Source organism: Lycorma delicatula, chromosome 12, assembly GCF_047948215.1.
Source record: "Lycorma delicatula isolate Av1 chromosome 12, ASM4794821v1, whole genome shotgun sequence".
Lineage (NCBI taxonomy): Eukaryota > Metazoa > Arthropoda > Insecta > Hemiptera > Fulgoridae > Lycorma > Lycorma delicatula.
The window spans coordinates 1142660-1202746 of record NC_134466.1 but is presented as its reverse complement, the minus strand read 5'-3'; the positions used below and the strand labels follow the sequence as shown (position 1 = coordinate 1202746).

The 60087-nt window shown below is 31.3% G+C and overlaps 1 protein-coding gene across 1 annotated transcript; it reads left to right on the top strand.

The window, feature by feature from the left end:
* The first annotated feature begins 7385 nt into the window (after positions 1–7385).
* LOC142333064 (F-box-like/WD repeat-containing protein TBL1XR1) lies at positions 7386–47329 on the top strand. The gene is made up of 11 exons (XM_075379885.1): positions 7386–7743; positions 19827–19972; positions 21563–21722; positions 24835–24979; positions 31393–31531; positions 32498–32659; positions 36596–36778; positions 38657–38859; positions 40570–40735; positions 44019–44120; positions 47085–47329. Exons 1-11 carry the CDS (start codon positions 7686–7688, stop codon positions 47112–47114), a joined length of 1494 nt encoding a protein of 497 aa, XP_075236000.1. The 5' UTR covers positions 7386–7685; the 3' UTR covers positions 47115–47329.
* Positions 47330–60087: the final 12758 nt, after the last annotated feature.

Sequence of the window (60087 nt, the reverse complement as noted above, 5' to 3'; positions counted from 1 at the left end):
TTCGGCTATGCATGTAGGTCAACCATCCATTTTATGGGAGAAATGTAGAAAAAAATCTTGACCTATATTCGGACAAATACGAAATACACACACCAGAGTGAAACTAAAATAGTGTTCAAAAAGTGATGCAATCTTATGGAAGAATTTTCTTCTTTTGTAGTAGGTTTAATTGAGGAAAATGGGTTACATAATGCAGCAGAGAATATTCATTGTCTCCCAATACATTAGATGTGCCAGTTATGTCTGGATCCAGAATGCCTTTACAGAAAATTTAACAAGTCCTCCATCAAGTGGCTCTATGACAAGTTCCAAGAGGCAGGGAATGCGGCCAAAAGACAGAGATACAACCAAAAGTGGTTGACTGAAAGTGCTAAAACCAGAAAAGTTGATTGATGTGTAAGCTGCATATTCTGTTAGTCTCGAAAGTCAGTATGACATCTATCTAGCCGGTCTGGTCTTTGTATTGATAGTGCCCACACAGCATCGCACAAGTGCTTAAAGATGCATCCGTACAGAATTTGTGTTGTTCAGGAGTTATCTGCAAACACAGGAAAATGTGTAGTTTTCTGTCAGTGGCTCATGTCATCTGTAATACCATATTGGGAACAACTTGATTGGTTTTGGTCTGACATCGTGGTTCCACTTTGATGGATATGACTGCAGAGAATTTACTATTTGGTGTAGGGAAAATTCATAACAGCTGCACAAGTCTCCTCTACATGGACAAAAATTGGGTATTTGGTGTGCAATGTCAAGTAGGTGAATCTTAATGATATTCTTTCATAGCATAGTGAACAGTAAGCGCTACATGCAGATGCTGTAACAATGTGTAAATACTATTCCGGCAAACCGGCTAGAGTATACGTGTTTCAGCAGGTGGCTCATACAGCCAACAACTCTGACTTTCAGTGTTTTCATAGACGATTTCAAAGGAATTATGGTCCCCGCAATCTCCTGATTTACCCCTGCTGACTTTTTTTTTGTAGGAATACGTTAAGTATGCCATTTACAAAACCCGTCCTCACACCATTCCCAAATTGCCGAGCGAAATTGAATGGTGTGTTGCTGCAATTCCTTTACATGTGTTTAAGAGCATGCAATGTCGTATTCAATTATGTCCATCGCATAATGAAGGCCACTTTCAACAATTATTGTAACTTACTCATTTCCCGTAAGGTTGCCTCAATTTTTGAACGCATACAAATATAGTTTAATTTATGACATCTCATTTTATTAGAAAAAAAATAATAAATTGATGTTATTATTCCAGAAAATTTGTGCCTCAGCCAAGTGGGAAAAGCAAAAGTTAAATTGTTATAAAAAGAGTTCTATGTAGACATGCATTCCCTTAATAAAGCCGAATTTTTAAACACTTTTAAGGTGAACATTTTTAAGTGAAGATTGAAATTTATTTTGTATATTTGTGTTAATTGTCATAACTGTAACGGTTAGGTGATCTGACAAGAGTTATAATTCACTCTCAAAAATGACATCCATCCTTGAAATGGTAATGCTATAAAAATGACATAATCATCTTATGCCTGGCTTATTAAGGAAGGTAGATAATGAAGTAGTTTTCTTCATTGAACCAAATACATAGTTTATTGCAAATCAGCATGCCAAGCCCAGTGAAATGCAAATTATCTTTAACCCTACGAGTGATATCAACATTCTGTTCATCACAGGAACCAACTATATAGTGAAAATCATTATTCTCAATGAAAAAACTCTGACTTGTTCCTCAATTGCTTTACCTATATCACATCCATAAGAAAGTTTGGGACACTGTGTAAAGGAAGAAATTAATGTACTACGTTAAATACACTGCTTCAACAAAATAGGGGCGAAGAAATTTAGCATATTGTTCATTACTCATCTAAATATTTTATAGTAGATATTTTTTTTCTAAACTCTAGTCAGTAGTTTAAACATATTAAATAACATCTTCAAATAATAATTTATATTTACTGTTTTTGTTCATGATGCTCAACAATTAGAATTATTTTAAAATATAAACTTTTATAACAAACTGAAAAATTTTTTTACATAATTTGTATTAAAACTTTTTCATTCATCCTTGTAATCATGTTCAATGACTTATGCTGCTTAACTTACCCAGATAAGTTAAATTACTACCGATAAGTTAAAATTACTACAGATAACCAGCTGGAAGTAGTTTTTTTTTTTTTAATAGACAGTCATTTATTCAGAGTAATCAAAACATTTGTTGGGTTTGAATTGTGTTTATTTATTACATAATTATTGTGTCTATATGAGTATATTTCATAATATCAAATATATTCTTAAATATGGCCCTTAAAAGGATCTTTTTAAGATTATGAAGTTTACCATGTGAAAATTTTTATCATTGTTGATGAATTTGAATATATCAGATATGTTGACTATCTATGTATTGATACAGAGGGCTTTCAAGATTAATTGTATCTTTGAAACCAGTTCTGTTTGATAAATATAGAACATTCTTTCCTTTCTTTCTTTTTCCTGTTTAGCCTCCGGTAATTACCTTTCAGATAATACTTCAGAGGATGATATGTATGAGTGTAAATGAAGTGTAGTCTTGTACAGTCCTCAGTTCGACCATTCAAATGCAATGTAGAACATTCTGTAGCTGAAACAGTTAACTTATCTATTCCTAAACCACTGTATTTAGTGATTTGCTTTGCTTGTTATTTTTAATCATATATTGTATATAGATTTCAAAAATTTTTGAGCCATTTTCTCTGAATACTTTTTTTTTGTCTTCAGTCATTTGACTAGTTTGATGCAGCTCTTCAAGATTCCCTATCTAGTGCTAATCGTTTCATTTCGGTATACCCCTACACCCCCCTAACAATTCCTATAACAATCCTCCCTAACAATTTGCTTTATATATTCCAAACGTGGCCTGCCTACACAATTTTTTCCTTCTTGGTTTGTTTTTCTTTAATCTTCCTTCTGCTATTAATCTGTGGCCTAAACTTGCTTCCCTTGTCCCTATACTTTTCCTGAAACCAAATCGGTCTTCTCCTAACACTTTTTCAACTCTCCTCTCAATTCTTCTGTATAGATTGTTTATTATAATAGACAATATTTATAGAATAAGTTTACTTTCTGATGAATTATAAATTTCCTAAAACAAAAGTTTTTCCACTCTCCTCTCAACTCTTCTGTACAGAATTCTAGTTAGGATTTTTGATGCACGGCTAGTTAAGCTAATTGTTCTGTATTCTTTACATTTATCTCCTCCTGCTTTCTTTGGTATCATGACTATAATACTTTTTTTGAAATCTGACCTAACTTATCATAAATATTACACACCAGTTTGTATAATCTATCAATCGCTTCCTCACCTGCACTGCACAGTAATAAGTTATTTGTGATGTAATCACAAATAACAAGTTATCTGTGATAAGTTATTTGTTTTATTTGTCTTTTTTTATTTTATGTAGATGTGTGTAAGTGAGTGTAATGTTATATCAGTTCATGTACGTGAGAGATTTATGGTGTTGAGTTCTCTATGGTCTTCAGATGACTTTGTGTGTCGAGTAGTCTGTGAATCAAACTTTCAAAAGCTGATTGGTTTATGTGAAGCTGCATGCTTTGAAATATTCTTAATGAATGTCAATCATTCTTGGTTTTCTGTGTGAAAGTCTGATTATTAGTTGATGTTTGTGATGGAAAGGTCAAGAAATTTTGTGTTTATTATGTTTGTATTCTCTATTTGCTGTACTCTGTTTATATATGTAAAAAAGTTCATATTTATATAGGCTTGAAAAAGAAAGATATCAAAATTTTTGTGCCTGTGTATTATTTTGTGAGTATGCGCACCAAATAATTATTCCTTTAATGGCAGTTATTTTCCTTTTTCAGAATTCTTCAACAACAAAAATCCTAAAAAAAATTCATTTTAATTCTTAAAGAATACATCAGAGACCTATTTCACAAAATAGAATGGACTAATAAATTATCAATGAATTTAGTTATAAACTTCACTATTATAAAATAATAGTGTCCTTCAAATCACTTACTTGTAATTATAACCATATATTACAAGCTATAAGACCATAATTAAAAGGTCTAACAGTTTTGTTTTAAAACATAAAGTACTTTAAAAATATAAGTATTCTACAGAATGTCACAAAGTTCCTTTCCATGATATGACGTCAGATTGGTAACACTATATGCAATCACATGATTGTAAAGTTTAATTAGGTACTTTCATTTGTTCTGCAAAGTACCAAGTTTGTTAGAAGTTGATGTTATTTTCACAAACTGAAAATTTTGATTTTTGCATTATTAAGTTAAAATGGCAGACACAAGCAATTAAAGCTGAAGAAAGACTTATTGGTAGTGTTTGGGTGCATGAACATATTAACACAAAAAAACTATAAAAACATAAAGAAACAGAATTGTTCAGCATTTTGGTGAGGATGCTAGAATAGTTGTAACACTATGAAAGTTGGAAAAATCCGTTTTCAACAGGTCGGTTTACAATTTAAAACAATCTGGACATCCTTCCAGTCGATTGAATAGCTCTGATGTTGAAGAATTCTGTTTACAATCTCCTCTTAAATCAATCAGAAAAAATCTTTGTAGGTAGATATTTCCTGTTCAACCTTTCACAAAGTAATGAAAAAAGATCTTGGTTTTAAACCCCTTAAGCTTGCTTGAATTAATGAGCTTTCTCATATGATGTGGCTTTTAAGGGAAATTTGTTGCAAAGCTCTTGTAAGATGTTTTTTCAATGTTTAATCACAGAAACCAGTTTTCTTCTTTAACATGTATTTACCTGGGTAATATATCGTGGAATGAGTATTTTTAGTGTAAGGAAAACTTCTACTTTTATGAGGAAATCGCATATCAGTTACTATACAAGGTGCTACCCAAAAGTTCAGGGAATTTTACCATAAAAATAAAATAGCTTACCATAACTTATAATTTCCACTGTCTCCTTCAAGTTAATCCCCTTGGGCATTGATACAGTGATCCCAGCATTTTTCCCATGACTCCATGCATCCCTGGAAGTCTGCAGGTGTAAGTGTTTGAAGCACGTTCTGTGTTTCTTCCTGAATCTCAATTGTGTTAAAACGACGGCCTTTCAATTGAAATTTTTTTTTGGAAAGAGAAAAAAGTCGCATGGGGCAAGGTCAGGTGAATAGGGTGGGTGGGGAATCACTACCGTATTTTGGAAGCCAAGAAATTCCCAACGGCTAGTGATGTGTGCGCAGGTGGGTTGTCATGGTGCAAAAAACCAGCTGTTGTTACCCCACAGATCTGAACGTTTGAGCCTAATGCTTTCACATAACCGCTTCAATACTTCACAATAGAACATGTCTACCATCTGCAACAATAGCCTCTCGCACTTTTGCAATGTTTTCCGGTGTTGCGTTTGTTGATGGTCTTCCGGACTGCTCATCGTCATCGACTGTCGTTCGTCCATCTTTGAATCGTTTGTACCGCAAAAAAGTTTTACTTTTATTCATAGCATTGTCACCAAATGCTTCCACAAGTAAGCGATGGGTTTCTGCACCAGTTTTTTTAAGCATGAAGCAAAATTTGATGCGAGTTCTTTGCTCTTTAAAATCTGCCATTTAGAACTATCTACCATTTTAGAACATTTTTGAAGGAACTGTACAGCATTTCATACCTTAACTTGCTTGAACTTTATTCTATTCCTTAGATTCAATTGACTGAACAACCACTTTATGCAAGATGAAGTTTCAGCTCATGATCAGTCACTAAAGGACTTTTTAAATCAAGGTTTTGAAGGGTGGCAGTGAATTGCCAGAGGATCCAGAATTCAGTGGTTGCCTAGAAGTCCAGATTCAACTACTTGTGACAACTGTCTCTTTGAGGGATATTTTAAAAAAAAATCTTCCATTGTAATTAAGGAAAGTTTAAAATACCATCTGAGACTGTTTTTGTGATTTTGATCCTTTAACATGGAAGAAAATGTCAAAACTCAATTGGCAACTGATAAAACTATGTATGAACAATGGAAAAGTATATATATATATATATATATATATATATATATAAGCAAGTTTTACAGATAAAAATATTAAATAAAGTAATAACAAACAATTCACTTTATTTCTTTACATGGAAAGGGGTTTTTTAGCTATGGTGTACTTGTAATTTCGTAGCTAATTTATACAAGCAAATGGAGTTTGGTAGAAAGTGCTATTAGTATTTGTTTTTGTTAAAAAAAATTTTAATGTTTTAATATGATGTCTAGTAGTACTGGCCAATTGCATGGCTCAAACTGTCCCATCAAAGAGACTTGCATAATGGACTCACTAAAGTGATCCTATGTCTCATAAAGGATAATAATAATAAGGTCTAGTGACAATAGTGATACTTATACCTACAATTAACTAAAAGCAAGATAAGGTAATAGGTAAAGTGTATAAAAATATTATAAATTTTCATTTCACTTCAGACTTTAAATTTAATTAAAAATTTAATTTAAGTCTGAGTAGGTGTAGAAATAATTATTCAAGAGATTGGATGTAATTTTCAACACACCAATATTCAAAACCATTAACATTTTTTCCTTTTGTGATGTCATTTATTTCTTAATCAATAACCTGATAAAATGGTTGAATTCAATTCTAAATTATTAGTGCATTGCACAAGTGTGGTACTTATTTTGCTTAACAATATGTATTTACCAATACTTGTAACTGGTAAATTATTAGTATTATATTTTTGTGGATTAGTAGACTGGAGTAAATTTAATTGTTATAACATAGGTTCTAATATTACTGACTATTTCAAATTATTAATATAATGAATAATTTTGTTGAATAAGACTATTAGGTATAATTTTGAAATCTTCATCTTACACATAGATGAACAATATAACAGTCGCTATTAATGTTAATCTTTTTAAATTGTGTACTAAAAGTTTAATAAAAGCCAACAAATAAAGTTCTTAAACTGTGATGTCGGGAATTGTTTGCTCGTTACATAATAAAAATAATTTTAAGGTAATCAGGTACATTTTAGTAAATAAATAACTAATCTTATTTAAAAATAATCTAACTATGCTTTATATTGTTTAAATAAGATAAATATAGTTCGTTTTTTACTTGCAATATTTTACTTATAGTTATCTAATAATTAAAGTGCTATATTTAATACCGCGTTGAAGTCCTCAGGGTCACCAACAATTTTGTTTTATTTTGCGTAAATATGGGATATATTTATACAGAATAAAACACTTTTAAATTACTTCTTAGGATAAATTTAGAAACTAAATTGCAAGGTATTATTGTTTTTAAATATATCATGAAATAAATTTCACATTATACAATAATCAGTTGAAGTAATTTATAGACTAAAACACTAGGATTTTGTATTCCGTACATTGAACCCAAGCGTGTAGCGCCATAACTGATCAGTGGTGTTTGGTATAAGGTTATTGTTGGCTGTTTGTTTTGTTTCCGATGGATAAATCTCATACCGTTGTTTGAATTTGATATGTTCAGAAAACATTGTTGTATGCTGTTATAATGTTTATATTAGGTTTGGTGAATGAGCTCGTAAAATGTTTTATTTTCTTTATATGTGAATTATAGTGTTTGTTTTTACACGCTAGGGATTTTAGGTTATCTGTTTTTAAGTACTTTATATTAATGTACTTATTTTTTTAAAAGAAGTGATAAATTAAATAATATGCAATGAGTTTTTCAAGTGACGAAGTTAATTTTTTAGTTTATCGCTACTTGCAAGAATCTGGTAATTAAAATATTAACTGCCATTTTTATTTTATTTATTTCTATCTATACTTTGTTTAGTTTAGATTTTTAAAAATAATTTAATCTGATTTCCTGAAGTTTTTTTTAAATTTTAATTTATACCTCAAATTATGTAGTGTGTACATGAGTTTTTATTTGTGTGATGTATACATTTTGTATTAATAATTTAAAGTAGTCTTAAAATAAATTTAATTTTTGGTTATTTTTATCAAAGAATTGTATACCTTGTGCTTTTTTTTTGATTTCTTAAATATAATAAAGTATGTAGGAATTTATTATTTTTATATTAGGTGGGTCTTTGAAGTACTTTTACTCAATTTAGTTATAACTTTTGCTACTTTGTTTGAACTGAACAGTTTCATAAATTACACTTCTGATTTACCTAACTTCATTAGTTAGTAGATAAAAATTGCATAACATTCAAGTAGTACACCAACAGACTGATTGGCATATGGTCAGTTCTTAAGGTTTACAATTTGGGAAGGACTTTGATAAACATTTACAGTTATTGAACTGTGAGATTTCCCATGATATTATGTTATGCTTAGTCATATGTCTAATGTTTAAAGTAATATTGATATAATGATACAAACTTATTCAGTGTAATGTCATATTTTACCTGTCCAAAAGTATTATTTTCCAGTCTATTAAAAAAAAAAACTCTGGATTTATGTCAGGATAGGGATGATTCTGTTATTAATCATCTTTTATACTTTACGCATAATGTGGCCATCTTTCTTAGTTTATGTTCAACTTGATTCATAATATGTATAACTGTAGGCCTTTATTCTAATCATTGAACTTTGTGTAAAAGTTAAACATAACTGAAGTAAGTAATTGTAGTATTGCAAAAAGGGTAATTCTGAGCAATTACTTGATAAATTTAAATATTTTTTGTACTTTATCGTAATAAATATATGTAGGAACAGGGAAACATGTGTTTTAAATGTCTGTACAGTGGGTGACCTGTGCAAGGTCAAAGTCCATACCGTGTTATCAGTACTCCAGTCAACTAGCTATCAATTTTGTGAGTTCTGTGGAGATAGGTTAGGATTAAGGTTAAGTTAAAGTTGAGGTCAGAGTAAACTAACTTTTAATAGTTATGAGAGTCAACCTTTGAAGGTGACTGACAGCACTCTTCATAAGGTGGTTGGTTACCTGTCGTACACTACTAATAGCACAGAACATGTGGTGTAGTCACTATATTTCTGTTTAAACATAAATTTGGTCAAATGTTCTATGAAATGTTAAATATTATATCATACCTTGGTAATTTATTTCCGACTTCTTTCCACAAAAGTTTACCTTAACCCTAATCTTTCTCCACAGAATGAATTAGCATCTGAACATGTGGTAGTTACGTATTAACGCCACCGCAGCTACAGCTTTATTTAAAAACAAAGTAGTCAATCGGATTTCGGTGGAAAATGGGCCGAAACATGGTTATTTATATTTCTTTATTTTATAAATATAATTTAACCAAACTTAACGTACGCTCACTAACCTTGACTAATTAACAGGAGTGTTTTGAATAATAAATAATTGCAATAATTACTGAATTTATTAAATAAATACTCAAAAAATTACAGTGTTAATTAGTCAAGGTTAGAGAGCGTAGGTTAAGTTTGGTTAAATTATATTTATAAAATAAATAACCATTTATTAAAATTAATAAAGAGACTGTTCATTTTCCACCAAAATCCGATTGACTACTTTGTTTTTAAATAAAGCTGTAGCTGCAGTGGCGTTAATACGTAAGTACCGAACAGGTCTTGATAACTCTCAAAACCGATAGCTAATTTGCAAGAGCATTGATAACAAGGTGCAGACTTTAAGCTTGAACAGGTCACCTGCTGTCCAAACCTGGTTTAAAACATTTAGATCTTGTGTTATCCGATTCTAAGCATATCTACTATGGAATTTTAAAGAATGAAAAAAATTTAAGTTCAAGTAATTTCTCAGAAGTGCCTACAAAAGTGATTAACTTTTAAAAAAAGAAATGATATTTGTATTTGTATTCTGAATCTAGCGTGACAGTATCATTGGGTTAGGGTGTCTGAATATTTTTGTAAGATTAAATGTTAGTCTATGCAAGTGTTCATAGTGTCTTCTCGTAATTACACTTTTGGTGGCAAGTGTTAATTTTTAATTTATTTTTTAGGGTTAAATATTTGATGTTAATTTTATTCTTGTACCAAAAGTTTACTGTCAGCAGCAACATATGAGGCTAATTCCACTGATGTTGCTGTATTAAGTACATGCTGCTGCGCATCACTTCATATAATACATACATTCTGAACTAAATATAATTGCAAAATTGTTCTCTTTTTACAAATCATTCAATTGCTGTAACTCTTAAAAAAAGATTTTTTTACAGATTTGTGGGTTATGTGTTGTCTAAAAACTGTAACAAAAATTCACAAGTGCAAACTAAGTCTGTGTAATATATTAAAAAACTTAAAACAAATTGTTTCTATAGGTTGGAAATATTTACTGATAAAACCGAATTGTAAAATTGTTTCATAACTATTAAAAGTAATGTACTTATATGTAGTAAACTTAAAAGTATAACCATTGAAATTTTCCACTAGAAAATTTGTGACTGTTCTTGAATAAATAGGGTTTATGTGTTCATGTGTTCCAATAGAATGTTGGATAACTTTCTTTGAGTGTAGTGAATAAATAATTATCTAGAATATTATTTCTTTTGCAAAAATGAATGCAATTTAATTATTATAACCTATTATAAAATTATCGCAAAAATGTTCACTTGGAGGGGATTGAAATCAAGATTTAAATTTTATGTTTTTTACAGTAAACGACTGTATTGCTGTTATTGCAATGTTCTAGACTTTAAAGTATGTTTTGTTTACGTTAAAAAATTGTAATATTCTACTTTTAAGTTCAGATCAATGCAACAATAGTTAAGGTAAAATAATTTTTTACCCGACATTCTCTGATGAGGTAACAATTTATTATGGCATGTTTTTTTCTACTCATGTATACAGACTGATTCAGATTCAATGGCAATCTCTCTGTAGATGTTTCTACATAAAAAATAAGAAAAAAATTTATAAACATAGGTTAGAGAACGGTTTGTTAGCAAGTTTCGGCTTGCTAAACATTTAGCCCTATTTTCTGCTCTACCTGTGAAATTAAACATACTAAAATTCTTGGGGTATAAATCAAGGGATAAATTTTGTGCTTCCTTATCCGAGAAAAAATAAAACTATCCTTGATCCAAGAAATTAAATAAAAGTGGTCCCAGACCTCTATCTCACTTAACTTTTAAGAAAGTGTGAAAAGGTTTTGTTGGACAATACACTTTTTTAAATTTGGAAGAAAATAGCTTAATTAATTTACTGATAAACAAATAAAAAATTTTATTTAACTTTGTAGGGAATGTAATTCTGAGTAAATTAATGTAAATAACGTCTATTAAAATTAAACACAAATTTGAGAAGTTAATTAGATACAATTCATACAAACTGGAATGTAAAAGTGATACGATTTTAAAAATAATTTACATGCAAATTATAAAAATAAATTTGAAGGACATTTTTCTAAAACATATTACAACATTTTATTTTAAATGCATTAAAACATTTCATTTTATTAAAAAAATAAATTATAGGTTGGCAACAACAGCTGATGAACAATTAAGTTTAACGTGTAGCATTTCAATATTCATTTGAGCGATGTTTGTGCTGTTATTGTTTTAATCAGTCATTCACTGAACCGACCGGGTTAGTCTATGGTGAACACTTCTTCCTAAATCAGCTGATCTGAAAGTCAAGAGTTCCAGCTTTCAAGTCCTAGTAAAGGCAGTTACTTTTATACAGATTTGAATACTAGATTTTGGATACCGGTGTTCTTTGGTGGTTGGGTTTCAATTAACCACCTATCTCAGAAATGGTTGAACTGAGACTACAAGACTACCGCAATTCCCGGAGGCTAAACAGGAAAAAGAAAAGTCATTCATAATGGGTTATACTACAGATTTGTTTTCATTTGGAGAGTTGTTGGACATGTTGTTAATTTATGGTAAAATAATTAAAAATGGGTTGGCTGCTGTGCGTGAATACCAGGAAAATTATCCAGATCAAAGAGTACTGGATTGTAAAACATTTGAGGTGAGTTTGAGTACAGTTGTATGGTTTGCTTAAACCATGATTCAGTGTAGGTCATGAACATTTTGTGAGAAATGCCAACATTGAAGAAGCCATGTTGAATGCGGTACTAGTATCTTCTACCTCAAGCACTAGAAGGTTGTCACATTGCTTTCATGTTTCTTAATCGTTTGTTGAACGTTACAGGAACAACTATTATATCCGTTCCATACAACATGTATATAAGAGTACGTTTACCGCCTGATTTTAATAAACAGATGAAATTCTGTCGATGGTGAATTAGAAAATGTGAACATTATCCCGATTTTGTAAGTAATTTTATAAATAATGATGAATCCTATTTTACAAGAAATTGCATCGTAAACTATAGAAACACTTAGATCCTTTTCATCTCGTAGGTCCTTTCTTACCACCAAGACTCGGTGGAGAGCCCTACTTTAATTTTTGCAAATAACTTATGGAAATCTTAGAAGATATTCTACTTGCGGATAGAGTGAAGATGTGGTTTTTCAATTATGGTGCACCTGATTACTATTGTTGTATGTGATAATTCATTTCAATAACACATTTGGTAAGCAATGGGTTGGACAAAACGGCCACCTCGATGTAACAATCTCAACGCAGCAGACTTTTTCATTTGGGATTGGATGAAGTCGTTAGTTTATTCTATTTGTACCATTAGGATTAATAATGATGCTATTAGTTGTGCCCGGCTAGCATGAATCCACTTAGCTGAACTATGGATTGAATGATTGGCGGTTACATCGAGAACTTCTTTGAAGAAATGGTTGGAACTTTATCAATTTATCAAATAATCATTTAGATATTTAATAATTTTTACAAAAAAACAAAAGTTATGTGAGTTTTTATTTTTTAAATTGTTATTCCATTTTTTTTGTTATCTGTAAGTTTTCTACTTGTTTTCAACTACATTATTTTGTTCAAACATTGATGCAAATATTCGGTTTAAAATTGAATCCAGTTCCAGTTTGTTTTGTTTCTAGTTAAAATTGAACTTCTAAATTTTGTGTTTAATATTAATAAACTTTATTTAAACCAATTTTCTCAGAATTAAATTCTCTACAAAGTTATTTTATTCCAAACCTAAAAAGTGTATTTTACGACAAAACATTTTTATGTTTTATCCTGTTTTTCTTAAAACCTAAGCGAATTAGAAGTCTGGGACCACTTTTATTTAATTTCTTAGATAAAAAATCATAAGGAAGCACCAAATTTATATTTTGATTGTACCCCAAAAATTTAGTGTGATATAATTTCACAGAGGCAGCAGAAAGCAGGGCATAAATATTTTGTGAGCTGAAACTCACTAACAAACAGTTTTCCAACCTATGTTTATATATGTACTGTTTTTCTTATTTTTGGTTATAGGATCATTTAATGAGATATTACTGTTCAATTTGGAATCACTATATATATATATTTTTTTTTTATAACTTTAAGTTATTTCCATTAATTTCCATAAAATAAGTGAAAAATAATTTGTGTTAATTGATTTGAAGAAAGGTGGCGGATAGTAAATGCAATTTTTTTTCTAACCCCCCCAAAAAAGGTTTATAAAACTAAAAGTGATGTTTCTTATAAAATCAATTGATAAATAAATTTTGTAAAAAATATGTAGGTTCTATAACACAGACTGGAAAAGAGAAAACTTATCTTAGACTTCCAGTTTTAAAAGATTCAAATTGGGAGCCAAGAATAGGGTGCAGGAACAGCACCCTGTTTGATTTCACACGTTTCATTACTGGACCACTCTGGCACCCCTCCATAGTTTTCTGCTATGCATGCTGCTTACTTGGTGTACTTGACTATCAAATTTAGATGCTTTTATTAGTGATTTTAGCTAGAACAACTTGAAATTACTTGAAAGAGCCTTGTGAAACCTGGATAGTTGAACCCTGGACCGAAAAATCCTGATTAGAATAAAGAGACATTGTCATGATATAACTGCTGGTTGCAGCCCATCTTTTCAAGAGGAAAACCTCAATTATATTGTGAAATATTTTCAGCATCTGGTGTGTGTGTATGAGATGTTCAGCTGATGTTAGAAAGAAAGTAAATGCGGCCTTCTGGTATGCTGGTAATTTTCAACTGAAGATCGGTTGTTTCTAAACTGTTTACGCTATTCTTTAATTTTTATAACGCTATAGTTTTTTTTGCTAAAAGCCTGTAGAATTTTATTAATTGTTTCTCATCAGGTGCCATGAAGATTTTGCCAAAACTTGATGCATTCATGCTGTTTATCATCGCACACAAAGTAATAATACGAGTGCATGTTTCATAAACTTATTCATTTGTGCCTGGCAGGGAGTGATTTATTTTCATAAAAAAACCTTCCAAGGGCACTATTGTTTGTTTTACCGCTCTACCTTGATATTTTGTAAGAAAAATAATAAGGTTGGAAACTTTTTAAACAGACATGTGTACCATTATTACTCTGATTAGCATTTAAAATGTTAATGTGAGTAACCTGTTTTAATTTTAATTATCAGAAATTCATTAATTAATTGTTAAGAATTTGTATAAAAATATAAATAGATTTAAAAAAAAAATATTTTCTTATTCTCTTTTGTAATTTGCTTATGGCTTAATAACAGTTTTCCCAGCCGTCTTTTTAAATATATAAATTTTATATTATGTGAAAAATGCCATGCCCAACCAGGATAAGAATTGCCCAGAATTTTCCTGATGAAGAAATGCAGACTTTTTTATATATGCGTCTGTTAGTAGTAAATTAAAAACCTTCTCAGGATTTCATCTTCTATAATACATCATCTTTCTGAATGTGTGTTTTATATTTTTTTTAACCGTACATATAAAGAAAAAATCTAGAGAGAATATACTGCAGTTTATATTTAGTTTTTATAATTTCTTATGAGTCATTTCATTAATTTCTTTCACTGATAACAAACATTGAATAGTAAAGGAATGCTGGCTGATATTTACTTACTTTATACTGTATTGTTTATAAAATTACGTAATTGAGATTAGTTTATGAACATTTAATAAAAAATGACATAATTAGTTTGTAAAATCATGCATGTTTATGCAATTAACTTCTTAATGTTAGAATTAAAAATAAATATTTTAAATGAAAAATAAAACTGTAATAATGTTCACAATAAATAACCGTTTATTGAAGAAACCACACAGAGAGATGGTATGAGTTATCCCAGTCAATTATGTAATATGTATGAAAATAAATAAAAAGAGCACAAAAAAGATAAGATGGTATGAAAAAGATAAAAGAAGCCAACTTATAAAGTTAATAGTATTACGACAAATTTCTGATCATCGAAATAATGACTTCCTTTTGTGTTAATGTAAAAATTGTTTACAGTAATTTGATTTTTTCTGCAAGATTATAATTAAGATGCATTGTTGGGTTTTTCAAATGTATTATAAGTAAATGTAAACTTCATGAATTCTGTCATTTGTAATTCTAACTGAAGGTGTTGAAAATGATATCTATCCACTTCTGTGCATTTATCAACACGTTTGACTGTGTTACTGGCTACTTTTGTTAGATGAACCCTGTCTGTTTTGTGGATGGCATTGGTAATGATTCCTGGATCAGATGAACTCCTGCAGGATGTGTAGGATCGCTCATAAAAACAATTTCTTTTAAGTACCCCACAGAAAGAAGTTTGGACTAGTCAGATCAGCAGATCTTGGTGGCTACAATCCTTTAGAAATTATTCTTCCACCGAAAAAAATCCTGTAGGATCTCTACAGTAGAGCAAGCTGTTTGGGAAGTGGTGCTGTCCTGTTGCAACCAGTAGTCTCACTAATCCTCTTGCAGTAAGGCTGTGAACTGTTGGATAACTTCTTGGTAGTATCCACAAATTTTTCAAAAAAGAGGGTCCTACTATTTGTCGTTTTGAAACTACACATTATACGCCAATTTTTTGTGGGTGTAGGGAGATTCAGAGAAAATGTGGCCAGATCCAATAGTTCTGACCCACCGGGTTGGTCTAGTGGTGAACGCGTCGTAACAAATCAGCTGATTTGGAAGTCGAGAGTTCCAGCGTTCAAGCCTAGTAAAGCCAGCTATTTTTACACGGATTTGAACACTAGTTCGTGGTGTTCTTTGGTGGTTGGGTTTCAATTAACCATACATTTCAGGTATGGTCGAACTGAGAATGTACAAGACTACACTTCATTCACACTCATACATATCATCCTCATTCATCCTCTGAAGTATTATCTAAACGGTAGTTACTGGAGGCTAAACAGGAAAAAGAAAGAAAGTTCCAATAGTTCTGACTTTCAACTTAGCCACTGAGATGAAACCACACTTCATCTGTGTAAAACACTTGATCTAAAATGTCAGTGTTGCCTCTAATGAAGTTCTTGAACCTTTGACAGTATTGAATCCATTTAACGTAGTTAGCATTTGTTAGTTCATGAAAAACCTGCATTCGATAGGGAAAATAATTCAGCATTCTCCTCATTGCAGTGTAAACTGTACCTAGTGAAATGCCCTTTTCCTGACTTAATCTCTGCAAAAATTTATGAAGAGATCTTGAATTTATGAAGAACTGTCTCTTTAATGCCTTGTATGACATGCGTCGTTAAAACTGACCTGTGTCGGCACATTTCTAATCCAACACTGAACTTGTTTCACTAAATTTTTTAACTGAGTTTTGAATAACACTTTTCACTGGTGTTTCCTTTTCAAATTTCTGCCTGAACTTTCACCATTACACAAGATGAGATGTCACTTCTAAATAAGTTTACATCATGAATGCACATTCTTTGAAGTTAACTGCACAAACAACAACACACGATTACACAACGTTGTTCAAAAGCCAGTGCTCGACACAGACCGTCAATACTTAAATGTGCAGACAATAAACAGTTCTCCCGACTCCATCTTGAGTCGTACAAACATCTTTCACATTATTATTTTACCCACTTCATACCAATATACTTAATAGGAAAAGTGAAATTCTTTTTTAAATGGAATAGGAGAAGTGAAATGATTTTTCTTTACTCACTTCATTGAGCTGTAGATATATTCAACATCATGCCCGTCGAAGGGGGGGGGGGGGATGAGCACCCTGAAACACACAACTGATTCATTTTTTTTGGGTACAACAGAGAGTGGATGAATACTAAACATCATTAGAGAAAGTAACTTGATTTTTTATTTTATATATTATATATATTCAGTGTATTCTAATTCAATATATGGTTTTATAAATGTATTTAATCTCAAAAAATATATTTACCAAATAACCAAATAAAGAAACGTACAACTTTTTATCTTGGGATGTTTATTTTAATATTTTTAATGTTTCATTGTTTATAATTTTGATCTCTGTAAAAGTTCCGAGGAACACATTATGTTATTCTCATTTGCTGATTAGAGTAGACAATTAGCTCATTCAAAATTCACTAAAAACGATTATAGGAACAGAAAAAATTATTATTCTATTAGTATTATACTAGATGTCTCTTGAAGAAACAGTAATGAATTAAGGTTATGTTCTGTCGGTAAAATAAACAAAACGTTTGTATAAAGGTAGTTAAGAAAATGAACCGGTTTCTGGTTATCACTGGCAAAAATTTCTACCCTGATTTCTGTTTCAGTGGTAAAATAAGGTTTACTGAAATACTCTAATGACAAAATATGGAACATTATGTTATATGGGTTGTTAACAGACCATAATCCTGAGTTCTGTACATGCAGATACTTTTAAAATCTAACCATGCCCCATTGTTATAGAAAACATAGTCCAAAATATCAAAAGAATTGTCTCGTTGAAACTATTTACAGAATTCACTTCTGTAAATAGTGCAGTGTGTGACCAATAACTTTTGAACCGCTTTCACTTTATATTAGATGAGATTAAGCTTATGTTTAAGCTTCTTAGTTACAACACAATGTTTTTCTGTCGGGCTGACTTTTGTATGGACATTTGAAACTACACTGCATAGCAGCTGATATGCCTTGAAATTTTTCTTCATTGAGCTCTAATGGTCTACCACTTTGCTCATAGACCTTTACCAATCTCATCTCTATTAATTTCTCAATTAACACTCTTCTTACGTAATGTTCATTAGGAACAGGTGTGCCTGGAAATCTTAATGGAAAACTGGTCTTTCACCGTCTGTGTGTATTCATCATGCTTACAGAAGATGTATTCATTGAGCTATATTTTTTGTGTTAAACTTAATACCATCCTTAGCTCACACAGAAAGACATGGTTTGAATTGTTTGGATGCGATGAACACAATTGAATAATAAAAAGCTAGACCTCATCTCAAGGTTACCAGCCTGAGTAATTCACAGAAGAAAATTACACCCGATGCAGGATTGCATGCAATATTTGCAAACATGGAATACAGTATCTATCATCTGGTGTTCTGCCTGGTGGCAGGCTGGTCTCTTATGCCGCTGCTGTTTCCATACCTTCTGTCCCAAGCCTTCTCCTTCGTCTTCTTGTAGTTTCCAATCTTCACCGCATCTATTAACTTTATCCTTCTTCTTCCTAATTTTCTTTCTTGTTTTGCTGACGCTTCTGATGCAGATATAATTTCACTTCCTCTAAACGCATATGCTAACCTTTTATTTTGTGTTCTTACTGCATAACTGCTCTTTAATTCTGTTTACTTTCTCGTACCTCACTTTATCTATTCCTCAACATTTTAAAAGCTTCAATCCACTCCTTTTTTCTCTTCCTCATTGTCCATTCCTCACTCCTATACGAGATATTCCGTACACAGCATTTTGCTAACTTTTTCAATTCTAAGCCCAGACTTTCTTACATAGTAATTCTTTCTTCTTACTGAAGCTTTGCCATTATCCTTCCTTTTATTTCCATTGCGCTCTTCCAGTCTTGTGTCATCGTAGTACTCAAATACCAGTAATTTTTTACTTTTTCTATTCTTTCTTCTCTTGTCCTTACAAATAAATCCTGTTTGTGGCCTAAACCTGTTTAATTTTGTTAATAAAGATCCTTTTAAAAACATTATTTTGGAATCACCGGAGTTAGTTTTATAAGGGTACACAGTCTGACAATTATGTACCTGGATTTAAACTATTACAACCATAATACTGTTGCTGTGTATGTTGAATTTATATAGAATAGACAGTTTAAAGTGTGGGAGAGTTGGTAGGCAATAATAAATAGAAAGTCCATCCTTTTGTTTCCTAAATGTAAAAATCGGCAGATCTGTTATAAATCATTTTTGCTGAAACAAAATATTTTGGCTGAAAATTGAAATTTGAATATTTAGTTGTTAGAAGAATTGACAGATTAACAGAGAGATACTATGTATAGTTTTAGTCAGAGATCTGAAAAAGAAAACTGTATATGAATGTTTTGTTTGTCATTTCTAAACACTGGAATAAAAGCACTGCTGGTATGCTACATTGCCTGCTGTAAAGATAATTAAATTGGTTTACGATGGTAGAATTTATTAACAGATCATATCGATGGTGGGAGTTCATATAAATTTTAATGCTTTTAGTTTGTGGAAAATCGGTTCTGTTTTTTTCTGCATGACAATGCATCAACATATTTCTAGATTGTTGTATTTTTCTTATTTTTCATAAAATGAGTGTTCCCTGTTATCCATTCACCCTACAGATTAGTTTTAACACTGACTCATTCTTTTATTTCTTAAAATAAAATTGAAAGGAACAAAATTTTAGGATGTTACAGCATTAATTCAGAAGACTGTGATGTGCTTAATGAAGGTGATCCCAAAGGAAGCGTTTTCTGGAGTGTGCAGTTCAATGTGTAAGTTAGGTAAACAAAGTATGAAGTAGAAGGTAATAATGTATTTTTCTATTTATTGTATGTGATTTTTAATGGTCCCAATACAGGAACTTAATTCTCACATTGTACGTATTGAAAATATGGACTTAATTTGTTTATTTTATTTACTTATTCTTTTTTATTAGGTTTCCAACATTCTGCATACACATTTGGTATCGAATCGCATATTTCTCAATCAAATATAAATGGTGCCCTTGTTCCACCTGCTGCGCTTCTTAGTATATTACAGAAGGGTCTGTTATATACTGAAGCTGAGATAAGCATTGGAGAGGTAATTATTAAAATAATTGTTTATTACTTACTTTTAGTTTTAATTGATGCATAAAATAAAAAAAAAAATTTTTAACATTTTTTTTAATTATGAAAATGACTTCTATTTAGATAATCTTCTTGTATTCGGCACATTTTTTTTATATATGAATTGGTACGGAATAAAAAAAAATGACACTTAAAAAAAATATACATATTCCTTTTTCTCCCCCTTTCTCTGAACTTTCTTTTTCAAAGAATAAATGTTGCTGTTATGTAGTCTTTTCTCAAATGGAAATTTTATTGTATTTTTTATAATAATTGTTTAATTATTTATACTGTGTTTACTTTCAGATATTTATTGTACCTTTATTCTAAGTTTGAGTTTCATCCAGAGACTAAAGAATGTGTGTGCCTGATGACCTGACAAATGTTGGGTCAGTTATTTACTTACATCATTAGTTCGATCCAAGCAAAATTTCATAAATACATTTAACTGTTGAAATATATGAAAAAGTAGAAATTGCCACCAGATATAAAATTTGAAGTATGATCTAGTTTTAAAAAAAAACTAAGAATGCAATATAAGTGGTATCAGCATAGAAAAATAAAGTGTTATTGGAAATATTATAAATAAATTTCATGTATTTTATATTTATTACAGTCAAAGGTTTATTTTGGATGATCGTTTTAGTAATTCAGATTGTTTTTTCAGTGCTGATTTGTTTTTTTTTTTTATCTCAAGTTTTCCATTTCATTTAAACCAAGTAGAAAACATAACAATACCTTTATTACCTTTATTTTGTGTTTTTTGGACATGACCATGCATTAGCACATGGTGCGTATGTGAAATGAAAAAGCAGTGAATTTATATCATCCGTGCTAACATTCAATCGTACGTGATTGAGAGGGTATTCATATTTTTTTTATTTGTTCATGCTGGTAATTACATTGAACCAATTTTCTAACCTTATAATTAGATAAAAATCATTTATTTGTTCGTTTTATGGAAAAAGAAAAACTTAAGTATGTGGATTTTACTTATAAAAAGACAAAAGTCTATGTTGTATTTGTGGGCAATAAATCCTCAATTTATTCCGTATATCAATAATCTATTTAGAATTTTTTATTTTACATTTGTATTAGATTAATTTACAGTTTATTTTCACATGATTATTATGATTGATATCATCTGACTTGTTTACGACATGAAAATTAGTTTTTACATAAATTCCTCTGAATCTTTTAGAATAGATCTGACAAACAAGTAAAGTAAGTATACTATTTCTGTTTTAAACACATTACAAGATAATACGTTGTATATTTTAATGTTTTTATTTAAAAGAATAATAATAAAATTAAAAATATTTATGTAATGTAAATTTTTTATAAAGGATATAAATAATTGCCAAAAAGTAAGTTGAATCCAGATTTGTAATTGATTTGTAACTGCATATTTATTCCCTGTTTATTTTGTATTTTATTTTTATTTTTTGTTTATTTACTACCTGTTATTGTTTTTCAATTTCTTGTACGCCATTTGTAAAAAATGTATTCGACCTTCCTAATTATTTACCCTTCAAAAAAAAAATCATAAATTATTTATCAATAGGATGGCACAGAACATCGACTCGTTGAGAGTTTATCGTTGATTGATGCTGTCATGCCTGATATTGTTGCGAGCAGACAAAATCAACATAATCAGCAAAAACAGCAGACTGTAAAAAATGAACCTCAGGAAACGAATGGCGAAGATGGCAAGGCTGAAAAAGGTATTTTATTCATGTTATAATAATATTTTATTATTTTTTTCTTGAGGTATATAATATAAAAAAAACTTTTTTTTAGTACAAGTAATGTAGTTTGATTTTGGTTGATAGATCTACTCTGCTCTCATTGAAAGACAATAATTTACTAGTTGAAACAGTAATATTTAGTAAATAATTTACTAGAAAGTTAGGTTTTAGTTTATATTGTTTAGGAACAGGGGTGACAGAGCAAGTTAAGTAAGGAAGTGAAAAATTCCCAAATTTTCAAATATTCTGTCCGATTAAAAATCATAATACTGTTGTTATTCTTATATTTACAAGTAGTTATTTATTTATATAATATTTATGTACATTGTAAGTTACAAAGACATGAAAATATGTTTACATTTTAATACACTCTGGTGGTAATGTGGAAATACAACAAATAAAATTGTACGCTATGTTTACATAATGTCAGATTATGGTTTACGATTTGATTAGCTCAATAAACTTAATAGTGTTATTAAAATTAAAATGCTAAATTTAAGATAGAGTATCAGGATTATTATTTCTGTTAAGTAAGTAATAAAAACTAGTAAATATTTGTCTGTATCTTTAAAATCAAACTACCTGTTTGTAAGTATGTAGTATGTACCGCTCTTTGTTTAAACTTGAGAACTGCCGGGCTGATCTGATTATGAAGCTAATTAATCTTGAATGTTAGCAAGCACAATTATCTCACTACATTATGCAAACAGATGAATTATTTAACAAGCAAAACTGTAGATCATCAATCTTTACATTATATGGAATGTACTCTGTATCTTTGAAAAGTAGGTTATGTGTCTGTAGCTCGGAGGAAATTTTTAGTTTCAAAGTCGGCACCGCTGCACGAAAAGGAAGTCCAAGTGAAGAGAAAACGCCTAGGTAGAGGGCAGTAGCTTGATTGGTTATTTCAGAATTGCGTCTAACATGTACTCGGCAGTCCCTGATCCCACAAAGTGTAAAATGCTAGCGCTTGTCTGATATCTTGCTATTGCTGAAAGTGAAAAACCTACCAACATCCTACCATCAAATTGTTTCTGTTTATGGCGATGCGATGGTAGAATAAACGTTCACTATAAACAGAGGGGCGGAAGACTGTCGATTGTGACAGACATGTTTATTGACAAACTTGAACGTTTGATTTGTGAATATTGCAATTTGACTGTGGATGAACTTCACGAAATGTCTGGAAGTTAGTCAAACTGTGCTGTATGAATTTGTAACCGACCGTTCAAATTTTTGAAATTGTGTACACGGTAGATACTGAAAATTTTAATCGAAGAACTCAGAACAAATCGAGTTCATTGTGCTCGGGAATTTCTCGACTGTTATGAGCTCAAGGGTGAAGAATTCCTTAACTCTATTGTGACTGTGCGTGAATCAAAAAGGCAATCTCTGCAGTGACAGCATACTGGTTCTCTGTCAGCAAAACATTCAAAATGTAACAGTCTGAGAGAAAAATCATGGCAACATTTTTACGAGATCAAAATTTTGCTTTTTTGACTCCAGATCAACCCACAAATGCCGACAGATATTGCAAGACCCTCTGAAAGTTTTGTCAGGCCATTCAGAATACAAAAAGAGAGCAGTTGGCAAAGGGATTGTGTCTGTTGCATGATAACCCTCTGTCACTACATGAAAATGCTCAAGCTCCTCAACAGTTTAGGTTGGAATATTGTGGATCATCCAGACCGTAGTCCAGATACGGCACCGAGTGACTTTTCTTTTCACCCTTTTGAAAGACCTTAAGGATAAAAAATGCTTTTCAACTAATAAAGACGTGAAGAATGCTGTGTGTGAATGGTCAAAGGAGATGGCAGCAGGGATCAGTGAAGTTAATATCCCTGCTGACTGAATGACAGATATGTAAAAAAATAGTGATATACATGTATAATATGTTGTATAAGTTTTGTTATAAACATACTTGTAAAATGTTGGAACCTTATTTTATGAACATATCTCGTAGTACATCAGCAAAGTTTGTGTATTCTGTTGCATATAAATTTTAACTCCACCCATATTAGTTTGGTTACGACCCAACTGTACTAACTATTCTGATGATTACTGCGCTTGAAATTACATATATTATTTATATATTGTTCAGTCAGAACTGATTGTTTCAAAAACAAGAATAAAAATTAAATTACGTTGTTCAAGAAATTTAAGCGTACAAGTTAATAAAGAATGAATACTTTAACTGAAAAATCAATAATAAATTTCGGAGTAGTTTCTCCATATAAGATTGAACATCATGAAATCTTGAAACTGGGCTCACCATTTACGATTCAATGTAATTCCCTTATATTTACAATCTGTTAGATCACTTCAGTGTAGAGTTTAATTTTTGCTGGTTTATCATAACATTGTTTACGATCTCCTCATTATTGTTTTATCATTCCTTTGTTATGAAATACTGGGCAAAAAATTTAAAAGAAAACATCTTCACTTTCAAACATGGATTTCTTTCAATTGAACAAATGTGTTTGCTTGTTTGTTTTAACATATGCTATCAATCAATGCGTCGAGAAATATCACTCATTTATAGAGTTATGGCAGAAATCTTATTTCCTTTGAGAAATGACGCTTTGTGAAAATATATAAATTAAATGAGTGTAAAATGTTCTATTGGTAGTAATTGAAATCAACAAAGATGTGGTGCATTTGAGATCATGTAAAGAAACCATCAGCATGTGATGACTTATGCAGTGACGTATATTATCTTGTCTTTTATTGATAAAAGGATGGAGATCATGCGTAAATATCAACATAACACACAAGTAAGATGAGTAATCAGTTTTATTACTACGTGATTTTTTAACCTTATAAGTAATAAATATATCATTTTTATAATTATGTTTTCTGAGTTGTCATTTAGAGTTTATATTATGTGCAGATATTTTATTTAAAAAAACATTATTTTAACTGTGGAAATTTAAAAAATCCGGACCATTATAACTATGACTAGTTCTATAAACAGAGTTATAGTTGAGAGAAGTCCGTTATTACAGGTTTCACTTTATAAAAAAAAACAATTATGTTACATGTACATGAAAGTAAATAATTTTTTTTAAATTATTTTTTTATTTTACAGCAGGGTCAAGTGCAGCAACTGCAGAAACGATGGAAGTTGATGGTAGCATTGAAATTCCTCCCAGTAAAGCGACTGTGCTTCGGGGCCATGAATCAGAAGTATTCATATGTGCTTGGAATCCGACCACAGATTTGCTTGCCTCGGGGTAATACATTTTTTAAATTATAGTATATTTTTATAAAATATTTTACTTTCAGAATATAAAAAAGTTAGTTGCCTTAGTCATTTTAAAAGTAAAGTCATATTTAAAATATGTAAGCCGTAATAAAAATGAATTAATCCAGATTGTGTTCCATGGAACTAATGTTAATGAAACTAATTAACCAATGTTGAGTCCCAATGGAATTAATGTTGATGGATTTCCCATGTGAATGGAAAAAAAACAGAATTGAAATTCAGATGTATTTATAGTAATTTAGGAGAGAGGGATATAGGTGGTTTTGCTGTATCCTGTTGACATTTTAGTTGTTATTCTTAGCAAGTAGGAAACTTTTGACTAATGGTCTATATATAGTCCTGCAGGCAGCCTACCCACTAGATCGTGGTAGGTATATATATACCAGGATGCATTTTCTCAGATCATTTTACACTCACATGAATCAAGCAAGACTCAGTCTTCACCCACTAAACAAAAAATGTTGAAGGAAAGATTTTTGTACACAGTAGATCTGAAAAGTTCCCGAACTAAATTTCTGTAGTCAATATAAGTAGCACTATTTCTCAGACAACCAAGGAACTGTGTAGTACAATGTCTGATGAGTGTGTTTACAAAATTTCATCATGTTTCATCACTCCAGTCTCCAGTTATATTCAGCCGCGTACATTGTGTTCACGTGACCTTGTGCAAGCTTGTGATGTGGAACAGATAAGTGTGATTTGTGTTCGACTTCAAAAATCTTTCGTTGAAACTTATTCTATGATACAGCAAGCATTTGAAGCTACATCTTGTACTACAACACACATGTGGTGGAAGCGATTTAAAGACTGTAGAGAGTCATTGGATGATGACGAACAAAGTGGGAGGTCATCAACAATGTTCACGAAAAAAATTGTGAAAGTGCATGTGATCCTGCGCTAACAACCTCATCTTACCCTTCAGGCGATGACAGAAGAGCTAAACATGGTACTTCCAATTCTAACAGAAAAATGAACCGCAGAAAGGTGTGCTCTCGTTTTGTTCCACATTTCGTGACTGAAGAATAAATACAGGTGCGTCTTTCTTGTACTTACGACTTTGTTGAAACTGCCAATAACGAACCGAATTTTTTGCAAACAATTGTAACTGGGGATGAAAGCTGGTGCTTCATGCCATGATCTGCAAATGAAACATTAGTCTGCTGCGTGGTTGAATCCTGGAGCACAAAGACTGGCGAAAGTCAGTCTGCAAAAATCAAGAGTGAAAACAATGTTGATTGCATTCGTCGACTCAAAGGGCCTGATTCATCATGAATTTGTTCCAAGTGGTCAAACTAGTTCTAGAAGCTGAATTCTTAATTGTTTTTGGAAGTAATGAAATGCCTGATGCGTCGCATTTGTCAAATCTGGCCTGAGTACTGGGATCTGGGCAGTTGGACTCTTGCACGATAATGCCCTGGCACAGATGGCAACAGTTTTAACATGTTATGCCGTAAATCAAATCACTGTCTTATCCCACCCGTCCTATTCACCTGATTTGGCTCCAGTTGACTATTTTCTGTTCCCGAAACTCAAGTTGAAGATGAAAGGCCGCTTTTTCAATGACATTCTGGCCATCCAAAGGGCTTCCACTGAGCAGTTGAAGGCGATCTTAGAAAGTGATTTCTCCAGAGTGTTTGACGGGCTGTACCGGTGTTGCAACAAGTGTATAAACTAGAGAACGGTTTTATATAGAGGGCTGATGTGAGTAGATTTGTTTATCTTTAAATCTTTATTTTTATTTTAGTTCGGGAACTTCTCAGACATATTGTGTTTATATGAGGGTTGGACATTAAATAACGAGACATGCTGTAAAATATTTTACTTTAAGTTTATACATATTTAGTTATTATACCCTTCAATGCTATCTCTATTGCTAATGAGATGCTAATCTCATTAGCTGATTAAATTTATTCAGCTTTCATTTAATCTCACTCTTCCTCTATCCCTACAATGCTACATGTGAATTTTCAATTGTTAGAAACAGTGCTATATTTGAGATGTATTAAAGTCAATAGAAACAGTATTATCAGTTTTCAAGAAACTTATCTTGTTTTTACTAAATGTCCCCAAATTTTAATTTATGGAAATAAACTTATGAAAATTATTATGTATGTTGGATATAAAATTGCCTTTAACGTAGTGTACAGTTATTATTATTATTATTTTTTTTTTGTTTGACCAGTGTCAGTAGTAAATTAATATTGGAAAAATAGTTTTTTTTGTACATTTTGTTAACAGGGAACCACTTGATTTTGCTGTTTTCTCTTCATATTTTGTATGTTAATTATTGTATTTAGTTTAATTATTACTTAGATTATTAATAAGTTTTGGTATAGACCACTTCTTATCTGCTTTATTGTTAGTAACTATCCTTTTACTAATTAACGTGCGAAAATTCTTATCTCTTTGTGGCATAGATTATATTGTATGTCAGTGTCATTTTTTCTGTGTACCATGGAGTTTGTGTTTTTCAGTGTGAATAATAACAGCAGGTAATAATGTTAGTATATGGAGCCTTCTTTTGATGGAACAAGAAGTCTGTATATCCCTGCAGGAGCATGGTGTTCTTGGGAAAATAACGTGCCGTAATGGGCACAACAAAGCTATATTTCAGTGAACGTATACATTGGTGATATAATTTGCAAACTTGTCATAGCAAAGTTAATTTACAGATGGGTAACTGGCTTGATAATTTGTGTTATTTTCGTCTGATAGTTGTGAGGTTTATATATTGCTGGGCTGTGAAACTGATGCCTGTTAGGTGGTATGACCATCAGTTAAATTTGGGTGTTAATGCTACTGTTGATTGGAACAACTATATTAGGGTGGTGTGCATTAGGTAGATGGCCAGATGTTAAAATCGGTAACTCGGATAGAATTGTTGAAATTGATGAAAGTCACACGGGTTATGTCCTGCAACAGCATTGGATTTTTGGCGTTGTCTGTTGTGCGATTCATGAGCCTTAGTTTCTTAGGTATGATTCTAAAGTGGTCACAGGATACTCTCTTTAATTTAATTATGGCGAACTTAGCTGATTGATCGATTTACTATATCTTTGGAAAGGGTACTCTACTAACTTTCTCAAGGACGAACATTTCAAGGTTAACCGTCGATACAATTCTGTTGAATGCGGGGAAGCGTGAAATGTCATAAACCAGCATCACTGTGGAATGGGCCGCCTGCATCTTGAATCATACTTGGCCAAGTTTATGTGGTGACATATGTTGGCTGGGGACGACCCTTTTGAACGAATTTTACACAAAATTTCCATTTTCCAGTCACTGGATTAATCAATGTAATGAAAGGAAAACGTTTTTAAATTGAGTGATCCCAGTTAGTACAGAAGTATCTTTTTTTTGTACCTAAAAATTATTTATTTTTTGGGTTAAAAGTTTATTGTAAATAAATAAAAATTATTCATTAAAATCGATGAAAACAACAAAGATGATATAAACTAGTTTCATTACAACTTATTTCAAATAACTTCAAATGATTATTTGTAAATAAAAAAATCAAGAAGGGTAATATCTGCTGGTACATCAGTAATAATGGTTACTTTTGTAAATTGTAATTGTGGTGATGAACAGAAAGGAGGCTGTTTGAAAAAATAGGTTATTGAATAATGAATACAGGATGAATATTGTTATTGAATACAGGATCATTTCTGGATAGTGAGGGTGGTGTGTTTTATATTTTTAAATAGTTGTTCCAAATAGATATTCCACAACTGCACTTTCATTACAGAGATAAATAAATTTTAATTGTGAAACTACATGAACTAAAATTAAATATGTTATATAAATTTTATAAAAATGCTGTAATTTTTTGTATGAATGAATTATAGTTTTTCAAATGAGAAAAAAAGTCAAATTCAAAATCTGACTGATTTGTGTCCTGTAATTTATTTACTTTATTAATTTTATTTTTGCTCAATAACAGTTCTCTGCACATGTCTTTTACAAATTGTCAACATTTTATGTGAAAACTAAAAAATAAAACAAAAATATGCAAGTAATTATTAACTAAATTGTGTCAAAAAAGCTACAAACAAGCAGATTAAATCACTGCTCAGATAATGAAGTAGGAATTGCATTGTGTGCCTCATTGATAAAGTAAACATTTTAGATGGATAACAGGATACCAGTTGGAATAGTGGGTAGGGAATTATAAACAGAATAGTACAACTACAAATCTACTATAAAGGCAGCAGAAATCAAGGTGTAAAGCTAAGCAACAACAAGTTGATGCTAGATTATTTTTTTATGAAAAATCAAAGTTTAACATTACTAGAATTCTTGTTTTTTCAGTTTTTATATCTGCTTTAGCTTGATCACTATTTATACTACTTCCTCAACTTTATGAGGTCAGATATGGTAATGAAAATAGAGTTGTAAGTTGTACTCAAGATTAAGTAGAATGTTATATGTCCATAAGTGCCAGAATTGTGGTTGCTGTATTGTCATATATAAACTTATATAATCATTCTTATTCCTTTTTAAACACACTGTCTTTTAATTTGAAAAATAAATGTAAAACAATAGAATATAACAATGCATATGTTAATATATGTAATACAATACATGCTAACATTGTTAATACATATTATGTTAATACGTATTATGTTAATATATGTTAACAATATAATACAATACATAGTGTTCACAAATTACTTGCATGCAATAAATTTTATTGAAAGTATAAATTTTATAGAAGTTTGATAAAATTTCAAAGCAATTAAAATTAAAAAGAACTTAACTGTTAACTTTTTATTCTTTCTACATTTGTTCTTCACTTTGACAAGGACAAGAACGTATCTTTTTCAATAATAAGCATAAATATGTGTTTTCATTGTTACGTAAGTTTACTGTGATAAATATACTGATTCCAAATCATACTATATATACGAGGTGTGTGAGTAAAGTAATAAGATTGGTAACTCTGTGAGCGATCTGTCAACACTGTGTCTACCGGTCTGTGCTAGACCGATTTGTTCATCCCTTCCACATGTTCAGTACGAGTTTCAACTCCATTCAGACAACACATTATTTTTGACCGTGCTATCAGTGAAAATGTGTTTTTCTTGTGCGTTACAAAAATGAAGCATCGGAATTTAGGGCGACGTTGTGCAACCAAGTTTTGCGTTAAACTCGGGGAATCCGCAAGTGTGACTTTGAAAAGTTGAAACAGGCCTATAGGGAACATTGCTTATCAAAAGCACAAGTTTTCCGCCGACACAAATCATTTTTGGAAGGCCGAGAACACGTTGAAGATCGACCGCGCTCAGGGAGACCTTTAACTTCAAAATCTGAAGAAAATGTTGAGCATGTGAGAGTTCTTGTGAGATCAGACCGTCGTTTAACAATAAGGATGATGAGTGTACAGTTAAATTTAAACGATTTCACCGTACATCAAATTTTGACAGACGATTTGGACATGCGAAAGGTTTGTGCAAAATCGGTGCCGAAAAACCTCACAACAGAACAGAAGCACAATCGAAGAAATGCATGCGTTGACCTTTTTGAGAAGATTGACAACGACCAAAAATTCTTCAATCGTGTGATCAGAGGTGATGAATCCTTGATATTTTAGTACGATCCTGAAACAAAGCGACAAAGCAAAGAGCGGCACCGTCATCTCCTCGACTGAAAAAATGTCGAATGTGCAAATCAAAGATCAAAACCAATGTCGATTTGATTTTTTGATAGTAGGAGTATTGTGCGTAAAGAATTTGTTCCTCCAGGACAAACTGTCAACCAGTTGTTTTACAAAGCTGTCTTTGAAAGGCTCAGGAAAAGAGTGATCCATGTGAGACCCAGACATTACAGAGAAGTAGATGCTTCATCATGATATTGCCCGTGTCACATGGCCGTTTCCATCAGGGAATTTTTTACTTCAAAACGCATTCCTATGGTTCCTGAACCCCCATGTTCACCGTATTTGAGTGCTTGTGACATTTTCCTTTTCCAAAAATTGAAACGTGTCTTAAAAGGGCGTCATTTTCAAATTTTGGAGAACATTCAAAAGACTGTGACCGACCGGTTAAAAGCCCTATCGGTTGAAACCTTCCAGCGCTGCTACCAGGAGTGGGAACAACAACTCCGTCAGTGTATAGCTGCCCAAGGGAACTACTTTGAAGGGGATAATATAGTTGTGAAAAAAATAACTTTGGTAAGTAAAAAGTCAGTCTCATTACTTTTTTCACACACCTGGTGTATATATATATATATATATATATATATATATGAGAATTCATTTCTAGCTTAGAAAATCTGAATTTATTTTGAAATCATACATATTTAAAATAATTGGACATCTACAAAATCCTTTGTGTTGTTTTGTATGTTTATCATTACTAATTGATCAGCATTTTATTATTTTAGCTCTGGCGACAGTACAGCTCGAATATGGGATATGAGTGATAATTCTACATCTCCCAATCAACTTGTATTGAGACATTGTATTCAGAAAGGTGGTACAGAAGTGCCAAGTAATAAAGATGTTACTTCATTGGATTGGAATGTAAGTTTTTTATGACTGTTTGTCAATTGATAATATTTTTTAAAGATGTAAAAAAAGTGTTTGTTTTGCTAACTTTAAAACTAATAAATTGCTTCCATATCGTGTGATCCACCATGTAAAAAAATTTTTCATTAAGTCATATCTTTTGAATGGAATAATATTTTTTTTTTTAATTTCATATACTTTGACAAGCACATTGACAGTATGAACAGCGCTTGGTATATCCATCCATCTTTTGAAAATGCTGAAAGGTAGATGCTAAGTCGCTAAGTAGTTGTGGGCTGTTGACCTACAAATGATCTCTGATTAGGATTGATCAAATTGGAATAGTCATCTTCTAGGCTTTTTATTTCTTTTGAATTCTGAGATCAAGAAAACATTTTTGAATCTGTAAATCAGTGTCCAGTTTTAACTTTCAATTCAATTTTAATTTTCATTCTTTAATATAATGTACTAATAGTCTAATATTAAAAAGTATTGATTAGTAAAATATATTGCGTTTGTTAAATGTTTCTGGAATAGAAGTGTGAAATTCTTTAACCGGTTTTACTTTTTCATAGAATTTAATAGCGCATGTTCTTGCTAATTTTTAGTTTAGTATCAGTATGTTAGAATTATGCACTGAATCAGCAAATCTATGTTCTTCCTGTTTCAACTTGTAAAAGGGTCTTTTTAAGAGGGAATTGTCAATTTTTTTTGCGGGTATTGGAGTTACTTAGTCAAATTCAACATCTCATCTTCGGTATTCAATTTGTAATATGTTAAATGAAATGATGATTGCAACTATCAGAGCTGCTTTTTGCAAGCTGTACTTATTTTTGAACGTAGCTTATAATTAAGTTTATAAGCGGTAACTTTATTGAAAGAAATACATATTATCTTGGTTTATTTAAATTTTGTATTTCTATTTGTGAAAAATACTTAATGTCTTGGGCTTTTTTAAAAATGTCTTTTTGTTATCTTTAGTGTGATGGAACATTATTGGCGACAGGATCGTATGATGGTTATGCTAGAATATGGATGACAAACGGTCAGTTAGCATCAACATTAGGTCAACATAAAGGTCCCATATTTGCTCTTAAATGGAACAAACGTGGGAATTACATACTTAGTGCTGGTGTTGATAAGGTATGTTCAAGTTTTTGCTCTTTATTATTGAATTTATGTTGCGTAAGGAAATATAATGTTCAAATTAAGAAAAATTATACTCCCGTGTAAAAAATTGTTGCGGTCGACCCTTTTTTTTTCATTTATTATCAGTAATATTTCTGGGGTTCCAAGGAAATCATCGTTTTGCTCCTTATTATTTTTAATTTTTATTAGTGATGTAAGTTTATTTTAAAATTTTTGCATCTGCAAATAATTTAAAATTTTCAGAATATAAACATTTTAACTATGAGTTCTGTTATTTTAACTTAGTCCTGATATTCTTATAAATATTTTAGTATTTTACGTAAACAAAACATTGTCGATAAATTTTGAAAAACTTTTTTCCTAAAAAAAATAAAATAAAAGTAATCGATTATAAGATTAACGGTGTAAAATATTAATAATGAAGATTCTGTAAAAGAGTTAGGTGAATTATTCAACTACTCATAATTATTTAACCCCTTACTGGTTTTTATATAATCCATCATTGTCCTTGACAAAATTATTTGTCATCCATTTTTTTGCTGAAAAGTATCTCTGACGAAATAATTCATCATTATGAGTTGACCTGTTTCATTCGGTTTTTTGACAAGTTATTGCAACATGTGTGAGTCTTAATTCTATTTTTACTTGAATTTAACAATGAAGCGCAAGTAGCATATTGGTGTCCTCTTTTCTATATGTCTCGTTTCAATTCGTTTTGAACAGCTGTTACCGTGCATTTGTTTTCGTTGTTTTCATTGTTTATAAGTTGCGTTTTATTGTGTGCGTGTTATTTATTGTTTTTATAATTTTTGTATAATTTTCAGTCATATTTTTATTTTCAACTTTTTTTGTCTGTGGATGTGATGTGATGATCATACGTAACAAATAACAGAGCTGTTTACTATAACCTAACTTTAGTAATTTTTTAAGTGAGTAAATGATCTTCGTGTTATTATTTGAATTACTAATGATTTACAATATTAATGCGAGTTAGGTATTGCAAGTGATATTTTAATACAAAATGTTTTGTTAATCCCATGCACATGAGAGTAATATCATTGAATTTTTAAATATTATCTTTTTGATTGCATGATAAGAAGAAAAGTGCGTAAATAGGACCTTTTCAAGTACCTAATTCCTTTTCAAGTAAGTTAGTTCTTTTTAATGTTTCATTGCATTGATAAAAAATATGTTAAAAAAGAAAAGTTGGCAAAAATGACAAAGATTTACTGAAAATGAAATGATATAATAACATTAATTTCTGCTAAAATAAAATACCATTAAGAGGTTAATGTAGATGAAAACATGGGTTCGGTTATATTGTAATAAAGGTATTTAAAATATTTTTTGTTGAGAAGATTGTAAAATTTTACTTTGTTTAATGTTATGTGGAATTATATCTAAGATCAGCACTTATAGCGCTGGAGCTATCGTACTTTTTCTTGACTAATTTACATTAAGCTAGAGGTATGTTAAATTTTTAGTTTTTAGTAATTGGCAGACAGAAAAGATTAGTTGGAAAATGCTGTTATGTGGATACTTTTATAGATTATAAGGTGATAAATTTGTAACATTTTATATGATTTTTATTTATTTATAACAAGCTTTTTTTTTTACACAAGAACCACAACTAACATAAAGGACCTGTTAGCAGATATTTTGGTCGGTTCAAAATCATAGGCAAACATATCTTGTAAAGTTTTATGTGATTTTAAATTTATTTACAGTAAGAGTATAATTTTCTTAACTTGTAGTTACTGTAGAAAAAATGGAAAAACCCAAATATAATAAATAAAAATGTCGTTAAGATCTTAAGGAAAAAATTTTAATTTGGCTTACGATTTAAAAAAACAGGGGTAAGTGAGTATTATGCAGACCCGTTGGTCAGATTTATCAGCAATCACATATCACACAAGTTTATAAAATTGTATCTTGGCGTGTGCACACAATATGAAATCACTCAACCGACTATTAAGAGTATGCTTGGAGTAATGACCTCTAATGCTCCATACTCATCACACTGTCACACTGTTCTGTGACTGCAAGGAGTATCTTCGCAGACTACTGTCATTAAAGTACAGTTTGGGAGTTTTCCAATATCATGTAAAATATATATTCTTAGAGTAGTTAAAAGTAAAACAGTTGACATTATTATGAGTTTTTTCATATGGTGAGATTTATTTTGTTTGCAATACAACAACAGCATTCATTCAACATCAAATTTGAGTACCGTTATTAAAATTATAGTCTATTTCTAAATTAAATATATTCTTCTCTTCTTCTTCTTCTAGACTGAATGTATCATGCACTGTATAATAAAAACACCCAATCAAAACAGAGATTCTCATAAAAGTACAAGAATGTAATATTTGGAAATTATTCAAAACAGTAAGTTTATTTATGACTAGCTCTTTTCTTGTATATTCATGCAGAAGTATTATAAACTAAACATACAAAAATGGTTTTAAGTTGTGAGGCACTTTGTGCGGATTATTTACCAAGAACTAAGAATTAAAGTGAATACTAATCTCTTGATTAGTATGAAACATCCCAATACGTTAAAAAATCATATGAAAATATAAAGAGATGCATTAATGTTCATAGGATACATTGTGTTAAAGATTGAAATAGTTCTTAACCGATTTCTAAGAAGTAGGAGATTTTCATTTGTAATTATTTTCCAAAATAATATTAATCTTACTCTTCATTAAATTTTTAATTTTGATAATTGTTCTTCAGGTGGTCATATTGTATTGGTTTTTCTTGTTAACTTAATGTAGATTTTTTTAAACAGAAATACATTTATTTATACAAAAAAAAATCATTGAAGATTGAGGAATCTTTGCATCACAGGTTAGTATTGGATTGTTGTAGTAAAATGATAATATAACCTAATATTTTTCTGTTATCGTATTTTTTTTAAACAATTTTCTCTGCATTTTAAAAATCTTTATCAAAACGCTCTTTCCTGCTTTTTCGGATTTTTTAATTAATGAAATTAAAAAGTTAAAATGAAATAACATTTAAATGGAATAAAATAGAGGTTGAAAAATAAAAGAAAATAACGATTAGCCGCTTCTTTTTAAACATCAACTTTTCAGTTTGTTGCCAAATTAAGGATGAATTAATTGTATATAGACATTTACGGGATGACCTTTAAAATGTAAAGTTTATAAAATAACTAGCAAAATACTTATTAATATTTTTCTTTTTTTTTTAATTTTCTTTACCTTTTTATCTTGTAAAGTCTGTTTTATTACCTTTTTTAATATTTTTTTTTGTTTCTGCCGTAAGATTATTTAATCTAATGTTTTTTCTTTTTTTTGGAGACATCCCATTGAAATTGGTAAGAAGAGAATTTTTTTGATTAAAAACAAAATTGAATTTTATTGATCAGAACACGTTAAAATGACTGCATACAGCTTGTGTAGCTGTATGCATGAATTCAAGTTTGGTATAGAATGTTTAAAGTTTTGGTGCTAAAATGTTTAGGTATAACTCCAGTTTATGAAATTACTAAAGGGAATATTAATTAGCAAATTTCATGAAATTTTACAGTTTGCTATTGCGCTGAGAAGTCTTCACTTTAATTTATTCTTCACGCACAATATGCTTTTAGTAATTTCTTATCGCTACGACATAGTCTCCATAAATCCTTCAGTCTCTGGAAATAAATATCCTTGAGTAAGCCAACCGTTCTCTATCTTAACAACTCTTATCTACAAATTGCTGGATCATGTCATGCAGATGTGAGTTGCACATCGATATCTCTGACCGTTTGTAAATTACCGTGGATAAATCCCAATGTAAAAAGGGAAAATATAAGAAAAAATTAATTATATTTGTGCACGCATTCTACTTTATAAAATAAATTTTAATGTTGTAAAGTTATTTTAATTAAAATTTGTTTTTATTTTTTTCTAAATGCAGACAACAATTATTTGGGATGCAGCTAGTGGACAGTGTACACAACAGTTTTCGTTTCATTCCGCACCGGCGTTGGATGTAGATTGGCAAACCAATAATAGTTTTGCATCGTGTAGTACCGATCAGTGTATACACGTTTGCAAATTAAATGTAGATAAACCTATTAAATCATTCCAAGGACATACGGTAAGGAATTTTTAGTATTATTTTCATAGGCTTTCTTTTAGAGTATTAAGAAAAGTAATGTATGTCATTCGTTTTTTAAGTTTTTTTTATGTTTAAAAAGTTTGCATGCAGTTTATTGAAGAGGATAAGTTTAAAATGCCTGATTCTGTAGCTATATGCATGTGTTTGGTTTGGTATAAAATGTTTGAAGTTTTGAAGCTAAAATGAACTCCAATTTCTGAAATTACTAAAGGGACTGTGAAGTTTTGAAGCTAAAATGAACTCCAATTTCTGAAATTACTAAAGGGACTGTTACTTTTTTAATTAGATTGGAGCATTTGCAATCTTTTCGTTTCAGATGGCTTGAATGTTATTGGTATTTTTTGACAGTTATATTTATCCAGTATTTAATATTGCGAATCTTATCTGTCAAAAAAATATCTGAATGGTCGATAGGAATAATTTGTTTCAGAGAGAATGGTTCAGTTCCGTTGTAGTACAGAAACATAATATTTTTGAGAACATTGATTTTTTATTTGTCATATAAAAATGAGTTGTCGGTGACTTTGTGGATAACAGCTAACTTCTGATGAACTATCTTGGCCACTCAAGTATGTCCGATTTCGATTATTTCATAAATGGTTTATGTGATAGTATCGTAGATTAGTAAGATAGGTCGTACTGGGTATTCTATAGGTGCCAAAATTTTACAATTTGCTGTTGTGCTAAGTAATCTTCGTTTAAATTTGTTCTTCGTGCACATTATGCTTGCAGTAATTTTATATTGCTATGACATAGTCTCCATGAATCCTTCAGTTTCAGGAACAAATCTCCATAAATAAGCCAACCACTCTCTTAAGATAATTGTATGTACAAAAAGCCTTGCTCATGTCGTGCAGATGTGATCACAGATCGATATCTCCGACCGATTACACATTCTAAAAATGGAATAATTATATCTATTCGCTGTTCATCTATAACATCAACTTAAATTAAATGAAGAGGAATATAGTTATTGTTAGCTTCTTTTATCATTTTGTAGAATGGTAATGACAATCCTTATAAGTGATATCATCATTGTAAATTTATTACTTGCCTCAAAATTATACTGTATCAATCGTCGCACTTATTCCTTTTCATGGGTACCATTCATTTTACAACTTCCCAGAGCTGTAATTAATTAACGTCATCCTGATTTTGATTTGAATATTTGAAGTCGGTCTAAATTCATTTAACCAGATCAAATGAGTATTAGCATTGCATTCCATTTATGCCTGTAAAAAATGTTGTTACTACAGAGCTTTATATTTAGAATGCATTCCACTGAACGTTTCTTGAATTGACTCCTCAATCTAGAAACCAGAGAATTTTATTTGACAATTGAACAACCCAGAAATTTTTTCACAGAATTTCGTAAAAAAATTCCTTAATTACTGGTAATGGCCGATGTTTTGATCTTCCTATTTGTAAAATTAAATGCTCTCGTAAATTTGTAGGTCCCATTTATTACACATCAATCAATTCACACAGTTCTGAGGTTCATATTCCTCCCAACCCAGTGCTAGTTAGGTTGTACTTTTGTTTATTCATTTATTTTGGCAAAGAAATATTTTTTTTGTTGCACATACTATATAAGAAATAAGTTCTTTTAAGAAATTTATTATTTTTTTTCCATTAACCATACTATTTTATAAAGACAAGAAACACTTCAAATTGTTGTGATTAAGAAAATAGCGGAGATGCTACTTGAACAGTTTGACTTACTGTTTAATACTGTTAAAAGTATTAATTGACACTTTCTAATCTGTATTCATACTTAATTAATTGTTAGCATACACTTTTCTTATACTCTGTGCTTTACGGCTTTTGTAAAGATTTTATATATATATTTTTTTTTAGAATGAAGTAAATGCAATTAAATGGGATCCACAAGGTAATTTACTAGCCTCATGCTCGGATGACATGACATTAAAAATTTGGTCAATGAAACAGGATACTTGTGTACATGATCTACAAGCGCATAGCAAAGAAATATATACGATAAAGTGGAGTCCTACTGGTCCTGGCACTGCCAATCCGAATATGAATCTCATTCTAGCCAGGTTTGTTTTACTTATTTTTTTAATATGTATGTAATAAAATTTTTCTAAAGCATTTTCTAAATAAAGCGGAGAAAGATTCCTAACTTGTAGATGGAACTTGGATCACTTATGGGCTGTTGCTTGTGCACACTGTATCTAGTGAGGTCTAGTTTGTGTTAATACAGTTTGCAGGAACAATTAACCATTCAGTCAACCTGTACTTGTTAGCACTAATCGGTTTACATTGAATGACAATGGGTTATTTTGTAAATGGATCGATACCCTATCTCAAGCGCACCTATTTGGTACCTATGTATAGGAATTCATTTGTATATATACTTATTGAAACATAATAAAACAGAATTTTTTTATGTTTTTACATCTTCACAGTGCACAGTACCCTTAAACTGATGACAATTACTAGTTTTTACACGACGGTAAAAATTGTCAGGGAGTAAGTAGATAATATGTTCGTAATGGATTCCCTGATTTTAACTGACGACATATCAAGGAATTTGAAACGTTTATATTAATTAAGTCTTTATTAAGTTAGTTTTGCTATTTTGGTGTGTTCAAAGATGGTTTTTATTAATTATTTGTGACAAGTTACAATATACTGAACTGTGATATATTCAATAACGTACATATATTTTCTTTTTTATTTATATTTTTTCTAGAAGAAAAGTTATAAATAAAATTTTAATTTAAAAAAATTACATTTCATGTGGGTATACGTTATTTAGTACTACCCGTTGGCAGCAGCAGTAACAGTTGGCATGTCAGACCTATGTTGTATCTTTCGTACGCCATTAGATGGAAAACTATGCCCCCGTATTGGTCTGATAAGCAGTATCAGCCCCTTTAAATAATATAAATATGGATAAACTAACTACAAATCCTCACATTCCTTTGCACAGTTTCAGAAATCTACCTTGATGAAAAGCAAAATGAAAAATGACTCCTCTCAGTCCCCTGAGAGGAGTCACTGTAAAATGATACAAACAATTCTTTTTCCAAGATAAAACATTTCAAGGGTTTTCCAGGTATTTTTAATCTGTCCTGCTGGAAAATCTTATAGAAGATGACGGTATCTTAACCAAAGTAGGACCAGTGTATAAATGTACAGATACTTTTTTATACTTGAAGTCGTATCATCTGCTAAGTTATTTTTAGCTGCTAAAAAATATTAACAGTGTATTGCATACGGTGTTGTTAATTTTGGTGATATGCAGGAATTGATTCATTGAATATCCAGTAGGATGCTTGTAGCATGCCATCAGTTTAGAGTTGCAAACTATCGGGTTGTCTGAGATTCAGTTGACTACTTCATTCAAAACCAAGCATATTATTGCTAGGTCAAAATACACATATGCTTCAAAAAATTATTCTTCTTCAAGATATTAAAGATAATCCTAGATTTATCTTAGGCTTCCCTAAGGAAAGCTTTTTGTCAACCATCTCAAGAATAGTATAGCATTTGGAATATCCAGTGAACTATAAAATGTTCATTCAGAACATTTCATTACTATATGTGAAATTATTATTAAATTCTTTCTTCAAAGATCTATTATCCTGTTGGACTATAATTTTTTAGGGTTTTCTGTAAAGTATGGTGAATCATTTTTATCTCTTTATTATTTTTTTTGAGGTACAGTCATATAATTACTTTATTTATACAATTATTAAAAAAAACTTAATTTATTTTTATTGATGAAATGAAATTATTTTCAGCGCATCATTTGATTCAACGGTTCGTTTATGGGATGTTGAACGTGGTGCCTGCATTCATACTTTAACAAAACATACTGAACCTGTTTACAGTGTTGCTTTCTCACCTGATGGTAAATTTCTTGCATCTGGCAGTTTTGACAAATGCGTTCATATATGGTCTACACAGGTATATTTTTTGTTAATTTATTTTTGCATTTCTCTAGTAAACCAAAACAATTTTGCAGTTTTTGTTATAGGTAATTTGCATTATATGTGTTGATGTTAAATATTCAATTTTTTTTCTAATAAAGGACAAAATTTCTTCATTATTATGTATCGAAATCAACTAATAAAAAACAAGAAGAAATGTCATGGTGAAGTAAAAGTAACACTATTACTTTCTCTTTTGAAAAAGAAACTTTTAATCTGTTTTTTATTTATATATATATATTTTTTTTTTACTTTTAAGACCATAATGGATCACTTCAGTTCATTTTTTTTTGGCAAGTTCTTTCTTTTCTTGTTGATTTGTTGTTTTTCAGCTTTTCTTTTTTGCCAGTAATTTCTAAGGGTTTCAGATCTTCTTGCCCTTTCTTGTTCAGAGTACACCCCCGGCTTATTGTTTTCTTGGGTTTTGATAGGAATCTTGTTTCTTTATCTTTTAATTTCTCATAGTTTCCGGTTTTCGTTTTTAAGTTTTCACGGGTTACGTCTAATTCCTCCATGTCTTTCTGTACTTCGTATAACCGGTTCGGTCTGCTGTTCTTGTTCCAGAAAAGTTCGATTTTCCGCCTGATAAGTCTGGTCTCTTCCTTTCTGAAAATATGTCCTAGAAAGGAAATTCTCTTCTTTTTAAATTTATTAGTTATCGGGATGATCGTTTTGTAAATCTCTTCGTTCGGAATAATTCTCTAAATCCCATCTTTTTTAATGTTTTTCCCGATGCATCGTCGTAGAATCTGTCTTTCAATCTTTTACAGTTTGTCGGTAAACCTTGTCTGGTACGGTCCAAATACGGTTTCGCATCCGTAAAGTATTTCTGGTTGGATAACTGAGTTATAATGTCTTATTTTTGTGTTTATGGACATGCATTTTTTGTTATAGATGTTTTGTGTTTTTATTGTGGCTTTGATGAGTTTATTTATTCTTTCATTCCAGTTTGGATTTTCTTGGAGGTTGTGCATGATTTTTTCCCCCAAATATTTAAAGTTTTCTACTAGTTCTATGTCATTATTGTTTATTTTTACTTTCCTTATGCATAGCGGGTCTCACCATAATTTTGGTTTTTCGTATGAAATTTTTAGACCAATTTTTCCTGCAATCTCTTTCAGTGTTGACAGTTTGTATCTGGGCTCTTCTATATTTTGGGCTTGTAGGGCTAAATCGTCCGCAAAGCCTAGGCAATTTACTGAGATATCTTTTCCTATTTTAACGTTATCTTTATTTAATTTTTTCCAATCCCGTATTATAAATTCAAGGACACAGTTGAATAAAAGCGGTGACAGTCCATCTCCTTGTCTCAGTCCGGTTTTGATGTCGAGTGGATCAGATATTTCTCCCCTGAATTTAACCTTTGATTTGGTATCCGTTAGTGGTAATCCGATGATTTTGACTAGTTTTGGGTGAAGCCCTAAATTTCTCAGGATTTTTAGCAGGGATTCTCGATGTACACAATCATATGCTTTCTTGAAATTAATAAAAGTCACTACCAGTTGTTTATTCCTTAGTTTATGATACCTTAAAATTAATTTTAAATTTAGAATTTGTTCTGGGCAGCCTCGCCATGGTCTAAATCCCCCTTGTATTCCCCTAGTTCTTGTTCCAGTCGGTCTTTGATTCTGTTGTAAATTATTCTTGATAGAATTTTAAGTGCAATCTAGTAAGGAAATTCCCCTATAGTTGTCAGGGTTGGTTTTATCACCTTCTTATTTATATTATTTATAACTGAATTTCATAAGTTATTTCATACACTACAAAACAAGTGTATGAAAAAACAAATAAAAAAGCGGCTTGTAAAATAAAACGGCGGAAAAAACTAAGTTTTTTGTTACAGTGGATTTTTAATGCAGTATAACTTTTTGAGGAACCCACTGGGTTAGTCTAGTGGTGAACGTGTCTTCCCAAATCAGCTGATTTGGAAGTTCCAGCGTTGCAAGTCCTAGTAAAGGCAGTTACTTTTATATGAATTTGAATACTAGACAGATACCGATGTTCTTTGATGGTTGGGTTTCAGTTAACCACACATCATCTCATACATCTCTTAACCACCACTATACAAGACTACACTTCATTTACACTCATACATATCATCTTCATTCAACCTCTGAAGTAATACCTGAATGATAATTCCCAGATGCTAAACAGGAAAAAAAAAAGACCTTTTTGAGGGTAATTACCCTAATCATTAGGTGATTAAACTTAAAATACACTTAAATTGTTGTATACTGTTGTTCAGACGTGATATCCAGTGTACTTATTCTTTATTATGTTAATATTTGTGTGAATCCTGTAGCCACTTCTTTTTATTTAAAAAAAATTACTTATTAAAAAAAAAAAGATAATTTAATCTAATTTCTATTAATATAATATAAATAATTATAAAGTGTTCATTATAAATATTGCATAATTGTCGCCGCCGTAAATTATGGATTAACGATAAAACATAATCTACATCAAATAAACAAATATCTAACTTATAAACAATGTCTCTATTAATGTATCTGTCGCTTAAAGTGAAATGCATTAGCCGATCAGGTAGTATACTGTGAAGCAAGGTTCTTACAATTATTGTTAATTAAATGTTAACAGATAGTTAAAAACTCCTCTACGTTAAAAGAGTTTTGCTAATCTGGCATTAACGTTGTCTAATTAACAAACATTAGAAGATTAACTTGCCTGATGTTAAATCAGAACAGCCAAGGTTTCAGTTTGTCTTATTTGTGTGATGTCAACTGAAATAGGTCATCACTTTCAAATTCTATTTAGTGGTTCATTAGTTTTTTTTAAATATATATATTTGAAATTTTATTTAATGAGTTTTTATCATTGTTACTTCTAAGTTTGTAACAATTTTTAGGGTTTCTTCCCTAGAATCATGCTACTGTTTTTAAATGTTTAGTTCTCTATTTACATTACAAAAACCTAACCTAATAAAACAAATGATTTTATTTGACTTATACAACAGTAACATCAAAATGAAGAGCATACAGCTCTTCATTGTTAAGGTTTGAAACAAAATTTCTCTCATTTACATATTTGGTATAGAATTAAATACTAAGCAGAACATTGTTTTTTTTTTAAGCTGCTTTCTAGTATTGGAGGACAACATGAATTCTAAACTTCTTAACTAGTATTCTAATGTTGACAAGCTATTTAAAGATTTTCATAATTTAACAGACAGATTTCTTATATTTTTGTAATATTTTAAACTATTTTTAACAAAGTTTTATTTGCTTTTTTTTAAATATTAGAGCGGACAGTTGGTCCACAGTTACAAGGGAACTGGAGGTATTTTCGAAGTCTGTTGGAATTCAAGAGGCGATAAAGTTGGAGCTAGTGCTTCTGATGGTAGTGTAAGTAACCTTTTAAAACAATTTATATTTAAATATTTTTTTTATAACTCATCAATACAGTATTTATGATCATCACAGGTTTGAAAGCGCTTATTCAAATCAACAGTTTAATTATTTGAAAAAAAAATTTATATTAATATTTTAAAGGTCTATATAAGATCATCAGTTTGTACACCAAATAGTGCACTGTTAGTGCAGGTATATGTTTTTCAGTCAAAATCTATGTTTTTTATTCCTTTATAAATTTTGAATGCATTGACTGACTACCACATGGTTTTCTCAAACCATAATTTTTTATGCGATTGAAATTTGACGAGAGTTCCATTTTCAGATATGGAGATGAACCATACCCACCACTGGTAATCATTAGGAAGTATTTTTTTATGCACGTATTTAACTTGGCACATTAACGTTTTACATATTTGTTGTTCATGTGATTAAATTTGTATGTTTGCTTAATGATTCTAGCATGAGAATCGATGTTCATTAGTAAGTATTCTTCCAGGCTTGCATATAAATCAACTCATGCGTACCAACATTTTTGTTGTTGAGAATATAATTTTTTTTTTTTTGCACGTATAAAAAATATCACCAATTATAATCACATGTAACGTACAACAACAATAGAGATATATTATTTACCTATTTTATAATTGACAAATGTATGGCATGTTTGTACAAAAATATATGTATGTGCTACTAATTTGAAAACAGCTGCTCCAATTTTTGTAAAATAGTTACAATTAGGTAATCCCATTTCAGTCACTGTGAAAACTCACAATCATTTGTAACTCATCTCTACTGATAATAAAAGTGGATTTAAGGATATTGGATCTCAAAGATATTGGATTATAAGATTAAACAAAATAATTTACATTAGAAAATCTAATAAATTACATTTATGAAAAATCGATACAAAGATGTCTTTAAATAAATTGACAAACAGAAATTAAATTGATCAAACAGAATCGAACAACCAGTTTCATGAAGATGTCAACATGAGGTACCAATTATTTTGCACATGGTCCTGTTTTGTAATCATAGGATGAGGTGCATTACTGTACCTTAATTATGACTTTCTTGTCTAGATAGCGCTGTAGCTCTAATTGGTCCAATTTGGGCGTACGTGGTTTTCATCGGATCTTCATGTTTTGACACCTAGGAACCCAAAAAACCAGAACCAAATGGAAATTTTCCGGATGAATGTTCCCCCCCTCTCTCTCTCTCTCTGTGTGTGTATGTGTGTGTGTGTGTATGTGTGTTTTCATGATATTGGCCTCTTTAATCACAGAAGTACTGAATTATTTCTATGTATCGGGCCTTAATGCCATTAAATTTTCAACTTAAAAGTTCAAGGGGGTGAGGCTGTAGAGCAAGGTCACCTGCATTATTTCGAGATTTTGCCCGGTTAACGTCATATTTTTGTTAGGCACATTTTTTAATTAAAAATTACAATATTTGCGAAATAAAAAATTTCCAAAATCGCACCCCTGCACCAAAAAATGCTCTAAACTAGTGGCCAAGTAGGATACTTCATCAATAGGTACCTCCTGTCACCGCAACGAGTGCTATTGCTGCAGTCCATCACCTTGGAATTTCTCTTTTTCCTTGTGACCTCGTTCTCTTGGACCAGGGAAGTTGAAATTCTACAGGGTTGCCGACCAAATTTATTTTTTACACTCTCAATATTAATTATTTATTTTATTTAATTTAGTTAATATTTCAATGGTTGGTAACACTAATGTACAGCTGTTGCAGTTGTCTATGTAGAAATGTCCGAGCGGTAGAATTAAATAAATGAATATTATTTAAAGTGTGAAAAAGTAACTCGGTTTGGCCTCAATCACTCGGTCGTACTTGGGTCGTTTAGCCTCATGGCTACACTAGTCTGCTAACTGTACAAGCAATGTTCCATGTAAGTTGTGAATTTACGTTAGCTTAGTTAGTGCTAACCATCGCTGCTAGTACCGCCACACCCACGCGAATTAAATACGTTATGTGAGCGTGCTTTAATTAGAATCTTTGAATTAAATATACAAAAAAATATTATATTTAAATAAAATGATAAATATTTTAAATTAGGTTGTGTGTATATGTGTGTAAGCTCTGCATCAGAAACAACCCACAGCTATGGACTTTCCCAGAATGTGGCTTTAACCGTGTGGTGGGAAAGTTCGACAACTGTGTTGCGTCAGCTTATTTTGGTTATTTATTTTTATTAGTTTTACCAATTTTAAAACTATTGTTTCAGAATGTAATCTTTGTTTTAGTTACTTATTTAATATTCTTTTGATTTTTACTATGTTAAATTAGAAATAAGTATCTAAAGCTATACACTAATACAGTTGGGGTTGATTTTCTTTCTAAAAATTCCTTATTCTCAAAATTCATAAAGTTTTAAATAGCATTCTATTTGGATAATACCATTTTTTTAAATGAACAATTACCCAGATAAACTAAGATTGTATATGGAAATGCGATATGAAAGTTCTATAGTATATGAAAAAATGCCAAGCTTATCTGGGATTTGAACTCAGAAACTTGTGATTAAAGATCAAGAAGTTACCGCTGTACTGTGGATGTTGACATTGTATCTTTAAAAATCTACTTTTTTTAAAATACTCAATACGACATTTTTCATCACGTTTATGTCTTCTCTTTAATAAAATTTAAGTTGTTTTTTAACTTGTGACTTTTTGTTAATCCATTCACTTCTACCAAGTGTATCTATCTATTTTGAATATCTGTATACTGTATTTGGGTGGAATAGTTGTATATTACAGAGGTGAAGCAAAGTATGTGTATAGGAATTTGAAGACTGTTGTTTATGATATAAATATTAAGTAATTAAATTTAAAGTAGTTTATTACTAAATATTATACACATTACATAATTTCACATTTATGGACGTAAGGATATTCACATATTTACTTATATTTATATGTTTTTTTTTATGTTTTATAGGTATTTGTTTTAGATTTACGTAAGTTGTGAATACACCGTAAAAAGAAACGAAGAGCAAAAAGTAATTTATAATTAGACATTTTATTATTAATAATTATGTAATTAATTAGTTAGTTAATTAATGATAATTTATTTCGTATGTTATTTAGTTTTTGATTAATTAAAGTTATTATTATTACTATTATCATTATTACTACTATTATTATTATTATTATTATTATTATTATTATTATTATTATTATTATTATTACATTTTTAAAATGAATAATTTAAGTTAATTGCCTGTTTATAATAAATGATGTCGTTAATAGTTATTAACACGGTTGTAATTATATAATTATTGTTTAATACATGTGAATAAATATGGATAAAAATATATTGTTCATAATTAATAAAATATAGTTTGATATATTAAAGTCATCGTTTTTCTTCTTTTTTTTTTTAGTACCACTTAATTGGTAATAATGTAATATAACCGTTTTCAGGTAATTCCTTTTCGATTAAAATGTACCAGTAAAATATTATGATCTTTGTAAGATTTAAAATAGGCGTTATTAATTTTTTTCCACCTCCTCCCCAAGGCTGGATCCACATAAAGCATAAACACAGCCTGGGGGAGTGTTCATTACTCTAACAGGCCTACCTGCCTACCGACTGTAAGTCTAATATGACTAGCAGGCCCACCGGTAGGATCTTAATTTCCTTGCCCTGTTTCTAAACCCCAGTGCATTAATTTAGATTGTTTTAATTTAGATCAAGTCCCCAGTACCAAGTTATAGTGTGTTTATTTTTTTAAATTATTAATTTTGTGTTTTTATCAATGTTTTGAACCGTTATTCATTCTGTATAACTTTCATGTATCTGATTAAGATGTTGAACAGTAGAAATTGTGCTTAATTATTAAAATACAGGGTGATTTTTTTTAATCCTGTTATCCGATTGTTAATGTCTGGTAATTTTTCTCTAAGAAAGGGAAATTTTGTTTTGGGACTCAAAGTTGGTAGCACTGCCCAACCAGTAGAGATACGGCAATGCGAGTTGATTATCCTTGAGCTGTATAAACTTTTGTGCTGTTTCTGGTCGTGTTACGAACAGGATGTCTTTTACCATAGAACGAGTTTTCATTCTTGAACAATATTTTGCCATTGTTGAATAGTGCTACCAACTTCGTGTTGCAAAACAAAATTTCCCTTTCTTAGAAAAAAATTATCAGACATTAACAATCGGGTAACAGGACTAAAAAATCACTCTGTACCATAAAAATTTTATTTCACCAATCTAATCTGTAAGAATGTTCTTAATAATAAAGTAATTCTTTAATTTATTTATGTTAGAATATTGTATGTATATTTCTTAAGAATCCTGAGAAAAATAAGTAAATTAATCAGTAAAACAATAAATTTAAATTGTTACACACTACGTGCATAAGCAGGACCAGTTGCTACCATCTTATTCTGCCCGTTTTAAAAAGACAACCAAATCACCTGGTTCTTAAAGCAGTCCTTGCAAACCCTCATTTCGAACGATATGAAAATCTTCCACATAATACAGCACCAGGGTGTTCGTACCTGGTGTGTTTATTGTACCTTTTAAATTTTAACAGACCTTCTATTTTCCCAGCCTATCGCTGTTCATATCCTTTTTGGAGTCTCAACCCCGTAAATTTTAATTATGACCTTACCATATATAATAAAAAAATTAATAACTCCTCTCGTCTTACAGCAAACATTTTCTTATTCTCTATCAGAGACAAACCCAGAAGCAGTAGTATACACACACGGGTCAAAACAGAATGATACCATTGGATGCGCTTTTGTTGTAAATTGACAATGTTTGGTCTACCTGGTATTACAATCATCTACAATTCTGAACTGTATGCTATCAGTAAGGCTTTGAATATCGTTAAGTCAAAATATCATCGTATTCTTATCTGTAGTGATTAGTGTAGTGCACTCCAAGCTTTAGAAGATTTGTTTTCTAGACATCCTGTTGTTACCACAATTCATAATAAAATTGCTGAGTTGATTCGTCACAACACACGCGTGAATTTCTGCCGGATCCCTAATCTTGTGGAAATCCTGGGGGGTAATGAACATGTGGATTCCATTGCTAAAAATGCATGTAGCCGTATCATTTACCGATTTTATTAGTTCCATTAAACATACTCTTTGAAGAAGGTGTCAAGGAGGATTGGACTGCTACAGTGGATAATAAATTTGTGACATATCAAAGATGTGATCCTGTGCCTATTGCAATTAGAACGTACCAGAGCTACTCATGGATACCTGATTTCAGCAGAAAACACGCCATTATGCGTACAGTATGACTGCCACTTGACCGCACGCCGCATCCTTGTGGACTGCATATGTTGTGCAGCCTTATGTCACAAATTTAAATTACGAGAGACTTCGTCGCATCGTAGGAAATTATAAGAATGTGCTGGACTGGGTATTCTTACTTCTGTAAGAAGAATCAATATACTTCATAAGATTTAATGACAATCAACCATAAATTTTGATGTTATCTTGTTATTCTTGCTATATATTTTAACCTAATGATTATGTTTATTTTATTATTTTAGTTTGTCTTATTACTATCTTAGCTTTATTAATATTTTAATATCTGAGAAGGGGCTTTTTCCGTTAATTTTTTACCTGGGTGATGATAATGCGAAAGCGTTACTCTCCCGAGAAAAAAAAGTTGTCATAGACTTATGTAATTTACTTATTCTAACAAATATTTCAGTACAAGTTCTGTTGAAAGTGAATTTTTTAAATATCTTCAGTCGTCTCAAATTATTGTTCTTCAATAGAACAAAATAATATATAGAATAGTTTCTATTGCTCAAAAGAGGATTGATTCACTCCTTATGAAATCTGCAAAAATATACTCTACCAATCACAAGAGGATGATGCATCAAGTAGAGATTAGTTATAAAGTACTCTTCTACACAGTACCACCACTTACCAGATAGTCCTATGACTGCTTTGTTTGAAACATTTTTGGACAGACCTTGTGTAAATGTATAAATAGTGTTTTATCATCTTTTTTGTTCCTAAAATTTATATGAGGGTAAATCAAATATGAACAGGATTTTGTTTTTAAAATAAATTTATCGATTGAAAAATAAAAGGCAAATATAATTTATTTTTCTATAGCTTCCTGTTCTATAAACGCATTTTTCCCAGCGAGAAGGAAGATTTTTTATTGCAGCATCGTAGAATGAAGCTGGTTGCATCAAGAGCCGATTGTGCACGAATCCCTCCACGCCCTCATCATCTTCAAATCATTCCTTTCCTCCGTCACTCAGTACCAGCTTGTTTAGACTGGGGAGTGTAGTGGTGGACCCTTATTTCATTGCAGGTGACAATCTGACTCAAAAAATGCAAACCGTACTGTAAGCCTCTGACAGACTTCCAAACATCTCAACTTCTGATCTACGGTAAAAACGCGAGGGACCCATCTGGCACACACTACAGAACTGTAGGTCATTTGTGATGATTGTTTGATAGCACCTATAACTTATTCCGACCTGTTCTGCAATTTTGGATACTATCACCTGTCAGTCGTCTTCAAGAATGTCTCAAATTGCGCAACTGTTTTCGTCTGTAATGATTGGCCGAGGACAGCAATTGTGTTCTTGATTTTCCACTTGTTCTCGTCCTTCCGTGAACTGTTTATACCAAGCAAACACACGAGTCCGTGACAATGTTTGGTTTCCGAACTGTGCAGTCAATCTTCGGAAAATTTCCATTGCTTGAACTCCTTCACGAGCAAGAAATTTTATAATTATCCATTGTGCAGTGCAGGGGTGCACCTGTTGCCCTGACATCATGAGCGTTACTGACAAATTGGATGGGAGTATGGAATGGTTGGCTCTCCCCACCCAAGCATACTAGAAGCACGGGCCCATTCCTATCAACTGTAGATGCTCAGGAACAAAATTCCCGGTTATGTTTGATTTACCCTCGTAATAATAGGTGAACAGTTTTGATTTCCTTGGTTTTTCATTTCTTGATATTGTGAAGTCTGAATCCAAAAATAAGAAAAAAGAATTAGGCCAAACCTTTTAATTATGTTTTGCTTTATTTTAACATAACCGGTGAACACATAATCATTAAGTTACTTTACTGAGATTACCCTTTTTAAGATTCATATTATTCCTCTGTACTGTTAAATTATATTTTAAATTCTATTAATACAAACCACCTAGTACAGAATATTGAGATAATACTGTGAAAGTATTTTCATGAAAAACTAAGGTAAAATAAGTCTTATCTCAGTATTTTGTACTTTGTGGTCTACATTAATAGAATTTAAAATGTAATTGTAAAAGGGTATGATCACTTGTATATACGTGTTATTGATAAAATATAAAATTTTTATGCATGGAGGGGTGTAGTTATATGTGTCTTTTATTTCAAGTTAAGTACCAGTATTATTGTAACGAGAATTTTAATTTCTCCCATTCCTACACTTTCCGGAGAGGGTTGTATCTTCATCTTAGTTCTTGTTCAAGGGAATAATTCTTTTTTTTAATATTTTGTATGTAATGATTAGCATTTGACAATTATTTTAACATTTTCAAAAAAATTAAAACTTAGTGTTAGATATTGAAGTTGTGTGGTATTTGCTTGTATTTCTGTAGTTGGTAGACATTGGTAATTTTATACTGAATTAAATAAAAATACAATGAAAAAACATGATTTTTTATTGTTATTGACTTCCAATTTAACCCCATGGTTTTTTTTTTGAATTGTTCATAGTTACTTTAGTAGGAGTACTTTTTTTTAGAGAAGATAATAAAATATCTTTATTGAAAACCAATGTAGCATTTAGTTAGTATTTAATAATTCTTGTGAACTATGAAAGGTACGATAATATGTTAGTAGAGTGTTCTCAGATAGTAGGCTTAAAGATGGAATATTGCATAAATGAGCAGTATATGCTGAGAGACATTTTACGCATAATGTGTGAAGTCAGGAGTATGTCACTTTCAAGAATGGAGAGGATACCACATACTTTGTAGTTGTGGTTTAATGATAAAATTTCCCTTCGCATTACAACATTCCTAACAAATATAGCAGCTGCTATTTTCAAATAGATAATTTTATGAAACATCATTACAGATTTATATTGGAATTGGCAAGAAAATTTCAGTTTTAACAGAATTGTTTGAATAAAATTGTGTGTAATTTTGTTAACACCTGTTAATTTATGGTCAAGTTTAACATGGGTACAAAAATGAACATTTCATCATCTTTATTTTTTTGTTTCTGTAAAGTTCCTGTCTTTACAGAAACAAAGCTTTCTTTTGTTTGTTTTGTTTTGTTTGTTTTCTTTGCAGCCTTTAAAGCTGCAAAGGCTCACAAAGAGATATATGAAGTTTATTTTTTTACTCAAAAACAAACCACGTTCTGGTCAGCCTGTTGAACTAAATCAAGAACCAAATGAAATACATAATTGAATCTGATTTGTCATATATCTGTGCGAGAGACTGCATAGAGGGTAAATGTATCTCACATAATGATTGAAAATCACATTGAATGTCTTGGACCTAAAAAGATTGATATTTGGATTCTGCATGAATAAAAAGAGATTCACTTAACACAACAAATCAGTATGTAAAGTGCACATATAAAATTTGATGAAGTCTTTTTTGAAACAAATCATCGCTGGTGATGAAAAATGCATTTTCTACAATATCATCAATCGAAAGTGATAATGGACCGTGTGAGATGTAACAGCAAAGCCATATTGAAAACTGTATTGTATAAAAATATTATGTAATTTGGTAGGATTGCAATGATATATATTTTGGGTTGCTTCCAAGGAACCAAACTATTCATACAAATGTTTACTGTCAACAACTAAAGAAAAAACTGCAGAAAGCAATCAAAGAAAAACTACTAGAATTGGCAAATCACAAAGGAGTCTTTTTTCCCAGACAATGTAAGGTCTCATATCTTTGGTAACTCATGGAAAATTATTGAAACTTTGTCGGGAAGCGATGTCTCATTACCTATATAGCTGTGATATTGCACTATCAGATTACTATTTATTTCAAAGTTTGCAAAATTCTTTGAATGGTAAAACTTTTACTAATGATGACCTGAAATTGCACTCGGTTCAATTTTTTGCTGAAATGGACCAAATGTTCTAAGAGCATAGAATCTTGAAGTTCTCAGAAAGATAGCAAAAGATTATCAGACAAAACGAAAAATATGTAATTGATAAACTTTTTTCTTTGTTTTTTTTGTCTTCAGTCATTTGACTGGTTTGATGCAGCTCTCCAAGATTCCCCCTATCTAGTGCTAGTCGTTTCATTTCGGTATACACCCTACATCCTACATCCCTAACAATTTGCTTTACATATTCCAAACATGGCCTGCCTACACAATTTTTGCCTTCTACCTCCCCTTCCAATATTAAAGTGACTATTCCAGGATGCCTTAATATGTGGCCTATAAGTCTATCTCTTCTTTTAACTATATTTTTCCAAATGCTTCTTTCTTCATCAATTTGTTGCAACACCTCTTCATTTGTCATCCTATCCACCTGTCTGATTTTTAACATTCTCCTATAGCACTGCATTTCAAAAGCTTCTAATCTTTTCTTCTCAGACACTGTGATCGTCCAAGTTTCACTTCCATATAAAGCGACGCTCCAAACATCTACTTTCAAAAAATCTTTTCCTGACGTTTAAAGTAATTTTTGATGTAAACAAATGATATTTCTGACTGAAGGCTTGTTTCGCCTATGCTATTCGGCATTTTATATCACTCCTGCTTCGTCCATCTTTAGTAATTCTACTTCCCAATAACAAAATTCTTCTACCTTCATAATCTTTTCTCCTCCTATTTTCACATTCAGTGGTCCATCTTTGTTATTTCTACTACATTTCATTACTTTCGTTTTGTTTTTGTCTATTTTCACGCGGTAGTTCTTGCGAAGGACTTCATCTGTGCCTTTCATTGTTTCTTCTAAATCCTTTTTACTCTCTGCTAGAATTACTATATCATCAGCAAATCGTAGCATCTTTATCTTTTCACTTTGTAATGTTACTCTGAATCTAAATTGTTCTTTAACATCATATAAATAAGGCTAGTATAATCTTAGTATTATATACTTGCCTTGTTCTTTTCTTTGTATAAATAAAATAAAAAAATTGAGTTTTATTTCATACTGTAAAACCAAAATTACTTTCTTGCTAACTAATCAATCATGTAAGCATGTTCATTCTTCTTGCTCAACTGTTTGTTGGTGTTGTTTCTTCTTGCTTATTAAAAAAGACATTAGATTATATTGTCTGACCGGTTTCTAATCGTACTCATTTTAAATTTGAACACACGTATTATAATTGACTTTCATAATAAATAATGCCATAATTATTCAATAAATGTTTGTATTTTTATCTTCATGTACGGCACCTCTATGGTGCAAAGAATTAGGCTTTCAAAGAAATCGAAAGGCAAGGATCGCACATGAACACCAGCCCTAATAATTCTACCTAATAAAAAGTAACATTAGTTGTAAAATTTCATAAAAATCAGAAAATTCATTTGACTATAAACAAATTACTAAAAGATCGAGTTAAAACAAAAATCTCATATCACTCAGTTTATTACAAAAGCACAGTATAAATACTTGTCATTTCCAAAAAGAAAATATACATTTAAACTCAAAAATGAAGGTTTGTATTAGTAAAAGTTACGTAAAAATAATTTAAGTAGTTATTGAATTTTAAGATGTTGCTTAAAAAATCGACCTAATAGTTTCATGTAACTTAATGTGAATGAGAACTTATATTGATTCATGACAACCTTAAATTATGATGGTTTTTAATAATTTATTACTGTACATGGTAATACAAAATTAAACAATTTGTATACATACAATAATATTATAAATGATGATTATATTTGTTAAATAGTTTTTTATTATAATTTAACGTTTGTAACCTTTAATGTCATCATCATCATCGTACTCATCGCTCGATTCTCTATCGCTGATATATTCCAAGTCAAAAAAATTTGTCGTCTCTTCTTCAAGAAATGCTATAACATCTTTTAATGGTACTCCCATTCCAAATAATTGGTTTGATACAAATTCACATTCTTCTGTACTTACAATACCGTAAAATAATTCTTTTAATTTATAACGTTGTTCTACAACATTCTGAAAAAAAAAAGAAATAATATTAAGGAAATTATTATGCTGTATTTATTATTATATATATTATTTTATCATTCAATTTCCAATTTAGTAACCACTTTTTCATAATTCAACCAAAACACTAAAGATTTTGTTGGATCAATATTGGCAAAGCTATAAAATTTTTACACACTCCCAATTTCAGGGATTTAAATGAATAATGAATACCTCTTTATACAGATGTAATTTGTTAAAAAAATTTCATATGTTAGTTCTTAGAGTTATTATGCTCAGAATTTCTTAGTAAATTACATGTTATTTTTATGTATGAGGGTTATTTTTTTTCAAGGTCCGATCGGTCGCAAAATAAAAACTCGTGCAGAAATCGGATAAACCTTTGCACATATGTGTTATGCAGCATCTCTAGTATGGCCTTTAATTATGCCGCATCACCTCGTTTAGTTCTGAACACACAGCTTGCACGTAAACATGTCTACAACAATAACATCTCCCGCCAATCACAATTGGCAGGAGATGTTATTTACCGCACACACTTCACAAAGTGCGTGCGGTAATTCGATTTCTTCAGGCTGAGGGGTGTAATGCGGCTGAAATTCATAGACGAATAAGTAACGTGTATAGTGAAACTTCAATGAGTGACAGCAAAGTCCGACAATGGTGCAGGACGTGCAGATGTTCATGATGCAGGCGGTCAGGGAAGGAAGCGAGTGTCAACCGATGATCTCGTTGAGCAAGTGGAAGAGGCAATTTGAAAAAATTGTCGGTTCACGATTTCCATATTGAGTGATTCGATTCCTGAAATTTTAAGGTCAGCTCTCTACACCAATGTGAGTGAGAGACTTCAGTACCGAAACTGTGTGCGAGATGGGTTCCCATGATGCTGTCCGACCATCACAAAACAATGAGAATGGACGCCTCCCTAACGTTTCAACAGAGCTACCACAATGAAGGAGAAGATTTTTTGAACAAAATTGCCACGGGGGACGATTTTGAAATTGAAGAAACAAAAGAACAATCCAAACAGTGGATGCATTCTCATTCTCCCAGTAAACCAAAGAAGTTCAAGCGAACCTTCTCCAACAGAAAGCGTATGGCTACTGTGTTCTGAGAGCGGAATGGAGTTCTCTTGGTGGAATTCATGGAACATGGCACGACCATCACTGCAGCCTATAATGCATGACTCTTCAACGTCTATGAAGGGCAATTCAGAATAAGCGGAGAGGAATGTTGTCATCAGGCATTATCTTTCTCCATGACAATGCTCGGCCGCACACTGCAGCTGTAACAAAGAAGCTCCTGCAGCGTTTTCGTTGGGAAGTGTTTGATCACCCACCGTACAGCCTGGACTTGGCTCCATCCGATTTTCACCTCTTTGTTCACATGAAATGTGGGAGCACGACATTTTGGCACAGACCAGCGTAGAAACATGGCTGAAAACACAGGCGGCTCTGTTCTATGATGAGGGTATTGGAAAGTTGGTACCACGCTACGACAAATGTCTAAATCGGAGTGGCGACTATGTAGAGAAATAGCGTAACTATGTAAGTTTTTTTTTTTGTCTTCAGTCATTTGACTGGTTTGATGCAGCTTTCCAAGATTCCCTATCTAGTGCTAGTCGTTTCATTTCAGTATACCATCTACATCCTACATCCCTAACAATTTGTTTTACATATTCCAAACGTGGCCTGCCTACACAATTTTTCCTTCTACCTGTCCTTCCAATATTAAAGCGACTATTCCAGGATGCCTTAGTATAAATTTTACAAGAAGAATCCAAAAAAGTATAGCCAGCTCACCATTTTAGAAACACTGTTTTTTTTTTTGTCTTCAGTAATTTGACTGGTTTGATGCAGCTCTCCAAGATTCCTTGTCTATTGCAAGTCGTTTCAATTCGGTATCCCCCCTACATTCTACATCCCTAACAATTTGTTTTACATATTCCAAACGTGGCCTGCCTACACAATTTTTTCCTTCTACCTGTCCTTCCAATATTAAAGAGACTATTCCAGGATGCCTTAGTATGCGGCCTATAAGTCTGTCTCTTCTTTTAACTATATTTTTCCAAATGCTTCTTTCTTCATCTATTTACCAACTCCTCTTCATTTGTCGCTTTATCCGCCCGTCTGATTTTTAACACTCTCCTATAGCACCGCATTTCAAAATCTTCTAATATTTTCTTCCCAGGTACACCGATCGTCCAAGTTTCACCTCTATATGAAGCGACGCTCCAAATGTATACTTTCAAAAATCTTTTCCTGACGTTTAAATTAATTTTTGATGTAAAAAATTATATTTCTGACTGAAGGCTTGTTTCGCTTGTGCTATTCGGCATTTTATATCGCTCCTGCTTCGTGCATCTGTAGTAGTTCTACTTCCCAAATAACAAAATTCTTCTACCTCCTTAATCTTTTCTCCTCCTATTTTCACATTCAGTTGTCCATCTTCGTTATTTCTACTACATTTCATTACTTTCGTTTTGTTCTTGTTTATTTTCTCGCGGTAGTTCTTGCGTAGGACTTCATTCGTTCATTGTTTCTTCTAAATCCTTTTTACTCTCGGCTAGAATTACTATATCATCAGCAAATCGTAGCATCTTTATCTTTTCACCTTGTACTGTTACTCCGAATCTAAATTGTTCTTTAACATCATTAACTGCTAGTTGTATGTAAAGATTAAAAAGTAACGGGGATAGGGAACATCCTTGTCGGACTCCCTTTCTTATTACGGCTTCTTTCTTATGTTCTTCAATTATTACTGTTGCTGTTTGGTTCCTGTAAATGTCAGCAATTGTTCTTATATCTCTGTATTTGAGCCCTAATTTTATTAAAATGCTGAACATTTTATTCCAGTCTATATTATCGAATGCCTTTTCTAGGTCTATAAACGCCAAGTATGTCGGTTTGTTTTTCTTTAATCTTTCTTCTACTATTAATCTGAGGCCTAAAATTGCTTCCCTTGTCCCTATACTTTTCCTGAAACAAAGTCGGTCTTCTCCTAACACTTCTTCCACTCTCCTCTCAATTCTTCTGTATAGAATTCTAGTTAAGATTTTTGATGCATGACTAGTTAAACTAATTGTTCTGTATTCTTCACATTTATCTGCCCCTGCTTTCTTTGGTATCATGACTATAACACTTTTTTTGAAGTCTGACGGAACTTCCCCTTTTTCATGAATATTACACACCAGTTTGTATAATCTATCAATCGCTTCCTCACCTGCACTGCGCAGTAATTCTACAGGTATTCCGTCTATTCCAGGAGCCTTTCTGCCATTTAAATCTTTTAATGGTCTCTTAAATTCAGATCTCAGTATTGTTTCTCCCATTTTATCCTCCTCAATTTCCTCTTCTTCCTCTATAACACCATTTCCTCCATATAACTCTTCAATATATTCCACCCATCTATCGACTTTACCTTTCGTATTACATATTGGCGTACCATCTTTGTTTAACACATTATTAGATTTTAATTTATGTACCCCAAAATTTTCCTTAACTTTCCTGTATGTTTTTTTTTTACCAATGTTCATTTCTCTTTCCACTTCTGAACACTTTTTTTTTTTTATCCACTCTTCTTTTGCTAGTTTGCACTTCCTGTTTATAGCATTTCTTAATTGTCGGTAGTTCCTTTTACTTTCTTCATCACTAGCATTCTTATATTTTCTACGTTCATCCATCAGCTGCAATATATCGTCTGAAACCCAATGTTTTCTACCAGTTATCTTTGTTCCGCCTAAGTTCGCTTCTGCTGATTTAATAATTTCCTTTTTAACATTCTCCCATTCTTCTGCTACATTTTCTACCTTATCTTTTTTATTCAGACCTCTTGCGATGTCCTCCTCAAGAATCTTCTTTACCTCCTCTTCCTCAAGCTTCTCTAAATTCCACCGATTCATCTGACACCTTTTCTTCAGGTTTTTAAATCCCAATTTACATTTCATTATCACCAAATTATGGTCGCTATCAATGTCTGCTCCAGGGTAAGTTTTGCAGTCAACGAGTTGATTCCTAAATCTTTGCTTAACCATGATATAATCTATCTGATACCTTGCAGTATCGCCTGCCTTTTTCCAAGTGTATATTCTTTTATTATGATTTTTAAATTGGGTGTTGGCAATTACTAAATTATACTTTGTGCAAAACTCATTCAAACTTTCATTCCTTTTGCCCAGCCTGTATTCCCCCACTATATTTCCTTCCTTGCCCTTTCCAATGCTTGCATTCCAATCTCCAACTATTATTAAATTTTCATCTCCTTTTACGTGTTTAATTGCTTCATCAATCTCTTCGTATACACACTCTACCTCAAAATCATCATCATGGGCGCTTGTAAGCATATAGACGTTAACAATCGTTGTCGGTTTAGGTTTTGATTTTATCCTTATTACAATGATTCTATCGCTATGCGTTTTGAAATATTCTACTCTCTTCCCTATCTTCTTGTTCATTATGAAACCTACTCCTGCCTGGCCATTATTTGAAGCCGAGTTTATTATTCTAAAATCACCTGACCAATAGTCGCCTTCCTCTTCCCACCAAACCTCACTAATTCCTACTACATCCACATTTATCCTATCCATTTCTCTTTTTAAATTTTCCAGCCTACCAACCTTTTTTAAACTTCTAACATTCCACGCTCCGACTCGTAGAATGTTATTTTTTAATTTTCTGGTGACCCTCTCCTTAGTAGTCCCCACCCGGAGATCCGAACGGGGGACTAGTTTACCTCCGGAATAATTCAACAAGGAAGGCGCCTCCATCATTGCTATATGAAAATGCAGAGAGCCACATTTTCTTGAAAAAAAAAGCAGCTGTAGTTTTCCATTGCT

Excerpts from the sequence above, each read along its gene's own strand:
- LOC142333064 (XM_075379885.1), top strand. The coding sequence starts at position 7,686 with ATGAGTTTTTCAAGTGACGAAGTTAATTTTTTAGTTTATCGCTACTTG. Across the intron at positions 24,980-31,392 it reads ACAGATTTGCTTGCCTCGGG|CTCTGGCGACAGTACAGCTC; the intron begins GTAATACATTTT and ends TTATTATTTTAG. Across the intron at positions 36,779-38,656 it reads AATCATTCCAAGGACATACG|AATGAAGTAAATGCAATTAA; the intron begins GTAAGGAATTTT and ends ATTTTTTTTTAG.